Source organism: Cebus imitator, unplaced genomic scaffold (genome assembly GCF_001604975.1).
Source record: "Cebus imitator isolate Cc_AM_T3 unplaced genomic scaffold, Cebus_imitator-1.0 Scaffold370, whole genome shotgun sequence".
In the NCBI taxonomy this organism is placed as follows: domain Eukaryota; kingdom Metazoa; phylum Chordata; class Mammalia; order Primates; family Cebidae; genus Cebus; species Cebus imitator.
In genome coordinates this window covers 1,016,373-1,081,714 of record NW_016107685.1, presented here as the reverse complement: position 1 = coordinate 1,081,714, position 65,342 = coordinate 1,016,373, and the positions used below count along the sequence as shown (strand labels likewise).

The 65,342-nt window shown below is 46.4% G+C and overlaps 5 protein-coding genes and 2 pseudogenes across 11 annotated transcripts in view; 2 read left to right on the top strand and 5 right to left on the bottom strand.

The window, feature by feature from the left end:
• The window catches only part of HPX (hemopexin), an 11,225-nt gene extending 10,973 nt beyond the window's left edge, over positions 1-252 (bottom strand). Inside the window, exon 1 of the mRNA XM_017507146.2 lies at positions 183-252. Coding sequence (XP_017362635.2) covers positions 183-252 — 70 coding nt within the window. The remainder of the gene's footprint in view (positions 1-182) is intronic.
• A 5,774-nt stretch (positions 253-6,026) lies between these two features.
• Positions 6,027-32,035, bottom strand: TRIM3 (tripartite motif containing 3). 5 transcript variants are annotated; one of them, XM_017507217.2, is made up of 12 exons: positions 31,667-32,035; positions 22,736-22,903; positions 15,999-16,230; positions 15,625-15,776; positions 15,225-15,405; positions 14,228-14,960; positions 14,002-14,105; positions 9,000-9,167; positions 8,620-8,788; positions 8,278-8,348; positions 6,723-6,863; positions 6,027-6,597 (listed from the first exon to the last, which is right to left on the bottom strand). In XM_017507217.2, the coding sequence occupies exons 2-12, from the start codon at positions 22,864-22,866 to the stop codon at positions 6,445-6,447; spliced, it is 2,235 nt and encodes a 744-aa protein (XP_017362706.1). In that variant the 5' UTR covers positions 22,867-22,903; positions 31,667-32,035; the 3' UTR covers positions 6,027-6,444. The 5 variants fall into 5 exon arrangements, with proteins under 5 accessions (XP_017362706.1, XP_017362705.1, XP_017362707.1 ...); XM_017507216.2 differs by lacking the exon at positions 31,667-32,035 and adding an exon at positions 31,357-31,544; XM_037730954.1 differs by lacking the exon at positions 31,667-32,035 and adding an exon at positions 31,172-31,317 and having other exon boundaries at positions 6,420-6,597.
• Positions 32,036-33,751: 1,716 nt separating this feature from the next.
• Positions 33,752-38,817, bottom strand: ARFIP2 (ADP ribosylation factor interacting protein 2). Of its 2 annotated transcripts, none has more exons than XM_017507220.2 (8): positions 38,485-38,817; positions 37,553-37,693; positions 37,206-37,302; positions 36,371-36,489; positions 35,970-36,191; positions 35,273-35,430; positions 34,957-35,131; positions 33,752-34,496 (listed from the first exon to the last, which is right to left on the bottom strand). In XM_017507220.2, exons 2-8 carry the CDS (start codon positions 37,649-37,651, stop codon positions 34,341-34,343), a joined length of 1,026 nt encoding a protein of 341 aa, XP_017362709.1. In that variant the 5' UTR covers positions 37,652-37,693; positions 38,485-38,817; the 3' UTR covers positions 33,752-34,340. The 2 variants fall into 2 exon arrangements, with proteins under 2 accessions (XP_017362709.1, XP_017362710.1); XM_017507221.2 differs by having other exon boundaries at positions 37,553-37,653; positions 38,485-38,734.
• Positions 38,706-41,892, top strand: TIMM10B (translocase of inner mitochondrial membrane 10B). Its single transcript, XM_017507224.2, has 3 exons — positions 38,706-38,810; positions 38,989-39,084; positions 39,284-41,892. The coding sequence occupies exons 1-3, from the start codon at positions 38,772-38,774 to the stop codon at positions 39,458-39,460; spliced, it is 312 nt and encodes a 103-aa protein (XP_017362713.1). The 5' UTR covers positions 38,706-38,771; the 3' UTR covers positions 39,461-41,892.
• Positions 41,893-43,841: 1,949 nt separating this feature from the next.
• LOC108288332 lies at positions 43,842-46,533 on the bottom strand (annotated as a pseudogene). Its single transcript, XR_001818672.2, has 2 exons — positions 45,902-46,533; positions 43,842-45,536 (listed from the first exon to the last, which is right to left on the bottom strand). The product of XR_001818672.2 is annotated as a voltage-dependent anion-selective channel protein 1-like (transcript).
• A 6,856-nt stretch (positions 46,534-53,389) lies between these two features.
• LOC108288328 lies at positions 53,390-54,444 on the bottom strand (annotated as a pseudogene).
• A 976-nt stretch (positions 54,445-55,420) lies between these two features.
• Positions 55,421-65,342, top strand: part of DNHD1 (dynein heavy chain domain 1) — a 76,571-nt gene continuing 66,649 nt past the window's right edge. The window contains 2 exon segments of the mRNA XM_017507225.2: positions 55,421-56,910; positions 60,372-60,545. Coding sequence (XP_017362714.1) covers positions 55,760-56,910; positions 60,372-60,545 — 1,325 coding nt within the window. The 5' untranslated portion in view covers positions 55,421-55,759.

Sequence of the window (65,342 nt, the reverse complement as noted above, 5' to 3'; positions counted from 1 at the left end):
TAGTAGAGACAGGGTTTCACCATGTTGACCAGGATGGTCTCGATCTCTTGACCTCGTGATCCACCCGCCTCGGCCTCCCAAAGTGCTGGGATTATAGGCGTGAGCCACCGCGCCCGGCCAGCTGCCCCATTTCTATGTGAGATTTGCCTACTAGGTCAGAAGAGAATTATGGGCAAACTCACCTATGGAGCAGGATGAGGTTCCAGGACCCCTGCTACCTAGCCAAGGCTGATCCCTCACAAATGGCTCCATACCCCTGACAGTCCCATATATAATCTTACCAAAAGTCTCAGATCCCTTTTCTACTCTGCAAAGTTTCCTTCCAACAGGAAAACAAAGGTTCTGGGACCTCTGGAACAACATGTCACCAGGCCTCTGCCATCAGACTCGATGCCCTGATTTATGAATGAAAATGTGCTGTGAACATCATTCCCTCTTCATAGGTCAGTGGGCAAAGCGGGACTCTCCAAGTCCTTGGTACCATGGGCAATGCCATCGCTGCTACAGCCAATGCCTCACATTCACCTTCTCTCCATGACAGGGCATGTCTGGTTTCTGGGTGTTGGGCAATGAGAGCCACTACTCCTTCCTTTCAGCGTTGGAAACCTTATATTATCCCTCCTGAGCACCCCGTGACCCTCCATCAGGAATTTTCTCAACAACCTGTCTTCAGCTGTCAGAACCCTGTCTGAATCCTACAGATGTTGCTGGGCCTACCTGGGGAGAGGGAAACTTTCAGCCCGAGAAACAAACAACCCACAGAAAACCCATAGTGAGAGGTTCCATAGCAAGGTCCTGCACTGACTTGCTGGTCCAGGGTTGCAGGCTCCCTCTGGCCTAACAGGGCTGTTTGAGGGCATACAGCACATATACTAGATGATTGTTTTTCAGGTTGATTGCTTCCCCACACATCTCTGGTCCCCCTCACAGCACCCCAAATCCATCTATCCCAGGATACTACTTTATGGTCCCTTTTCCCTGTTGCTTCCTAATTCACCTGTGTACCGCAGCATGGCTTAGATACCATTACTGGAGCCTCCTGCTCCACTCAGGAATGAGGCCAGCAGAGTCATCTGCACTGCAGCCAGTCCAGGTTGAAGTTCAAGTTTTGTGCAGGAGTTGATAGGATTGTATGCATTTGGGAACGCAGAGCTGTGGATATGCTGGCCACTCTGGTGTTGGTCACAGGTACAAGCCAACACTTCTCAGGGTACTCAGGACTGAGCAGCCTTCCTTCTCTTCCCTCACTACAGGAGGTCCCTTCTGGGTATTCTGAGTCCTTCCCAGGCTTCCTGCCTGGGCTGTGGAAAAGCAGCTTGTCGACGTACTTGGGCCTGAGCACCCCCTGGAGGCCGCAGGAATCAGTGCACTCCCGCCCTTCAACTGGAGGCTAGAGCCCAGTTCTTCCCTGAAAGTGGTTCTCCATGGCCTCCGTTCACTCCTCTCAGCCCTGGCTGTGCAGCCTTAGTGGCATGTCCCCTTCTATGCTTCTTTCCGTTCCTCTGCAAAACTTGCTGCCCAGAATGGATTTGGGGACCTCAATCTCTCATCTGGAAATTCGAGCTCAGAGAAATTCAATCATCTCTTTTCCTGTGTAATCTTCCAATTCTCCTAACCAGCAGCTTTTTGACTTCTCCCAGAAGGGGTCTGAATATGAACCTGCAAATGTCTTCATGGAAAGAGCTTCCTCCTGCATTGCCAGGAGCCATATTTAAGCTGGACACTGACCCACTGTCCCTTGGAATGGCTCTGTACACGTCCAGCCTGCTCTGCTGTACACCTGAGTTCTCTGACCTTAGCCTTTTCTTCCAGGGCCCACTGAGTGCTAGGTGTTCTGGGCCTGAAGCCTGGGCTGTATACTCCGTGGAGCAGGAAATGAATGTCCCCTTTCCCCAGGGATAGAAGGCTTAGGGATAAAGCTCCAGGCAGCCAAAGAGCTTGCTGATCCCAGCTGACCCCTCCCACATAAACATTTCCTCTTGCTCAGTCTATAATGGGCCTTCTGAATAGTTCATTCTTGCTTCTCTACCAATAAATAATAATTTGTTCGTAGCTATTGGATACATGTGTCTGGCCCTTGATATGAATTATACAATTCATGTCAGAGCAATCTATATATACAAATGTAGCACTTCTATAGCACTTGTTATGGTTTGAATGTTTTTGTCCCCTCCAAATTCATGTGTTGGAAGCTGAATTCCCAATGTGGCAGTGTTTGGAGGTGGGGCCTCATGAGAGGTGTTTAGGTCATGAGAGCTCTGCCCAATGACTGGATTAATGCTGCTATAAAAAGGGCTTTCAGAAGTGGATTCTGTCTCTCTTCTGCTTTTCTGCCACGTGATGAACAGCATTTGTCTCCTCTAGTGGGTGCAACATTCAAGGTACCAGCACAGAAGCAGAGACCAGGCCTGTGAAAAATACATTTTTGTTTATTATAAATCACCAGTCACAGACATTTTGTTATAGCAGCACAAACAAAGGCAGTACTATTAGTCCCATTTTAGGAAGAAGGAAGCCAATATTAGGTATCCTGGACAAATCACATTGTTAGCAAGTGGCAGAGCTATGATTTAAACCCTGGGTGTTGACTCCCAAGGGTTTGTTCCTACAAGGATGGTGTATTCCTATCAAGGGGTATGCTGGTAAATATTTAACAACTGTTCTCTAGAAGGGAAAAAGCACTGATTTGTAATATTTGCTGATTTTTGTGATATAAACACTCCTACCATGGCCAATTTTAAGCTACCAATATCACCAAATGTAGAGTTGGGAAGGGATGGGCAGTAACACACTACATACAATATTCCTACCATATAGATATGATATGAATAATGACAAGAGCATAGGGGATAGTGAAATGTAGTAAAATAATTAGGAAGTAATTAGTTTTGAGTACTGATTATACTTGGTTTCAGTAGAATGTATTTAAATTTATATAGTTTGATTTTTAATAATAACTGGGTTTTAACAACCACCTCTCAAAATTCCAAATTTGACAATCAGCTCTCATGAGCTGACTGCTCCAGCTCCACACCCCATGGTCCACCATGCTGCCTTTGTGTACAGGACAAGGATCTTACCTGTCTTAGTCACTGCTGTATCTTTAGCACTGAGAACAATGCCTGAAATACTGTATGTATTTAATAAATATTGAATCTTCTTGTTCCTACTTCCTAATTATACATAAAATCTGTCCATTTCTCTCTGCCTCTTCAGTAAGGCAAACACCATCTTTTCTTGTCTGACCATTGAAATAGCTCCTCTACAACACATTCTTTGTAACCACTATAGTGATCTTTAAAAATGTATATGAGACCACCTTATGCTCCCGCTTAAAATTTTTTTCTTGAAGTCAGTTGTAATTCTAATGTATACAGTCTTCAAGGGGAACAGTTTAGAAATGTTGAATTGTGTTCTGATTTTCACTCTCAATTCTCTTTCTACCCCACAGGATCACCATCCAGTTTCCAGTTTGTTTCACAAAGCATCCCTTTGATCCCTATCACTTAAACTTTTCAGTGGTTTACTGTTGTACTCCAAACCATACCCAAGCTCTTTACCTGAGTTAAATGATCCAAGTCAGGCCTAATTCTCCAAACTTGTTCTTTCCTCTCTCCCTCCACCCTCCTTCCTCTCCAGCCACCCTGGCCTCCTTTCAGATTTGCAAACACATCAAGATCTCAACCCCTCAGGACCTTTGTACTTGCTTTTCCTTTGTCTGAAAATCTCTATCTCCTCTTTTTTTTTTTTTTTTTTTTTTTTTTAAATTCCTCCCCCCCTCTTTTTTTTTTTTTTTTTTTTTTTTAACACAGCTAGTTCCCTATCCACCCTGCTCCAACCCTGCAGGTCACTGTTTAAGAGGCCTTCCTTGTCCACTCTACTTAACACTATATTCTCCATTGTATTCTATTCATTTTCTTCACAGCTTGAACTCAAATTATTATTACACATTTGGTTCCTTGTTGCTTGTCTCCCTTCTCCACTAGAGTACAAGCTTAATAAGGGCAGGGACCATCTCTCTGTATTCCCAAGGCCCATTACTCTGACCAATAGTAAGTGTTCAACAAATACTTGTTCAATAAATAAATGAACCTGTGGCCACAGATGGCTATAGGGCTGTTCTGATCACCAGACAGTCCTGTATGAGCAAAGTGTGAACCCTTGCAGACCACAAAATAACATTCTGACCTGTTCCAGAAGAGGCTTTGCTGTGACTCCCAAATCTATGACAATCATTCAAGACATGGCCTCCACTGTTAGGCACTACATCCCTCTACTTGGACCCAATGCCTGAATTGGAAAGAAAATGCCCACCATGGCTGGATTTAGAAGGAACAGAATGACTTCACCTTGATGTGCCTTTTCCATCGCATAGGAAGACTACCTAATCTGAATTTATGGAAATCGGCCCTAGCAGCCTGTTCTTAGGGTAGTAAAGGAACCATTTGCAGCATCCCACCCTAGGCCGCCCTTGCTTTTTATTCCCCTGCTACCTTTAGATGTTCCAGATGTAAACATGTGAGAGGCTGAGGGCTGGAGCTTTGAGTTTCCATTCTGTATTACTTCTGTTGCTTTGCAAGACGGGGGTGAGGAAAAACAGACCACTACCTTATTGCTCTCAGGGAGGACTCCATTGGTGCTGTGTGACAGATAATTGAGCACACCATCTATGCTGGCCAGGGTATGGGCTTATGCAATTCCACTCATAATCAGAGCCAGAGGGACAGGCTCCATAAGAGCACTTGCACTAGAATCTTCAGGGAGCCCACTGTCTGTCCACCTGTCTATCAGGTTTCTTTTCTTTTCTTTTTTCAAGTGATTCTCCTGCCTCAGCCTCCCAAGTAGCTGGGATTACAGTTACCCACCATCATGCCTGGCTGATTCTTATATTTTTAGTACAGACTGGGTTTCATGTTGGACAAGCTGGTCGCGAACTCCTGACCTCAGGTGATCCACCCACCTCAGCCTCCCAAAGTGCTGGGATTACAGGCGTGAGCTGCTGCACCGGGCCTATCTAACAGGTTTCAGCCAGTGGGGCAGAGAGTACCAGAGAGGTAAGCATAAACAAGGCTTCCATATAGTCCAAGTGGGGCCCCCTTGATCTCTACAAAGCCTTCATGGTCTTCCACAGGTCCATGGATAATCCCTCTTATCCCAGTCCCAGGAATTGTGCTATAGCAGATGGATGTCTTGATCATTTCCATGACCTCTCATGATCAACCTTCCCAACATTCCCCAAATCTTGTTGGGTGCTTTCTCTCCCAGTCATCATGCCAGGTGCACGGGGCACAAGGATGAACAGGATGCTATAACTTACCAGTTAGGAGTATGACAGCTACAGATTCAAGTCTGGGCTCTGCTCTTCATAAACAATACAACCCATTTCTGTAAGCTTCAGTCTTTTGTAGAGAGAGAGAAACCATGGTCCCTACTTCCCAAATCATCACTGACAGCTGCTTTCAATTATCTCTGAAGATGGCAGCCAAACTCTGGCAGACTAGAACTCAGGAGACAATGTGAGGACCCTCATTCCACTGCAGGGAAGGGGCAGCAATCTTAGAAAGGTGAGAAAGGGGATAGGTCAGGGCTCCAGGGATTCAGGGATGACTTTTAAAATTAGTCATGGAGTCTGCCACATGCAACTTTTACCTGGGCTAGCCTCAATTCCCTTGTCCAGGCTTGGACTTCAAAGATTGCTTTCATACCCCGAAACTGTTCTCTCTGCACCTACTGGCCGTGTGCTGGGCAGGGGTCATTCCCTCACCACCCCTAACCACACAAACCTTCCCAGCCCCAGGGCAGATAGACAAAGGACTTGCCTACCTCCGTAGGGCCTGGGGATGGGGATATGGCAGGTGGCTCAGGGTCCCATGGGTTCACACTCTTGCTCTTCTCTATGAAAGTTTCAAAAGATCAGGATCTGCTTGGGAAGCTGGGTCCCTTGCCTGCCTGCTTGCCAACCAGAGCTAGTCCCACCATCCCATCTCCTCACTGCAGCCCCACCCCACAAGAACCCAGCAAAAACATCTTGGTGAAGACATTTATTTAATATGGGGGGTGGGGTATTGCTGTCTCTGTCAGTGTGTATAGGGTGGTAGGGAGACAACCAGAGGGACTTCTGTCCTGGAGTAAGAGGCTGTTCTGGCCCCAGGCTGGGGGATGGGGAGCAGACTGAGGGGGGAGGGGAGGTGTGTAAGAAGGGTAGGGTAAAGCTCTGCACACATCCTTGGGACCACAGTCCAGGCTCACCCAGTCACCAAAGCAAGAACCGAATAAATAAAGTGCAACCGTGGGGGTGGGGGTAGGAGAGGGAGGGCACCGGGCACACCCATGCCCACAGCCCACATTCAGTGCTGCCAGGTCTGGCCCACCTCCCAGCCAGACCCTCTTGTCCAATCACCCCAATGTCTGTCCCTCCACAAGCCAGGCAGGGCCTCTGTGCAGCTACTGGAGGTAGCGATAGGCTTTAAAGCAGTGGTTGCCAGCATCAGCCACCACCACGTGGCCATCCGAGGTCAGTGCCAGGCCCTGTGGACCATACAGTGGCTCTGCAGATGTGTTGATATAGGACAGGAAGGAGCCAGAGCTGTCGAATACCTGGGGAAGGAGTGGAGAATGGAGGGAGAGGCAAGATCAGGCAGAGGAGAGGCTGTTTTGGGGGAATAGGTATATGGGACATGGCAGGAAACCTCACCCTCATGTCAGCCCTGGCCCTTACTCACCTGGATGCGGCTGTTGCCCCAGTCAGCCACGATGATGTTTCCATTGGAGTCCACAGCTACTCCTGTGGGGGCGTTGAACTGCCCATTGCCCTCGCCATGGGAGCCAAACTTGAAGAGGAACTCTCCATCGGCACTGTACACCTGGCGGGGGAAGGGGCTAGGGACTGGGGACCTGGCCTCAGGCAGAGGGTAGGGCCTTAGAGGAGGACAGGGTGAAGCCCCAGGGCTGAGGATCCCCACCCAGATCAACAGCTACAGCCCATATCTGTTTCATAGGCTTCACATCCACATACCCTGCTGCCTACTGGACCTCTCTTGCTGATGTCTGTTGGGAATATCAAATCTAACAGCTTATTTTCTCTGGAAAATCAGTTTTCTGAGTTCTTTATCTCAATGACTGGTACCACCTAGCTGGCCATGAGTCACTCTTGACTCCAATTTCTTCTCTGCTTGATAAGCCAATGAATTAACACAACCCTTGATTCCATCTCCAAATCTCTCTCTCAAATTTAGACCCTATGCAAACACTGTCATATCTTTCCCATGGTCCAGGTTCACATCATTTCTCATCTGGATCACTGCAAAAGACTGATCTTCCTGCCTCAGTCTGGCCTGAGCCTGAGTGATCTAAGACACACAGGACTGCATCACTCTCCTGCCTGCAATCCTATGACTCCCCATAGCTCTTGGGAGGAGAGCAAGCCCCTTGAGGGGGCATGCAAGCCTCCCCCTCAGCTTTCATGGCCCCCTCCTCAAGCCGAGTCAGAACTACCTGTGATTTCTCAAATACACTATCAAGGTTCCCACCTCTCATTCTTGGCTCTTCCTGTGTCTTGTCTCAAACACTCTCATCCTCCTCTGCCTTCTAGTTACTTCCCATTTGTGTTTGAGGTCCTCTTCACCTAGTCTTCCCTGAATCATCCACTTCAGGGAAGTATGCCTTCCCACAGTTCCCTGCACCTTCCTATCACAGAATCTACTACATCATATTGTAATTTTTTGATTATCTTTTTTTTTTTTTTTTTGGAAACAGAGTCTCTCTCTGTCACCAGGCTGGAGTGCAGTGGTACCATCTTGGCTCACTGCAACCTCTACCTCCTGGGTTCAAGTGATTCTCCTGCCTCAGCCTCCTGAGTAGCTGGGATTACAGGTGTCCTCCACCACACCTGGCTAATTTTTATATTAGTAAAGACAGGGTTTCACAATATTGGCCAGGCTGGTCTTGAACTCCTGACCTTGTGATCCACCCGCCTCGACCCCCAAAGTGCTGGGATTACAGGCATAAGCCATCATGCCCAGCCTTTGGTTACCTTTTTCTCTTCTCTACTAGACTATAATCAAGAAGACAAAGAGTACATTTGCTTTGTGCATCACTGTATCTCCAGCTTCTAGCATACTGCCTGGGACAAAGCAGCAGCCATGCCACAACTGTGCAAATGTGTATTGTTTGAATGAATGATCTCAAGGGGAAAAGAAGGAGGTAAAATAGAGAGGAGTCTTACAGAAGGGGGATGGATGTTGGAACACTGGTCATGGAGGGAGGGAGGACACTGACCTTCACTGAATGGTTATGGAAGTCCGTTACTACAATCTCATTCTTGTTGTTCACAGCCACAAAATGGGGGCCTGAAAATACAAAGTGGTCTTCAGGGCAGTAAGCTGGGATACTGAGTGGGATGGGGAAGAGTATCTAGGAAGATAAAGCTAGGGGTCTAGGAGAGGGGTGGGGTCTCTAGGACTGAGACAAATTATCTCTGAGATGACAGGGCTAACGTATAGGGAAGGGGGATCTCCAGAGCCAAGATATAAGAGAAGAGGGCCTTTAGAGCTGGAGTATCTAGGGGAGTTCTATGGAACAGGGGTATCAGCCCAGATCTTGGAGCTGTCCCCCGCATACCTGCAAAGTGGCGGTCAGTCGCCCCACGGCCCCCAAAACGGCCAACCAGTTTGCCATTGGGCTGGAAGGTAAAGACGCAGCAAGACTTGTTGTCGACCACAATGATATGTCCATTCCGGTCCACGGCCACTCCCTTGGGGCCCATGAGGCGGCCAGCTCCAATCTTGGTCTGGAGGAAGAGAATATCCAAAAGGGGCTTTACCCTGACTAGTGGGGAAAGTAGTCCTAATCCAGCATCAAAGCAGAACCTTGGGCTGGGGAAAGACCAGACAGTAGGAGGAGGCAGGTCTGGATCAGTCCAGACCCTGACCACCAAGAGGTACTACACTGGTTAACTCAGCTGGACACTAGGGTAACTAAAGTGACAGCAGACCTCTTACCTTGAACTTGCCCTCAGGGGAGAAGATGCTGACCCAACGGTTGTCGTAGTCTGCCACAATAATGTCTCCATTGGTGTCCACTGCCACACCTGTGGGGCGCTGCAGCTGTCCAGGTGAGCGTCCTCGGACTCCAAAACGGAACTTGAACTGGCCTTCATTGGAGAAAACCTGGAGCAAAGGAGCAAGGGGAGGGTGCAGGTAGGAGGGGAGACACTGTGGCCACAGACAGAAGGGAGTAGGATCCTGAGGGAGGAGACTCCTCCACCACCATTTATTTAGTCATTCAACAAGGACTTACTGACAAACTCAAACATGGCAGCAGGTCTGGGGGCATGCAGCACAGATGTGACTGGGTTGTGAGAACATGAAAGGGATGTAGGGGAATGGTGAGAAAAGGCTCCAAAAGAAGATGTCTGAACAAACAGCCTAATAAGGATGCCACATAAACCAAATTCAGCCAGCAAAGGAGGAGGAAGGGCATTCAAGCAGAGTGAACAGATTGTAAAAGGCACCAACTCCCGTATGGGTGCTGCTTGCGGACCTGTCCAGTGTGGCTGGACGGCAGGTAGCACCCACGTGAACAAAAGAAGGAATCAGGAATTATGTTTTAACCTGGGTGTAATGAGGAGTTTCTAAATATTTCTGGGCATAGCAGTGACAAGATCAATTTCACTTTTAAGGAAGAACATTCTGGCTGTAGGGAGGAGTAAAGACTGGAAGCTAGCCACCCAGTCAGAGGCTGTTGCAGTATTCCAGTTGAGCAATGATGACGGCTTAGACCAAGGAAATTGGCTGGAGGGAAGCAGATGGACTCAAGAGATATATAGGAGGTAGGCTCATGAGACTTAGTAGCAGACTGGAAAGGGGTAGGAGAGAGCAGAGAACGTACACAAGGCTTAGTCCATCCTGGCTATGGGGCTTACAAGGAAACCTTCCTCCTAGACAGAGTGAACCTTTCAACCTCTCCCTTCTCCAACCTCCTCCACTTGAGCTGCCCAATATGCTCAGGTCTCCCCATCCCAAAAGCACCTCCTTTAATCCTCTTTCCCACTTCAGCTAAGCTTTCTGGCTTTTCCTTCATAGTCAAAACATTACTCACTGCATAAGACTCATACACTCTGCTTTGTAATAGGCTCTGGGGACACAAGATGAACAAGAGCCAGGAGTAGCCTTGGAGAACTCAAATTCTGGGCATTGGCCTTGCTCTTGGATTCCTGTGCTTTCCTTAGTGGACTGGTCTCCCCACCCCCACCCCACCCTAACCCCATCTTTTAGTCCTTCAGGGCTGTTTAAACCGACATTACTTTCTTCTAATGTGGACCTTCTACTAAGCTCTTCTCTGGCTGGCCAGCACAGCTCTTGGGTTCTGCAGTGGTCCCCTGTGGCAGGACAGCACTCATCAGTATGAGGAGGGTGGTACCACGAGCTCCACAAGCTAAACAGAAGTGAGGGGGACTAAAAGGTACAGTTCAGCAGTAAGTTGTTGCATCTGCCCCTCCAGTTTGGGCAGCTCAGGTTCTGGCTCAATACTGATGAGGCTTTGGGATGTCTTATTCTCCCAGTCCTATCCTATCCCACCCCTGACACCTGGCCAACTCTTATTTATCTTCCCATTACTTAGAATTTCCAGGTCACTTGTTCAGAGAAGACTTTAATGACCAAGCACCACCCTCCGCTCTACTGAATCAATATGCACACATAAAGTTAGGTCACCAGGATATATGCTTTACAGTGCTCTTCAGAACAATCATCACTTTGCGGCTAAATAACTGTTAAATATTGGTGTCCCCTTCTAAAGAGGTAAGCCTCACATGGCATAGAGACTGCATTTGTTTTGTTTGCTGCTGCATTTGCAGCACTGGTATGGCATTTGGCACATAGTAGACATTCAACGAATGAACTCCCCAGCTCAATCTCAGACCTGAACTGGACATCTCCACTTGAATGCCGCATAGCTATCCCAAATCTGCAAAAGTGAATTCATCAACTTAAACCTGAGCCTGCTCCTGAATGGCAACACCATCTACCCAGTCCACCAAGTCCTGCCATTCTTGATATTTGGCGACTCAGCAAAATCTGCCATTCTTGCTTCCATAATATCTCTAGAATCTGCTGGTGTCCTAGTTTGATCCGTAATATCTCTCTCCTATACCATGGTATCAGAAAGTAGATATCTGACTTTAGGAATCTCACAGTCTAGTAGGGGAGAAAGACTAAACCAAACCAAAACCAGATAAAAACAAAAACAAACCAGGGATTCCAGGAATGTATGAAAAGTACTACAGCAAAAGGCTGAGGGAACTCAGAGTAGAATGTGATTTAACATTCTGCCTAAAGGAATGAGGGAGTTTTCACAGAAGAGTTGATAAAATTGGGAGCTTAGACAATTACACAAGGACATACTATACACAAATCAAATTATGCATTCAGAATCACAAAATGTTTTTTGTCTTCTGTCAGCTGATGCTGGTTCTCAATGAGGGAGTCGCCTCATCCTCCACAAGGGCCCAAAAGAGAAAAAGGTCACGTCGTGAGGACCACAATCTCCATGTACTGAGAGGAGGAGGGCAATCAGACCTCATCAGCCCAGCCCATGCCAGCCCTAAAAACTCCAGAGTAAGGGAAGCAGAAACTCAGCTGAGGAATGTGAGCCAGGCTCCTAGCAGTGATGACACAGAGGGCAGGTGGAAGTAGAAGCAAGAGGAGGATTGCTATAGAAGTAGCAGGTGTTTGGAAGGGAGTGGAGCTACACCAGGTGTTCCCTCTTAATTCCCCACTCTGAAACAATGGGGAGGCCAGGTGTGGTGGCCCACACCTATAATCCCAGAACTTTGGAAGGCCAAGGCAGGGGTATAGCTTGAGCCTGGGAGTTCCAGACCAGCCCAGGAAATATAGTGAGACTCTGTCTCTACTAAAAATAAAAATAAAAAAAAACATTAGCCAGGTGTGGTAGCATACACCTGCAGTCCCAGCTACTTGGGAGGCAGAGGTAGGATGATTGCTTGAGCACAGGAGGTCAAGGCTGCAGTGAGCTGTGATCGCACCACTGCACTCCAGCCTGGGCGACAGAGTGAGACCCTGTCTCAAAAACAAACAGTGGAGAAGCTCGGCCCCTCATTAGGGCAGACAAAGTGGCACTCGTTTTTCTGTGCATGTGAGCAGTGAGCACACCTGTGTGTGTGCACAACAGAGATGGGGTCCTGAATCTCAACTTTTATGCCAGGAAGCATTCCCAGCCTAGGGAGATGGAAAGGAGCTGGAAGGTGAAACTGAGTAGGGCCTCAACACTATCTCATTACTCCCCTGCAATCCCCTCCTCACTTCCAGGCTGGGCCCAAATACCTTCCTGTGCTGCACAGGGCTCTCCATTCCTCTGCTCTTAGAGTAGGAGTAAAGGCAGACTGGACAGAACTGGGAATACGACCACAGAAGAGTCCCTGGCACTTTTAGACTGCTAGGTGAAAAGCAGGGTTCAGGGAGGAGCTGTCACTGAGGGAAAGGACCGTAGCAGAGCTAAATCGATGACATGAGTACTTAAGCAGGGTCAGAAAGTTTAAACATATAGGTGTTGAGAAGTAAGGATCTTTAGGGAAGAGGTTAGCTACCCAGTAAAATGTTTACAAGAAGTAAAGTGCATGGCAGTTAGAAATAATCCCGTACAGAATAAAATCAAAATTCTATAACACTCCATCTCCAAAACCATTTACAATCTGACCTCAGCTACCCCCACTTCTAATAGTAATCTACCTCAGGCCTGCTGGGCTCCAGTTCCCTGAACCACCTCCTCCAGCACTTTCCCACCTGCCTGCTTTTGTTTACAGCCTCCACCTGGACAATGATATGCTTAACAATAGCTAACATCAGAAATTTCACTAGATGTCAAGTACAGTGCATTACATCATTTAACACTCCCCGAAACCCTATCAGATATACTTTTCCTAATTTTACACGAGCTAACTGAAGCTCAAAGAGGTCATGTAACTTGTTAGTATGTGACAGAGCTAGGATTCAAGCTCAGGTATTTGGATTCAGAGCCTGAGATTTTAACTGCTCTGCTGTGTCAACTACCCTAGTGCCCACTATACTAGGCTCTGAGCTTTTACTACAAGAAACAGAGAAAGAAAAAGGCAAATTTCCTGGCTTTACCAAGTAGCTCACAGTGCAGAAGAAACCATATGCTTTAATCAGGTGTACGAGGTTATGAAAGAGGCAGGGGCAGGACCACCTGTGAGGTGACGCTACAACTTCTAGCCACAGAAAGATACCCCCTTTGGCCAAGGCACCCCCATGAGACTATCTAGCCAACCTGATAACTGCAAGAGACTCCAGACAAACTACCTACGTTCGGGAGCCAGGCAGGCATGTTAGAAGACAACGAGGGAGGGCAGGCCTGCATCCTGGCCACCAGGAGAAAAAGGGAGAAAGTAAGAGGCTCGGGCCGGGCGCGGTGGCTCAAGCCTGTAATCCCAGCACTTTGGGAGGCCGAGGCGGGTGGATCACGAGGTCAAGAGATCGAGACCATCCTGGTCAACATGGTGAAACCCCGTCTCTACTAAAAATACAAAAAATTAGCTGGGCATGGTGGCGCGTGCCTGTAATCCCAGCTACTCAGGAGGCTGGGGCAGGAGAATTGCCTGAACCCGGGAGGCGGAGGTTGCGGTGAGCCAAGATCGCGCCATTGCACTCCAGCCTGGGTAACAACAGCGAAACTCCGTCTCAAAAAAAAAAAAAAGAAAGTAAGAGGCTCAAGGAAAGGCATAAGGGAAGAAGGAATGAGCCAGATCTTTGCAGTCCAGCCAGATCTTTCCAATCCTGATCTGGCCTGAGACATGGCCTACAAAGTAGAGGCTACAAGCATAGTCAACTCTGATTTCTGACTGAAGGTGCTGGTTACAGGTGTGGCCTGTGGGAATGGGAGGTGCCTGTACATTCTACCTTTTCAGGAGGCTGTAGCTTGAAAACTCTTATTTTGGTGGTGGAGGAGACCAGTAAATGTGTTTACCTGAATACACTGGTTGTTGCTGTCTGCTACCACTATGCGGCCGCTGCTGGCTGCGGACACACCTTGTAAATTGGTGAATTCGCCTTTCTCTCTTCCACGACTGCCTGTGGGGAAGGGATGGGAAGGAAAACAAAAGAATTCCCTCAGAGGTCATTTTGAACCTTCCTCCCCTCCCCATCCACTACCTGAGCCTGGCCCATCTGGGTCTGCCCTTGGCTGTCTGTACCAACACGGAAGACGAGCTCATCCTCAATTGGGTTGTCCTTTCGTTTGCCGCCTGTGCTGTACATGGAGCTGGGCCTACGCACCGCCTTCTGGCGCACATGGCTGCCGGGGCCACCAGGGGACTTGACGCGGCGCTTCACATCGTCGGGGGAAGGTGGCAGGTCCCCAGGACGCAGGGCACGCACGCGGAAGGGGCTGCCGCGCACTGGCTGTCCGTAGAGCAGCACTGAGAGGAGCAGCTCGCCTTCCGTGCGGGCTGTGTACACCAGCTCATATGTGCCATTCTTGTGGTCCACCACTGGCACCGGAAGGCGCGTGCCATCAGGGCCAGTGATCTCTGCACGCAGCTCGGCGCTGCCTGTGCGCACCAACCGCCCGTCCTTGTCTTTGGTAGTGACAGTGAGCGAGGCAGGCTGGCCCACTAGCGCCTGGCGCAACCCCTCCCCTGTGGCCACCGTCTCATGTGCAGTGGCGCTTGTGGTGAGCAGTGCGCCCAGATTGAGCACCGACCGCCGCAGCCCGTCCACCTCAAGGACCAGTTCCAGCTGTGCATTCTCGTGTGGCCGCTCCGGGAAGGCCTGTGCCGCCAACGCCGCCAGCCGCTCTCGCATGTGCTTGCGCACCAACAACACCTCTGGGGCCGAGCCCAGGCGCAGTGCCTGCTCTGCGAAGCTGCAGCTACTGCCAATGTGTTCCTGACCCTGGCGCAGTGTGTCCAGTTGGGTCTGCAGCACCTGAGAGGGGGAGGGGAGAGGTGGGTGAGCAGACTGGCACGGGGGAGTCTCTGTGATTACTGAAGTTGTAGCACTGTGGCATAAAATACAAGAGGGTGCCTGTGGACAGAGGACACAGATGCCCACAGCACCTACCAAGGGCATGTCAGGAGGCAGAAAGTCTAGGCTGGGGACTGGGAAGCTAGTGTGGAAGACAGCGGAGCAGTGGAGGCAATAAAACCATCACAATGGATGATGGTAGGGAAGAGGGAACACAAGACGCACCTTCTGTTTGGCCCCACAAATGTTCTCCAGGTCGCTGACCAGAGCCTGCTTGCGCTGCTGCAGCGCTTGCTCCAGGTCCTCGAAGGCTGCACTGATCTGGGCCAGGGCCTCTGCCTTGTGCTCCTGCAGCTGTTGGCTGATGCCCCCGACTAAGGCAATTGCTGCGGACAGCTGTGGCAATCTGGAGGGGTAACATCTCATGCCAGAGTTGCTAAGGGTGGCTTTGCCCAATGATCCCTTCTCCCTGGGGACCCTACCATTGCCCTCATGGAGATCTCCTTCCTGAGACCTCACTGAGACTTCTATCTCTGCCCTTCCCAGACACTTTATTCCCCTCCCCACCCCAGCTGAGGCACCATCCCTGTGGCCCCACCAGCCCAGGACCCTGCCCAGTGCCTACCGGCCACGCACAGCCTCAAGCTGGCGCTGCAGGGCTGCCTTGTGCTGTTCCACCACATCCCTCAGCAGCACTGTGCCATGCTCACGATGCTCTCCTGCGCGGCACTCGCCACACATGGCCGTCTCACAGGCCTCACAGTAAAACTCCATCGTCTGCGGTACAAGGACTCCAGTCAGGTAATGGCTAGACATCACACTTCTTTGTCCTCTCCCCTCCCCACCTGCCCTCCTTGCCCCTCACCTTCTAAGTGTACCCCCTACCTGGACCACTCATCCAAAGCAGTACCCTTTCACCCAGCCACTTGGCACCCCCCAATGCCTCTCCTCCTCCTCCCACCCCAAGTCCCGGCCTCACTGGGCCTCGCTTGGGCCCACCTTGCCTTCATGGTTGGGGCAGGAGAGAGGGCGGCCAGCCACTGCACTGAGGGGGTGGGGGTCCTCGGGGTCGTGGGCCCCATCAGGTGCCTGCTGCATTGCCTCCATGAGGCTGCTGATGAAGAAGTTGTTCTGCAGTGCTGAGACACCCTGCTCCGGAAGGATGGACGTCTGCCGGCATACTGGACAGGATAGCGTCAGGCTCTGGGCAGGGATATAGTTCTGGAGACATCTGTCCAGGAAGAAGGAGACTCAAAGGATGGAGGGAGTGGGGTGACATAAGTGCATCCTTCCTTATACCTCCCATGGGTGCCGACTCCTTCCCTTACAAGTGTGCCATTACACTTCATTTTAAAACCTCTCTGGTTGACACATCTCATCTGCCAACAGGTATAATGCCCTTGTCTCTTACAACTGAGTAGGAACACATCCCTGACTTCTCTCAGAAGAGCAGACTATCCACATTCCTCACAGTGTGCATACAGGCTTGCCTTTCACAGGTGTTTACAAATGCTTCTCATAGGAATGTGCAACAGCACCCCCCGCCCCACCCAACTTCTTTAACTCATTAAACATTTACTAACTGTCTACTCTTGACAAATTTGTGCCAAGCTCTGAGGACAAAAAAAATAAAGCACAGTGCCTACCCTTAAAATATTTCCCATCTACAGAGAAAAAAGTCACAGAAATAGTACAGAAGTAAATAGCATGATGATTAAGGGAATTGGTCCTGGAGCTAGGCTGCCCAGGCCCAATACCCAGTTGGTCACCTGTTATACTGTGTGACCCCTGACAAGTTACATAACTTTGACAAGCCAAGGACTCTTCCATTGTAAGATGGAGAAGTACAGACTTCACAGTGTTAGAGGATTACATGTAAAGTACTTACTTATATTTGAAGAGGATTAAATGTAAAATGCCTGACTCACAAAAGCACTATATATGGTAGGCTACTTGTATTACTTATTATTGCTATAACGAATGACAGATATAGTGATAAGGAAATGCATCTGGCTCAGGCAGGTGGAGAGGGTGGCCAAGAAAGTCTTCAGAGAAGTTGATGTAAATTAAATCTTCAAGGATAAATAATTGTTAGCCTGACCAAAGAATGGTGCAGGGAGAGGAGAAGGTACAGAAGGCAGCAAGAAGCAGCACAGCATGAAAAGGAAACTACACGCAGTTTGATGTGGCTAGCTAGAGACAAAGTGCAAGGCAAGGAATGGTGAGAGAAGTCAAGGAGCTTAGAAGTTATCCCACCAGCAACAAGAAGCTGCAAGAGAGTGGTACAGTCAGGTTTACAATTTACCAAGCTCCTCTTCACCATCTCTGTGTGGGGAGTTAATTTAAAGAGAATGAGATGGTGGGGAAGGGACAACAGTGGCATCATCAGCTAGTTACCATTTATTAAGTGCACATGTGCTAGTGCCGTGCTTTCTGATTTACGTTTACATTAGCAGGAAAAATGGCAAGTGGCCCAAGGTAACAACAGCAGTGAGTGCTGGAGCCTGTATTCAAATGCAAAGTATATGTTTAACCAATATACTCTTACAGTAATCTAGGCAGGAAGTGAGGAAGACCTGGATTTAGGCAGTAATAAGGTAGACTATAACAAATTTGAGAAGTGTTTAAGGAGGGAAGGTGGGAGGTGTTGTCTGATTAGATATGGGGAGCAAGAGAGATGATGAGTCTTCATTAACTTCCAGCTTCCTAGCTTAGATAACTTAGTGGATAGTGGTGACATTCACTAAGATGAGAAATATAGAAAGAGGAGTAGCTATAGGAAAATTCAGCCTTGACCTGGTTGAATTTACTGTAACAATAAACATCTAGGTAGAGGTCACCAGTAGACAGGAGAATGAATGTTAGAGACAAGAGATGGGCATGCCATCAACATTTAGATGGCTTCGGTAGCCCTGAGAGAGGATGAGATCAGCCAAGAAAGCATAGACAGTGATAAGAAAGAGGGACAGAGCACTCAGAAAAAACTGAATGAGGACAACAAAGACCAGGCTGAGAGGCAGGAGGAGCAGCAGTGTTAGGGCAGAAAAGTGAGCGGTACATTTCCAGGAGGATGAGTAGTCATCAGTGTCAGAAGAAGCTGAGGAGTTGGATAAGGTAAGGACAGGAAAATGCTCACTGAATTTGGCAAATGTGAGGGTATTTTGTCTGTAAGGAAAACAGGGAGGGAGTGACAGGAGAAGGAAAGCCTGACTGCTTGAAATTGAAGCATGAAGGGGAGCCTGAAAGTTTGAATGAGAAGGAGACTGAGGGGTTGGATGGTGCTAGGGACAAAGTAACAGAGAGTTTTTATCTGTTTGGCATGGGAGCTTTGAGCATGTTTATAAATAGAGGAGTCAAGAGAGAAGGAGAGGCGGAAGAGACCAGAAAACCAAGAGGACAAGGTCTTAAAGATGTGGGGGTGGCTCAAATTGGCCTGAAGAGGAGGAATGGACGTCAATCTCTGAATGAAGTGGAGGAGGAAAGGAGAGGAGGATGTAGAGGGGCACAGGGGACACAGGAGAATGAAGGAGGGAGGATTCAGGGGCCTGATGATGGCTCAGATTAGTCACTGATGGGAGGAGCAGAGGACACTTACTAGAAACAGACATCAGAACTGAAGACAGCTGTATTTGGGGACCTCAAATTTGTGGAGGGAAGATCTGCATTGTGCAAACTCCCATATCCTCAATTTCATCTCTTAATGTTTCCTATAACTTAGGATCTTAATTAATTAAAATCTGACAAATACTATGGGCCAGGCATGATTCTAAGTGCTTCACAAGTATTAACTTATTTGTTTCCTTTCTTTCTTTCTTTTTTTTTTTTTGAGACAGAGTCTTGCTCTGTAGCCCAGGCTGGACTACAGTAGTGCAATCTTGGCTCATTGCAACCTCCACCTCCTGGGTTCAAGCTGTTCTCTTGCCTCAGCTCCCAAGTAGCTGAGATTATAGGCACATTCTAACAAGCCTGGCTAATTTTTGTATTTTTAGTAGAGACAGGGTCTTGCCATGTTGGCCAGGCTGGTCTCAAATTTCTGACCTCAGGTGATCTGCCTGTCTTGGCCTCCCAAAGTGCTGGGATGACAGGCATGAACCACCGCTCCTGGCCTAACTTATTTAATTGTGACCTACATTTCCCCGCAGTCCTCTCAAGTAGAGAGTGGTTTTTGTCTCATACTCCACACTCCTTAGGGCCAGAAGGTGGGGCTGAGCCATTCCTCTTCCCAACTGGAACATTTCTAAACTTTTCATCTCTAACTCCTTTGAAGCTCATGGCTTCTCTCTATACCACTCCTCCTTGTTATTGTCTCCATTAACCTAATGGTTGTCCCCACTTCCATTTGTGGATGTCTTTCCCTTGGCTCATTCTCTTCTTCTATTACTCCCACCACCACTCTGCCATCATTCTCAGTGGCACTAACATCCATTCCTCATTGTGATTTCTTAATTCCTTGACCTTCTCACCTCCAGTGATCTTTTCCCCCACTTCCCATGCTCCCACTAACACCATTTCTCATCAACTAGCACTGCATTTCAACCATTCCACTCTATGGCAGCTTTCTTCCCACCTCACTGAATCTGGTGTTTCCCTTGCAGAACCCTTTCTAATTCAGCAATATCTCCTTCCTATTTGTGAAGTGTACGTGGCTCACAATAGCTTCCTAACTGGTCTCCTTTTCCATTCTTGCTCCTTTATAATCCATTCTCTGCACAACAGCTAGGGCGAACTTTTTATATCATATTATTTCCCTGTATATATATATTAAAATAAACAAACTTCAGTGGTTTCACATTGCATTTAGAACAAAATACAAATACAAACACTTTCCTAAAACCTACAAGCTCCCCCATGAACTGCCCTTACTCTCTTTCACCTTGGCCACACTGGTTTCTTGCCCTGTCTACTTCTTCCTCAAGGCTTTTGCACAGATTTTTCTATTGCCTGGAACAACTTGTCTCCTTCTTATCCTCAGAACGTAGGTCAAATGTCACCTCCTCAGGGAAGCCTTCCTTGATGACTATGTAGAATAGTTCTTGTCCTATACACCCCTTCTTACTCTCTGTTTATATCCTGCAAAACATTAATACAAGCTTCAGCTCTCGTTTTCTTGATTGCTTACTGTCAGTCACTGCCCACTAGAACACACTCTGAAAGCAGGGACCAAGGGATAAATGAATGAATACTAGTTGAAAACAAAGGCTCTGCAGTAAAAACTGGATTCAGATCTCAGCTATTTACTTGCTATGTAGCCTTGGAAATATTTAATTTTTAAAAAATTTATTTATTTACTTAATTTGAGATAGAGTCTCTCTCTGTCACCCAATGCGGTGATGTGATCACAGCTCAATGCAGCCTCCACCTCCCAGGCTCAAGTGATTCTCCCACCTTAGCTTTTCGGGTACCTAGGACAACAGACGCATGTCACTACAGCCAGCTAATTTTTAACTTATTTTGTAGAGACTGCATCTCACTATGTTGTTTCCCAGGCTACTCTGGAACTCCTGGACTCAAATGATCCTCTCACCTTGGCCTCCCAAAGTGCTGGGATTACAGGCATGAGCCTCTGCACCTGGCCAGAGATATTTCTTAATTACTTACTGACTTTGAACCTTAGTTCCTCCTCTCTAATATGGGGATACCTGGACGTGGTGGCATGCACCTGTAATCCCAGTTACACAGGAGGCTGAGGCAGGACAATCACTTGAGCCCAGGAGTTCAAGTCCAGCTTAGGCAATAAAGCAAGACCCCCATCTCTAAAAAAAAATTAAATTAAATTTAAAAAATTAAAAAAATAAAATGAAGTTAATAAAGTATATTGCAGGGATTAAAGAAATCAGTATGTATAAATAACGTAGCCAGTCCCTGGCAAACAGTAAGCAATCAATACATGGTAGCTATTGTTATTACAATGTCTCAGCCACTGATTTTCTCCAGGAGTGCTCAGTGATCCCGGCACAGGAGAAAGTGCAGAGACATCCAATTTTGGCTCTGATCCAACATTGAGCTTCTATTGCATGGGTTTTAAAAGGATAAAGATGTGAGGAAACTGCAGGGAAGCCAGTCGGTCAGCCACAGGGTCCAGGATGGGTAGGAAAAAAAGGGAGGCCAGGATACAGTTGGCGATTGAAAAAAGAGAGAGCAGTCAAAGGGGCTAGACATCTATATTGTATCAAAAGTGGTACAGTGGGAGTGGGGTAATGGGAGCCAGGAGTGGAACACTGGGGCTTATGACCACAGAAGTGGTATTATTCTGGGTGATAAAATTCAGCGCATGGATAGGAGACTGTTGCTGAGGTAGAATGGGGAACAACCCTGAAGAAACAGTCAAGAACCAACAGGCACAAGAAGGTGGTTGTCCCCAGGTTGACAGAAGAACTTGAATGGACAGGAAAACTGAGGCCATTTCCAGATGATAAATGACAGCAGACAGTGGAGCTGGGATCTCAAAGAGCAGGGCTGGCAGGGAAGCAGTATCCCTGGTGCAGAGCCAGGCTTCAGTTGGGGCAGAAGACAGAGGAAAAGTGTTGATAGAGGCAACGGTGAGAAGACCCAGGGACCAGGCCATCCAAGACAGAACATAGAGGGATGAGGGCCCAGGAGAATACTGTCAAAATACAGATGTGATCACATATAAAACCCTGCAAAGGCTTCATGTGGCTCTCCGGGTAAACGCAAAATTCCCTAACAGGTTTACAAAGCCCCGGTGGTCTGGCCTCCACCTACCTCTCCAGCTTCATCCCATGCTACTCTCAGTCACACTCACTCTGCTCTAGCCCCACTAGGCTTCCTCCAGGCCTCTTACCTGACATATTTTCTCATGTCACATGGGCTTTTGCAATAGTCTTCCTTCTGCAGGGAATGCTCTTCCAACTCCCTTTATCTAGCTAACTCCTATTCATCCTCTGAATTGCACCTCAGGGAAACCTTCCCTGATTCTCCAAACTATAACAGATTCCATATGCCAATCTCCCATAGCTTAGCACTTTATTTGCAGCACTTACTAAGGGTTATATTTATCTATAATCTGACTATAAGATTGTTTGATTACTGTCTTTCTCCTTAACTATACTGTTAACTCTTTAAGAGTAAGCATTATAAGTGATGGGTACCTCAAATACCCTGACTTGATTGTTACCCATTCTATGCATGTAACAATGTATCACATGTACCCCATTAATATGTAAACTATTATTTATCAGTTTTTTAAAAGAGTAAGGATTATATCTGGTTTTGCTCATCACTGCATACCCAATGCGTAGGACAGGGTCTGGCACATAGCAGTTGCTCAATAAATGAATATTTGTTAAACAAATAAATTACCAATAGAAGCCTAGAGGCTGGGAGGGGTTGCCTTTCACCCAGTACCTGAGAACAACAATGAGGACAAGCAGGAAAGGACAGACCTAGCTTCAAATATCCTCCAACTAGTCATCAATTACTGGTGCCAGAGCTGGCTGAGTCTTAGCACTGTCTGATTTCTCAGGTAGTGTCAAAAGCTGACTTCAGGTTTGGGAAAGGGCAGAGAAGGCCCTATTCTAAGCAGGAACCATGGACCAGTGTTGCAAGTTTATGGTCCTCTCACAGGTTCTTGCCCCAAAACCTCATCTCCTACGGGTTGGGGTTCACCTGTTTCCCTCCCAGGTATGCATGTTGCCCTCACCTACTACAGGTTTACACATGTCCTTCAGGAGAGCCCACAGCGTCCTCATCCCTCCCCAGTACACACACCCCCTCACCTCTCACAGAAGGTGTGCAGGCAAGGAAGAACCTTGGGACACTGGTACCGATCCAGGCAGATGCTGCATACCAGGAACTGCTTGTCCATCGGCTGGACCTCTGGGCCAGGGCTGTCCTCCCTCTTTGCCATGGTGCCCACAGATGGCTCCTGCCACTCACACCAGCCTCTGTATGGAGAGATGGTCAGCACCAGGGGGTCCAGCACTTCCTCTCCCCACCCAGTCCCCACCATTCAAATCCCCTGCAGAGAACTTGCCCCCACTTCTTTCCTGCCAGGGGCAAGACAGGACAGTGACTTGAAGGATCAAGGTGATGAGACCCCTGAGTCTGGTGTTCTGTTTAAGAGCACAGACAGAGAAACAGACTGGGTTTCAAACCTAGCTCAATCTCTCACCAGCTATGTGAGCTTGGACAATTCATATAACTTTTCTGAGCCTCAGTCTCTTAATTAGTAATTATAGGAATAATAATTTGTTTTGAGAGTGTGAAATAGTGCATGTTGAGTGCATGGTACAGGGATGTCCATTTTCACTGATACACCTACCCTTCATCTCCTCTACCTCCCCCAAACCCTTCTCCAAGAGACCTGGAGTGGCTCTTCCATTTATGCCCTGACCCACCTCTTAGCACAGCTGCCTGAAACTGCACTCTTTTTCACACCCAGTTAGTATCAAAGTCGGGATTGCTTCCTGAATATCTTAAACCCTTCTCTCCTATCCCACAGCTACTGCCCCCAATTCAGGAGACCATCAATTCTCTCCTGGAATACAGCAATAGCCTCTTAACTGGTGTACTTGTCTCCTCATGTATACTTTTTCATCTATCTTCCTTGCAGCCAGAATGAGGTTTCTAAAACACAGATTTGATCTTGTCACTACTCTCTGTTTAAATTCCTTCAATGGTTCTCCATTGTCCAAAGTCCTTAAATTGGCCAATGAGGCTTAACTTTGGCCCAAACTTTTTTACAACCTCATGCCTCATAAGTCTATGATCAATCATTCCTGCTGGGTTTTTTTTTTTTTTTTTCATTTTTTTGAAAACTCCTTGTTCTCTTTTGTTTGCTTGTGAGAGATCACACATTCATTCTCTCTGTCCTGAGATCCTCTTCCTGGCCCCTTTGCCTGGCCGATGTGATACCTACTTATCTTTCAGGTGATATAAATGTCATCACCTTTAGAAGACCTTCCATGACTACCCAAAGTCTGGCTTGGGTGCTCTACCTTGTGTCCCTCAGCACCCTGTATTTACTCTATCCTAGGTCTTATAAGCCATGCTGTAACTTTCTTATTACTTCTCTGCTTTCCCCACTCCATGCAGTGTTCTTGAGGGTAGGCATTTTATTCATTCATTCATTCATTCATTCATTCATTCATTTATATATATTTTTTTATTCATAGCATTTAGCACAGAGTGTGACATAAAGACTGACCTATATTGCATTGATTCAGGAATTCAATAAATATTTACTAAGTGACTATTTTGCACAGGTGTTAAGAATAGAATGATAAAACAGATATGGTCACCGTCCCTGTGGTGGAGAGGTGATGGTAGATATTCTAAAAGTAAATAATGGTAGCAGGGAAGTGCTATAAAGAAAAAAGGGATGCTGTGAGAAAGAACACTTTTGATTGGGTTATCAGGGAAGGCTCTCCAAGGAGGTAACTTTTAAGCAGAATTCTGGGTGGATGAGAGAAAAATGGTACAGGTGAGGGTGAAAAAGAACAGGGCGTCAGGAAGGGATATCATTCTAGGCTGAAGGAACAGCATGATAAAGGTTCTTAGGCTGAAGTCTCATGGAGAACCTGAAAGAACTGTGTGATTGGAGCCAAGTCAATAAAAGAAAGAGGTGAGTTTGGGAAGATAGGCAGAGATGAGATCATGAAGGACCTTATAACCCCCGTTAAGAAACTGATTTTGGCTGGCTACAGGGGCTCATGCCTGGTAATACTAGCACTTTGGGAGGCCAAGGCAGGAGGATCATTTGAGCCCAGGAATTGGAGCCCAGCCTGGGCAACATAGTGAGACTAGTCTGTATAAAAATTATCTAGGCATGGTGGCACACACCTGTAGTACCAGCTACTTGGGAGGCTGAGGTGGGAGGACTGCTTGAGCCCAGGAGGTCGAGGCTTCAGTGAGCTATGATGATGCCACTGCACTCTAGCCTGACATGAGATAAAGTGAGACTCTGTCAAAAAAAAAAAAAAAAAAAAAGTGATTTTATCCTAAGTTGGAGGGGAGGATGATATAGTTTATAAATAAGTGAAAATAAATTAGAAAGCTACTGGGGCAGCTGTGAGAATTGAAGACAAAGGTAAGCAAGGGTGGAATCAGAGAAACCAGTTAGGAAACCAAAGTTCTTTGGGTAAAATAATGTAGGACATCATCTGAGTTATAAGTAAAAAGCTGGACTGTTGAGAAATATTCATTGGCTGGGCATGGTGGCTCACATCCGTAATCCTAGCAGTTTGAGAGGCCAAGGAAGGAGGCCACTTGAGCTCATGAGTTCAAGATCAGTCTGGGCAACATAATGAGACTCCATCTCTATAAAAATAAAATAAAGAGAAATCAAAAGGATATCAAGATGGACTGGGTGTGAGAGGGAAAAGGAATGTCCATTATGACTCCCAGCTTTCTCATTTTAGCAAATGATCGGCCATGAATAGAGACAGTGAGAGCTGAGGTGGAGCTGATGTGGGGCATTCTGTTCTATGTATGCTGTGTATGACGTGTCTCTGTGATGTCCAGGTAGAGCTGTCAAGTGAGAAACAGAATACAAGAGCTCAAGAGAAAGGTCTAGGCTGGTTATTAATTTGGAATCACTGACATATAAATGGCACTTACAGCAATGAGAATACATAAGACCACCTAGGGACAGAGGGCAGATAGTGATAAGAAAAGGGCCTGGCACAAGGAAGGGGGGCCAGCTAAAGTGACTGAGAAAGAGAACCCAGAGAAATGGGAGATAAACCAACAGACTGTGAAACCAAAGAAATCAACAGAACAGTGCAAGAAAAAGGAGAGGTGAAGTAAGAAATGGACTGAAGAGTGTCCACTAGATTTGGCTGTGGTGGGTGGCAGGGGCAGAAACCAGGTCAGAGTGACTGAATAGTAAATGGGAGACAAAGTTAACACAGCCACATAGACAATGCATGGCAGGGATTTAATCATGAAGGGTGGCAGAACAATTGCTGAACTACTTCAAAATAGGCAGTGAATGGGACCAGGTCACCACTGTCTGTATTAGATACATTACGAGCCTTTCTAAAGACTGTGAGTGAGTGAATGAATGAATTAATGAATGCAGGGAGTCCAGGCTTGGGGAAGGATAGAAGGGCTGAGTTGCTGTGCCTTATGTTTGTGTAAGAGTGGGCCTGGGTAGAGTGGGAAGGGCATGCCTGAAACCATCCTCTCCTGAGGTGGACACTGGTATCCTGATGTTCTCTCTACAGATGTAACAGGTTCTGGAGTCTGAAGACTTAATACCAGGAAAACATAGCAGGAGGGAGGACAGATTGAAGGTTGGCGGAAGGACCAGGAGGCGGGAGGCAAACTGAAGCTTCAGTCTGGTGAAGGAAAAGGCTGGGAGGAAGAGTGGGAGTGGTCTGCTGGGCCCCACTGGGGTAGCTGGATGCCAGGCTCCACCTCTCTCCAAGTGTAGGGGCTCTCCCAGCCAGTCACACAGGGGTGGGGATTGGGCTACTTCCAAGGACCAACAGCTCCTCCCCCACCCCTCCCCTTCCTGCTTTAGTTCCCCTCCCAGACTTACTGGGCATGCAGCCGCTGAGGTCATACCCCTGCCTGAATCTGAGATTCTCTTCCTCCCGTGGGGTCCTAGCTCTTCCATCCCACTATGCTCTAGAGATCTGCCCCCAAGATCCTATAGCGGTGGTTCAAGTGGACTGTTTATCACAGCAGACACTTATGAGGCCTTGGTCTCAGAGCTGAACTTCGCCCTCCTTCCTCGGACTGCCTTCTGCTATTTTTGCATTGGTTATTCCCGCCATCCTTTATGGCTTAGTTCTCAAGGCACCTCATTCCCTCATTCAGCATTCACTTGACACTGCTGCTAGGCCTGGGGACACAAAGATAAATAGTCACAGCTCAGCCTTCATGGATTCCACAATCTAATAAGTAGATTACTGCAATGCAAAGTGGTGAAGACCATGATGAGGAAGTACCAATTGCTCCGGGAGTACAAAGGTTACCTGACCTAGCTCTGGAGTAGAGGTGGGTCCAGAAGTCGGAAGCCAAGGGAGTTCTCATAAAGGAAGTAATGTTCAAGCTGAGAACTACAGGATGACTAAGTTACAAAGAGTATGGTGCCTTTTGCATCAGGAGGCTGAATCAGACACTGTGATGGGAGGGCTAAGACAAGAGATGGAGAGGTAGGCAAGAGCTACATCACGCAATGCTTTTTTGGTCTTATTAAGGAGTTTGGACTATACCCTTACCTGCTAGGAGTTGAATGATTTATTCAAAAAGCAAAGGAAAACTTTGGTGGTGCTGAGGGGTATTAAGTATAAAGTGACAACAGTACATTTTTGGCTGCTGTGTGGAAAAAAAAATAGTTTAAAGGGCAAGAATAGAAAGTTAAGAAACTGCCTTGATTAGGAGAATAGTAAAGAGAGGTCAAGATGAATTAATTTTGCAGGGGAATATCAACAGAACTTGATGGCTGGTTGTTTACATATGAAGAGTTATGGGAGATGAAGGAATTAACAGATGATTCCTAGTTTTCTAGTTTGGAAACTCTCAAAGAAGAGGAGTTTGGATGAGAGGGTAATAAGTTTGGTGTTTAAGAGACAGGGTCTTACTCTTGTCCAGACTGGAATGTGGTGGTATGATCACAGCTCAGTGCAGCCTCAAACTCCTGGGCTCAACTAATCCTCCTGCTTGGCCTACCAAAGTGTGGGGATTGCAGGTATGAGCCACAGCACCCAGCTAGAGTTCAGTGTTTAATATAGTGAATGTGAGGTGCCTATGGGATGTAATTCAAGTGGAGGGGTCCAGTTGGCAGTTGGAAAAACATGCTGAAGCCTAAGACAGAGGTCTGGCCTGGAGACATGAATTTGGATATTGGTGTAGAGATGGTTCCTGAAGCCATGGAAGTGAATGACATTACCCAGAAAGGGTGAAGTGAGAAATGAGGGCCTATCACCAAGCCCCAAGGAACCTTAATATTTAAAAGATAGGCCCAGGAAGCAAAGCCTGAAAAGATTGAGAAGGCACAGCTAGAGAAGCAAGAGAAATAGGAAACAGAGATGTCGAGAATGCCAAGGGAGAAGAGAACTTCATTAACAAGGGAGTTAAATGCTGCAGAGGTCCCATTATTTAATCCCCAAAGAGGCTTTCATTAACCTCAGAGAGTATGGTTTTCAGGGGCTGGAGGACAGGAAGCCAGATCCAGGGAGTCAAGCAAGAAGTTGATTGTGAACAAATGAAGACAGCCAGTGCTGATACCACTAGATCCTGGACATCTGCAAAGGATATGTTTCAGTTTCTTCAAATTCTCAAACAGCATTAATTTCCCCCATGACTTCCTCCTACAATCTCACAAGATTCCCTGTACACGTGAATTACACAGCTGTGAATGGAGGTAACCAAGGCATTATTGAAAATGGATGTGAGAGGTCAGCTAGGCTCACATGCATGCTAAAATGACTCATGTCTACTCACTAGCCTCCAGGTGTATCTGATCATTTGAGACCTCAAAAAAAAAAAAAATGACAAATAACTGCAGGTTACAGTCTTTTGGCTTTCTCTGAAACAAATGAAGCCTTGGATGAGGCAAAGTCCTTAAAGCCAATGAATCCTTTAAATAAGACTGGCAGGGAAGGAAAGCAATGAAATTCATGGCCATCTCACCGAACACTGCCAGACTGAATAAAGTGAACGAACCATTCAATCAAACTTCTCTGGGCACACTGCGGGCCAGGTCCTTCAGCTGGGAACTGGAGACACAAAGCTGAATCAGACATAATCGCTGTCTTTTACAAGTCTTTAGACTAATGTGTAAAACAGAAATGGAAACACGTAACTATAATGTGATAATACCATGATACTGGCATGTTCAAATTGCCACAGCAGCAAACTAGAGGAAGTATCTAACTCTGAGGATGGTGGAGAATAAAAAACGCTTCCAGAGGAAGGGGTATTTGAGCTGGGCCTTGAGGGACAAATAAGACATTGATATGTACATTGGGGAAACAGTGAGTAAAGAAACAGAACCATGAGAAACTTAGAAATATAGGCCAGGTGGACAAGACTGCAATTCTCAAAAAGGCAGAGGTTATACATAATGTTTTTACATTCACTCCATGTGGGTTCTCCACTTGCCTCTTTGATTGCTCCTCCATTGCTCATTCCTTAAATGTTTAGTTCCACAAGGTTTTGTTTTAGGGCCTCTTCTCTTCTCATTTTTCATCCCCTGCCTAGGCAAGCTTGTCATCTCCCATGCTTTTAGTTAACATCCAATTGTTAATGACTCCCAAAGCCTTATCTCCTGTGTCCGAAGACTCCTGAACCCCAGATCTGTATATCCAACTGCATTTTGAGCATCTCTACCTAGATGGCACATAGTGATTAATCCAAAACTTAATTTATTTTCCCCAACCTACTCTTCCTGCTGTGTTTTTCATCTCAATAAAAGGCACCACTGGCCGGGTGTCATGGCTCACACCTGTAATCCCAGAACTTTGGAAGGCCAAGGAAGGAGGGTCACTTGAGCCCAGGTGTACAAGACCAGCTTAGACAACATAGTGGGACCTTGCCTCTATAAAGAAAAATATACAAATATAAATAAATAAATAAAAGGCACCACCACTCACCCAGTCACACAAGCCAGAACCCTGGTAGTCTTCTTAATTATGCCTTTTCTTTTACCTTTGAGATACAAGCTATGACTATATCCTTGATTCTGCCTCTGAAACATGGTAGGTTTAAAAAGTTAGGAGATCTAGGATCTAGTCCTGACTCTGTCACTAACTCCACTAACACAAGGTGAAACTCTAGGCAAGTTCTGACCGCATTCCCTTACTTGTAAATTGGGAGAAGAGGGGTCTTTTCTGACCCCATTCCCTTACTTGTAAATTGGGAAGAAGAGACTCCCAAGGTTCCCTCTCAAGCCAAGGGCCCCTACAGATTGTACTATGTGCCGATGATTAAATCCCATCTTGTACGCCTCAATGATTTGACTTCTAGTTTCCACTGTTAGGCTAAATGTGCTGGAGGGTGGTCTTAGTTACCTCCCCTCCACGCTTCCCCCATTCCCCCACAAATAAATGTTTGCTGAGTTTTAAGTCATCTATGACACTCTATGAACACTCTCTATTCTAATCATATGGTTTTTCTGCTTTTCTGAACCTCGGCTATACTATGCCAACTATGGACTCTGCTCAAGTTCTCTCAGCAAGAATGCCATTGTGCCCTAAGTGGCTGTGGCAGTACCTAGCACGCAGGAATTACTCAGTATATGTTGGTTACAGGAGAGCCCTGTTTAAATCTCTGCAATTCCCTTTCATCAGAGAGAGATGCAAAAGTAATGGCAGTAACAAGACAAGGGAATAAAGTCTCAAGAAGAGAGACCTCTGCTTAATATAAGGAAGCTTTTCCACAGCAGAAGGTAGCAAGTGCTCTGTCACTGGAGGCGTACAAGCCCAAAGAGGCAGGGCACCTGTCAGGCCTGCAGCTCTGATTTCCAATTCTGCAGCAAATCATCCCCTGCTTAGAGAATGAATGGGTACCGGTGAGCTCGATAGACTGACCAGTAGAGACCTGTGAAGATTTCTGTACCTGCTCTGACCTCCCAGATACGATCTTCCTGCTACCATCGGTCCTGAGTTTCTGTTGTCCACATCAGAGAACCCCCACACCAAGAACCCAGGGCCTGCCCTCAGTCGAACTGACCTCCCTGGGGTGCAGCCTGCCCCTCCAATCTGCAACCATCTGTCCCTGCAGGTTTGCAGCCCAGGATCTGAAGCCAATTCCAGAAGGGAGGAGGTCAGAACCAGGGAGGGGCCTGGGGTCCTCCAGGCAGGGTTCAGGCTACAGGAGAACCAGAGGGGTCCTTTCCCTTAAAAAAAAAACAGCCTCTACATGAGGTTTCCTGTCCATAGAGCAGTGGGGAGGAAAGGGTGTCCTCCATCCTGACTGGTGGGCCTGTGGGTGCCAGAGGATGGAAGGGGCGGGGCGGTGGGGTAGGGTGGGGGTGGGGGAGCAAGGGGTGGAGGTGTCTGCACCAGGAAGAAAAGAGCCCTTCAGACAACTGGGCCACAATATTCCAGAGTCCCACTCAGCACTCACCACCATCAGCACCACCAACACCCTCGGCCGCAGCGTTCAGCACCCTCCGCCAACACACACAAGCTCCCAAACCCAGCGCTCCTCCAAGGAACCATCACCCATCCACCCGCACCTCCCCGCCTCAAAACAGGGACCTCACGTGAACAGCCACAGCCCGAAGAATCCCCCTGCTGCTCTCACGGACATGGACACGCCTCACGTGGGCAGAGAGAGGCACAGCTTTTGAAAATCATCCGTGCCCCCACCCACAGACGCTCGGACTCAAACCCAGGCTGACAGGAATACAAACGCACCCTTGGGGCCCGCCCGTCGCACTCACCGCGTTGGAGCAGGATGCGAAGGCAAAGCCCGGACTGCGGCCACTCTGAGGGGCCCGCGGCGCTGCTGCTGCTGCCAGCGCCCGTCCGCCCGGCCCTGCTCGCGCCTCCGCCTGTCCCCGCGCCGGCGCCGCCGCCGGACCAGCCGCACAGGCCGGAGGGAGGGGCCGGGGCGGGGCTGCGGACCGGCCGGGGGAGGGGGCGACTCCAGCAGGGAAGACCCACCCACGTCCCGCCCGCCGCCGCGGAGGCCCCGCCCACCCCGCCTGCCCACCCCTACCGCACCCGCACGCCCCCACCCAACGCCCCCACCTCCTGCAGACGCTGCCTCCGCGGTGCTGCTGGGGAGCCGGCGAATCGGATCCCGGATCCCGGATCCCGGATCCCGGATCTCGGATCCCCGCCAGCTGCCTCCGGCTCCCGAGGACTCCGGGAATGGCGGTGTAGTCGGTCCCAGGACCTGAGATGAGACTCCGTCAAGAAGAGGCAACTGGGGCAGCAGAGATTTCAGCCTCTGGGAGCCCGTCTGGGCTGCCTGCCTCCTGGCGGCGCCCTTTCCTGCTTCCTTGGGGTGCTCCTATGGAATATGCTAGTCTATCGGCTGACCAGGAAGACGTAGAGACCATCTGTATGTTAGCACGATCTCTGGGCGGCAGAAGGACAGTACTAAGAGCTCTGGGAGAAGGAGTTAAGGGGTAGAAAGTTGGGGGACTTGATTAGGCTGTGGGTGCCTCAGGAGCCCCCTCCTGAGGAAATTCTGGTTCAGACCATCCAGCGACTCCCTTCCTCACACCAAAGACACTGGGCAATTCTCGGAAACATTGCCTTGTGCAAAAAGCAGCCCCAAGTGGAAAATAATTGTAACAGTTTACAGGGACAGTGTGGTTATGATGTACCAGACACAGAACTAGCCACTTTACATATATTCTTTAATAGTCATAACTGTACTAGCTAGTGTATTAGCCCTGTTTTACAATGGAAGAAACAGGGATCTGGCTCCCCCAGATGTTAGCCCTGATCACTCAGCTAGAAAGTGGCAGAACCTGGAGTTGAGCCCTGTTTTTAGGCCCTACCACCAGCATTTGGAGACCCAGTACCTTTCATGTTGAAAAATCCCCAGTGGCCCATTAAGTGGCAGCTCATATGAGAACCACCTTCCTTGTCCCAAAAGTCAAGCTCTAGTCAGATGACTGCAAGCTGACCAAAGCCCTGAAAACTGCCTGGGAGCTGCAGTAACCATGACAAAAGGCAAAGACAGGCCTGTGAGGAACCTAGTGCTATGGGAATCTACTGAGTGGGCTGTCCCCTTGCTCCAGCCTTCCAGAGGTGGGGAGAATCCTGAAAAATTCTGGGGCTTTCCTTGGCTAAAGGGCATACAGGTGATGACATCTGAGCCCTGACTAAACCAAAGTGCTGTTAGGAAGCTTTCTTGTGTTCTCTCACACAAGGTTCAGATTTAGGCTCAACACCTGGGTGCAGCAGTAGCCATGGGAACTGCCTCAACCTCTTATCCACCTGAGTTCAGCACCTAGCACAGGATGCTCCGGTGCTTGTGAAGGAATCCCAGATGGAGATGATGCTTGGAGTTTTGGGTTAGGGCTACTAGGATACCCAAGATGAGGGGACTGGAGTTGATAGGACACTCTCTTAAGCTTCAGAAGACTACTTTTCTCAACCCTATACTTCTCCCAGGCAGTCAAATTTCTGCTTAAAACATTTCACAGCTCCCCCAGAAGGCAAAAGTGCTTAACCACCTGCAGTCTTGGTCTAGCCACTCCCTCTTCATTTTTCATTCCAAACAATTCTTCCCAGGTCCTACTCAGTGTTCATTATATGTTGGCCTCTCTGCCTGGGATACTCTTCCCTTTACCCTGCCTGGTTGTCATCTACTCACCCTTCAGGTCTCAACTTTTAAACTGACATCCCTATTTCCACCCATCTATGCAGAATGCCTGCTCCCATAGTGCCCTGTAGTTCTGTATCCTAGTACTTATCACTGTATTGTAGTTGCCTGGTTACTTTTCTTCCTCCACTAGGCCCTAAGCACTGTGGGAAGGGACTATGTTTTATTCACTGATGTTTCCCAGGGTCTAACGCAGTGCCTGGCAAATAAAAGCACTCAGTAAATATTTGCTGTATGAATGAATGCATGATGGTCAGCAAACCCAACCCCCTCTGGATTTGATGCTCTTAAGATCCATAGCTATCTTGGTGCCAGCTAAAGGACAAATAAAGCTGGCTCCAACTGGGGCTGGGAAGAGAAGACTGGGTCTTCAGATCATCTCTGAAATCTGACTTCAGCTGCCTGGCCCCAGCTCTTTTGACTTGATAGACTGGACATGTCTCCACCCAGGCCACCCTCCTAGAGCCCCCCCACACAAATTGACCTCGCTGGGCCTGCTTTTATGAAAGGTTTATTCCTAGTGCTAGATCCCAATCTTGGGCTCTAAGCACAATTAAACTGGGTGGGTGGGTGAGGGTAGGCCTATTCAGATGCAAGGCCAGCGATGGGGCTCCCCATTATCCCCACCCCTTTGGTCCCAGTCCCCTTCTCTGCAATGGGCACGCATAGAGGAGAGACAAAGGGTATTGGATGCAACATCATTGGCCCAGGGGAGCCCAAGAAGAGCTGCCATTGGCTGACAGGGCATTTTGAGGCTCTGTCATTGGTCGGGGGCACACCCCAGCCTGAGGAGTGATGCCATTGGCCAGGGAGTGGTTTTGTCATAGCCGTTGGCTATGAAGTGGAAGGAAGAGATCTGGGAATGAAGCCCTGTGGCCAGAAAGATAGGGCAGCAGCTTCTGGGCCTACAGGCCCTCTTCCCACCATAGCAATGTGGGCAAAACTGGTGTCAGGCCCCAGCCAGAAAAAGGAGCCCAAGCTAGAGGGCAAGTGACAAGGGATGTCCCATGTCCAATCTCCCACACACCCTGGGGCTGCCCTTCCCAATGTCCTTCTTGATAGCCAAGTTGGGCTGGGAGCAGCTCACTGCTCCTCTAGCCAGGAGGGTTTCTCAGCTCCTGGAGGCCGCAGCTTGATGTTGAACTGCTGCAGGGTCTGCTCCAGCTGTTTCTGGTTCCCAGCAAAGTAGGCGGACACGGCATTGTGGAAGAGCAGCAGCTGCTTGTGCATCACCTTGATCTGGGGGTCCAGCAGGGTCAGCTAAGGCTGGACTCAGGCGCCCTTCTTGAGGGTCTATGAGCCTGAGCCCAGGCACAGACCAGGGGCACAAGGCCTCTGCTCTGAGGGTGCTTTTGGGGTAAGGGCTGAATTCTACCCAGGGAGTCAAAGGAGAAGGGTCAGTCTGATGGAAGAAACCTCACTTGATTTGTTGGGCCTAGGGTTTTGGTATCCCAGCTAAGGGGGTGATTTTTCCTAGTAATGTTCCTGGGACCAGCAGCCAAATCCTCCAATAGGAAAGGGCCAGGAATTGGAGGGAGGGTGATCTGGAAAGGCCCAGGGGTTGAGAGGGGGCTGAGGGGGTAACATTCTACTCCCTAACTAGGCTGCATTTTCCCATTCAATATGGGGAGGGTCTGAGGGGAAGGTTAGTGTCACAGATGGAAAGGTGGGCTAGGGTCAAGAAGGGTGGGGTTGGCACCTTGTTTTCTTCCAGGAACTTGAGCTTGATGGCCACATCTCCCCGCAGCTTCTCATACTTGTCCCGATGGGCCTGGAAAGTGGCCTGGGCACTCTCGAGTCGACCACGTGTCCCTGCATCCCGGGGGCCTAGGCTCAGCTCCTCTAAGTCTGTTCGGTAGGCATCATATTCCAGCCTGGGGAGGGGGTGATACAGGCTGGTCTCCACCCCTTTGTCTTCAACACATACTCTCCTTTCCTTCCTGAATTCTTAGGCCCCTAATGCCCAAATTTCCTCCCATGCCAGCCAACTCCCGAAACCCCGCCAGTGCCCACACCTGGCAGCCTCATACTGTTTCACAGTCATGAGCGTGTCTTCCATGGTCTTGGTGACCAATGTGTTGATGCTAGAGACAAAGAAGTTCACGGCTCCTAGTAGCGTTTCCCCATTCTTGCATAGCAGTTTCTGTGTCTCTGCATTGTAGCCAAATTCCTCCTGAGGGCAGAAGGGAGGAACAGGCCTTGAATAACACTCCCTACGAGACTGGAGCTGTAGAGCCCTTCATTCCCCTCCTCCCCAGGGAGGAAACAGCCAGCAAAACTGGAACAACCAAGGACTGCCTCCAGCAAGGCTCTCTTAGCCAGAAAGTTAGGGGGGTCACCCTGGGGATACCTGGGGTAGGAATGTGGGTGGTGGGCATTCTTGGATAAGTTCACAAGACTGGAACAGTCTGAGAGCTAGTGTGGCAGGCAGGGGAGGGGCTCTGATTAGGTTAGCACTGAAGGCATTCTCCCCAATGCAGACAGGGGTTATTTGTGAGGCACCTAGTGTGCCCCCTCCCCCACCCCCTCCAACTTCTGGACCTCTGTACAAACCCTTAGGCTGCCTCCACAGGTGAGTGCTGCTGGGGGTAGGGCTGGGCCCACCCTGAAGGGGTTCTCCCTGTGGGCTGCAGGAGGGAGGGAGGATGAGGAATGACTGCCTGAGAGGGCCCGTGCCCACTTCCCCCACCCTCTTTGGTCTGGCTGAGGCACCTGAAGCTCTGGGGACTTCTGGCTGAGGTCAGCAAAGGCATCACCCAGTGCATGCTGGGTCTGCAGCAGGCTGTAGAGGTGGGCTGTCAGTGCCCGGCCCAGCTGCAGGACACTCTCATACTTGCGCTTCGTCTCACGCAGCAACTCAATCTGTAGCTCTAGCTCCAGGTCCACAGTCCGTGAGCCTCGACCAAATCGTTCTGATAATAGCTGCTTTGTGCACTGATTGGGAAATGGGGGAATTGGTCAGAGACCCTAACAGCCTCCTCACACAACAATATCTATCCCAGCACCCTCAGGCTCCTACTCTCAGCCACAGATGAGGTATTACTATCATGAAGAAAAGGGAAAAAAGGTACCCATAAGGAGTTTTGAGGAAGGGAGATGTGCTTAAATCCTACCTTATACGTGTTGATGCCCCATTTCTTGACAATGTCGAACTTCTCTCCAGCGATGCCCCGAGCCACCTCATCTCCAGGGACAGCAGGAGTGGTGCTGTGAGATGGATGGCGGCCAGACCCTAAAGGATCAAGTTCTCTGACACCAGCCTCTCTTAGATACACCATACCTCTGTGGCCCCACCCATATGTCTCTCCCAGCACATGAAATTGACTTCCCTGAAGGAAATGCTAGAGACAACTGGATTCTACTGCTTAATAGGAGGAACTCGAATCTTGCATGGTGAGAGTCAAATCCTGATATATATATATGACTTCCTTAGTGGTTGGAGGAGGGGTTTGCAGGGAGTTGCTGGTGTACAGGGGCAGAGGAAACAGAAGAAAATACACTGACTTTGGGGGTAGCAGGAGTAAAGGATGGTGGATCATGATAACAAGAAACCTGGTTGCATTCCCATGTGGAATCTTAGTGTGAGATTCAGGACTATTTGTTCCTCTAAACTTTAGAATCTAAAGTAAAATTCTGAGAAGCCTCACAAAGTTCCAACTCAGCCTCAAGCTGTAGAGTAGGGCATTACTGTGAAGTAGGTCTTAACTTTGCTCCGGTGGTGGTACGGAAAGGACAAATGAACCATTTCAGGGGCCAAGTGGCAAAAGGGAAGTGGATGGACAATGCTGGGAGTTGCTCTTGGGCTGAGGAGAGTCCATGGGGTTCATACAAGCAGAAGTTCCCAAGATCTCTAGACATAATTCAAGCTTTCCTTGACATATCCTATGCTTCCCCAAACCATTCCTGTCCCCTCCTCCACCCAAGCTTCCTGTTTCTGAACATTCATACCTGTGGGGATGAGTCCATCACCAGAGCCCCCATAGCCACCAGACACAATGCTGGTTTCATTGAGGTTGGGTCCTGACACCATCACCTGCTGGAGGTCCTATAGGCCAGAGAAGAGGGGTTGCTTCAGGAACATAGGTGGAGCAGAAGCATTTTGGAGGTGGGAACAAGTTTGGATTCAAGCATCATAAAGACAGTATACAAGGGAACTCTGCACAGAATCAGAATGATATGTAAAAAGAATGGAGTCAGATAAGTCAGGGGAAGGCTACTGGAATAGGGGGTGAGAACCCAGGGCTTAGAAATTGGATTCCTAAATTGAAACAATTAGAAGAATCAAACAGAAGCACCTGCTCCAGCCCATCATCTTCAGGAAGCTGCCTGGCTTCGCCGTTCCCGTGGATAGGGATCTCCATTGTGGCTGCCTTCCCTAGGATCCCGTCCGTCATGGCTAGGGAAGGTATTGGAGTAAAACTCTCCACCCCAGCACCCTGCAAAGCCCAACACAGAAGTTCTGGACACCGGCCAGCACTCTAGAAGAAGGAGGCCTCCTCTGTCATTTCTGAGGTTTTAAAGGCTGTCCCAGGGTTTGAGTGTCCCAGCGTTTGGCCACCGTCCCTTTCTTCAGGTGTATGTATTTCTCCCCTCCCAAATGCACATGTGTACACAGGCACACCAAAGCACTGTGTCTCCTCACAAGCCCCCAACCTCACCAGGACTCTGGTGATTATTCATATACTCATTCGGTCATTCAGCAGACATTTAGTGGGTGCCTACTATGTGTCAGGCACTATTTCTAACAATTAAAATACAACAGTGAAGAGGGAAAGTCCGCTCTCTTAGAACTTATCTCCATGCAGGCGTGCTTATGCTGAGCAGGAGATGAACCCTTTCCAGGGCTCAGGTCTTCACCCCCTCCGCCCAATTCAGGTTTGTTCTCCATTGCTTGGCCTTTCACACTCCTTTAGTGTTTCTTCCCCCTCCCTTCAGGGGGTCTCCCCCTCCTCTGTCCCATGCATCTCCTCTTCCTCGGGCCCTCCCCACCAGGCCTTAGTTAGATCAGTTGGTGTATGTTCCCACTCTGGTAAAAGCCTCTCTTTCCCAGGATAGCGGTGATCCCTTCCACAGTCAGTTATGTCTCCCAGGTGTGTGAGTCCCCGCCCCCACCCCCATACACCTGGACATCAGGTGTGTCCTCATCCTTCCCCAGGGCTCGGGGCATCTTGCCCTCTGGACAGGTTTGTGCGTTCAACTTCCCGTCGCCCAAGCATGTTCCTCTCACCTCGGGCCGGGCCGCTCTTCCCCTCAGGGCGCCAGGCCCGGGCCGCGCGGGGACCTCGGGCTCCAGTTCCCGTCGCGATCCTAGCAGCAGGTCAGGGACTCGGCGGAAGTGACGTCCTCTCCGGGCAGAAGAAGCCGGCCACGTCGCAGATTATAAGGGCGGAGGTGACGTCGCAGCCGGGGGCAGGGCGATACTCGAGCTAGTTCTCGAGAGCGGCGGGAGGATATTTCCGGGGCGGTACCGAGAAGCTGAAACGGAAGTGGCGTAGGGCATGCGCCGGTGGCGTGATGGAGCAGCAGCCTCAGCAACAACAGCAACTTAGAAACGTGAGTGACAACTAAGTCGTTTCGGGGCCAGACGTTCACCTCGCATTCCTGCGCACATCGCGGGAACCCTATGGAGCCAGGGATTTGAGGGCTGGAAACATCGGGCTATGGTGCGCGGGCCTGGGAAACTTCGGGCGGCGAGACCTTTAGTAGAAGTGTGGTCTCCCTTTTCTCCCAGCTGCGTGACTTCCTGTTGGTCTACAATCGGATGACAGAACTCTGCTTCCAGCGCTGTGTGCCCAGCTTGCACCACCGAGCTCTGGACGCTGAGGAGGTGGGGAACTGTGTAGGGAGGTTACGCTACAAATAGTTTAGCAGTAGACTGCTTCTCTCCTCTCCCCACTTCCCCTACCTCTGCCACTGGCATTTTCCACGACTCTCACCCCTAGGCTGGGCATGGGGAAGGAAGGAAGGAGGCGGGCCTGACAGGACAGACACCTTTACCCTCCACTTAAACCCTGTCTTCCTTCTAGGAGGCCTGTCTGCACAGCTGTGCTGGGAAGCTGATCCATTCCAACCACCGCCTCATGGCCGCTTACGTGCAGCTCATGCCTGCTCTGGTACAGCGCCGCATCGCAGACTACGAGGCTGCCTCGGCTGTGCCAGGCGTTGCTGCTGAACAGCCTGGGGTCTCTCCATCAGGCAGCTAGCCATCCCCAACCCCAGGAAGGAAGGCCCTGGACGGACTTCTCTGATTGAAGGACCCCAGTGGACCTTGGGGTTGGTGAATCCTATACAGAGAGAATTCGAGGTTGCCTGAAAGCTGGGTGTCCTTGCTCCTTTTCCTGGAGCCAATAAACCCGCTTTTTATTCGGTTTGATTTATATTCTGGGCAAGGAAGCTTTGCCTGCTTAATTGGCACAATCCTTTGTTCTGTCATTTAGTACATATCCGCTGGCTTCAGCCTTGGCAGCTGAGGAATTTTCTTCTATATGTATAAGGAAAACCTGAGCATTTGTAGGCAGCTGGTTAAAGCAGGCTCTGTGTGTACAGTTTTAAGATGGGTAATATGTCATGCTTTACCTTAGTTCATCTTTACAACAAAACTGTGAGTAAGAGGTATTAGCCTCATTTAACAGATGAGGAAGCAAGAATCCAGAATGTACCAGAAGGCCAATTTATACAACAGGAAATTGGTTCCTGCCCAGATGACAGGAAATGGGAGCTCTGTCTAGTTGTCCTTAAGTCTGACTGACTTCAATGGCTCATAATCGTGAGCCAAGTATTTGTTGGTTCATAACTGTTTTGTGAACTATGTCTTACATGTCTAGAATTCTGCTGGATCTAGGAAAGGAGAAGCTATCTAAGTACAACCGGTCAGAAAAACCACAGGGCTTTTAGGTACTGCCTCCTTGAGAAGTTAGTGGCCACAGAAGAGAGATGAAACCTGTAAGAAGTCTGGGGTCTTTTGGAACTTCAGCCATTTCCCCAGCTTGTTACTTTCTTAGTATTTACAGTCTTCCCAGGATGAGCAGTAAAACCTTTGAACAAAGAAGTCTGTGCTTGTCTTCAGGGGCAATCAGTAAGGGAGAAAGTTGGGCACATAATCTGCAATACAGCCAAATCTGAGGGAGAGAAACGGAAGGGCTAAAGGGACAAGTAGATGGCAGTCGTTGTGATAAAAAGGATAAAACTAAATATTTGGGACTTCTTAATGCTACTTTAATGTTTCACTGCTTGTCTAGAATTTCCTAATTCCAGCTTTCTATCATCTGCCCCATACTGGTTCCATGGAAATCTGTGATTTCTAATTCCAGCCTCTCCATTCTTTTCTCATTATTGCCTCCCCCACCTCCCACCTTTGTGTAATTTACTTCTGTATTCAGCAGCCTGAATAGCATACCATTCCATCACCCTATTTTCTTGCCACCATTGGCCATCTTTTTGTATCATTCTACTTATTCTGTCTTTTCTGTTCCTCCAAACTACTAGACTAAAACAGTTGTGTAATGAATGCCACTAAATATTCAAGGCCTCCAACCTTAGCCAAGTCCTCACATCTACACGCAGTCCTTTACCTTTATGGGTTCCTGGTCCATTTCCTTCTCTAATTACCATGGCAGTTATTTTATACCTTCACTATTGTCCTTAATCACATACCCCACATCAAGTGACCCTGTTTCTTTTTTTAAAGGAATTGAAGCTCTTAGACATTGGTTCCACAGTAATAAATTTTAAAATTTCTTACAACTACGCACAAAGCAGATGTTCTGTTCTATCTACAGAGCAGAAAATTTAAATTCTCAAGTAGCAAGCCCAGTATTAAAGTGCAGATCTGACTTTAAAGTCCATGTTCATTTTACTCACCAGGCTGCCTCTTAAGATGGTATTTATTGAGCACCCACTTTGTATAGGTTCTGATTTTGGTAGATGTCATGTTTTATCTAATCTTTATAATGCAACTATAAGAGGTATTAGCCTCACTTAACAGATGAGCAAGCAACAATCCAGAATGTGCCAGAAGACCCTTTTATAGACAGTTCTTGTTTTTGTTTTTGAGATGGAGTCTCACTCTGTCTCCCAGGCTGGGGTGCAGTGATGCTATCTTGGTTCACTGCAACTTCTGCCTCCCGGGTTCAAGCAGTTCTGCCTCAGCCTTCCGAGTAGCCTGGGATTACAGGCATGCGCCACCATGCCCAGCTAATTTATTTGTATTTTTAGTAGAGACGGGTTTCACCACATTGGCTGGGCTGCTCTCGATCTCCTGACCTTGTGATCTGCCTACCTTGGCCTCCAAAGTCCTGGGATTACAGGCGTGAGCCACTGCGTCGAGTCTATATACAGTTTCTTATTGAGAAAAAATAGTTCCAATCATATTTTTTGCCCCCTTTAGCTGCCATCTCTTGAACAGAAAAGTTTGTTTGGATGGTAAAAGTTGCTGACCAGGACCTTCCCCACGGAGTTGCTTTCTATTTAATGAAATTATTGTCCTTGGGAAATATAAATGCAAGTAAAACAGGTTGTGAACTTCTTAACTTCCAGAAGACAGGAGGATGGGACCTGTGATACCATGCTGCCAGTGGGAGGACTCTTCCACATCAACATTTGTGTGTATCCTTGCAATAAACTTCCATTGTGAATATTTGTGCTTCTCATCTTTCCATGTCATATGATAGTAATTTCTTATGAAGAACTAGGAACATAGATCTGTCTGACTTTAAAGCCTTTGAGAGCTTCTAGCTGCAAACCCATTTGTACTTAACCTGCCTCTAGGCATGAAAAAACAAATGTCCCTCAACCTGACCCATCAGTTAATCCCTTAAAATTTCAATCTCTTTTGTCCTGGTTCTTCCCTGTTTATAAATAAGTTCACGTGTAGGAGAAAAACCTTATTCCTACCACTCTGCCTTGAGTATAATCTGGTCTTCCTCAGGTCTTGCCATAAAGTGATAGCCATTGGCATAATGAGAGCAAGGTGATATTCCAAGCACAACATTAAAGAATGTTGACAAAGCTTTATCAAGTTATTTATCCTGTTATCACAAACATAAACATTGGAGGTACTTTAGTGTTCCTGCCATTGTGGCTTCAGAACTTCCCACTGTTTTGCAAAGCCTCAATCTTTTGAGGCTAGTCATCTATACAACCCTCTCATTACTTATCTACCACTCTCATTTACTACAACTCTTGCTGCTTTACTCTAAATAGCTGGCTCTTGGTCTCCCTGTCCACTCCTTGATATTTTAATTACATAGACAATTTATTTGGTGTTTTGTCTCTTAGTTCTTTGGCCCAATCTCTGATAGTTTTCACTCTGTCTTAGCCACTCACTCCCTTTGTCATATTTTGGCCATTATCATGACCTCAAACTGCTCAATCTTCAAAATACTTGCATCTTATTATTGACCATATTCCTTTCACTTGGCTTATTGAACTATTCCCTCTATCAGTCTCTGATTTCACTGCAGCCAATGCTTCTTTCCGTTAGCTCCTTCCTTCTTTAGATTCCTAGATAGCTTAAACTAGTAATTTGCATACAATAGGCTGAATTTCCTTGCCTTTCATCTCTTTTTTTGAACCCTTAAATAAAGTGAAACTTGTCTGTGCCTGCATTTGGACAGCTAAATGCCACCCAAGGAAACTACTGTGGAGCAAATTTACACCACTATGAATCCATGGTTATCAGCTTCAAATGTCTCAGCCCCATAGTCCTACTGGATTTTTTTAGTCTTATCCCTGCAATTACTGTTTCAAACCATATTCTTAAATCTGTTATTACCCCCCACCCCGCCACCATTATCTTTACTTTATGCAAGTAACTCCTTCTTTATAGACAAAAGTAGCAGCTATCGGTAATTCTCTCAACATCCCACAATTTGTTTACCCACATATATGCATCATTCTCTTTCATCTAAACAAGGCAAGTATACCCCTTGTCTAAGGCCAGTGCCTATTCCTGTGCTCAGAATCCTAGTCCTTTTCTCTTTGAGGATCTATGACTTCTACTTTACTGAATTCTTCTCATCAGTGTTTAAACATGCTAAAGACTCCCCTGTTAATAAACCACTTCATACCTCATTTCTTTTCCAGTTACCCTTCCATCTTTTCTGCTTTACAGTTAAGCTTCTCAAAACAGTTGGATAGTTTGGACCTCTTCATCCTGCAGGTCATTTTCTATTTCCATTCCACAACCCAGTTCATTTTGACTTCTGCAACCCTCATTCTATTGAAATGATTCTAAGGTCACCTTGGTGATGACCTTCCTATCTTGAATCCAGTAGTTATTTCCTAGTCCTCACTACCTCACTTCTCAGTAGCATTTGGTAAAATTTTCTAGTTTCTTATCATTGATACTCTTCCATTGGTGTCTGATTCTACTTTTATGGTTTTACTACTACCTCTGACCATAGCTTCTTAGCCTCCTTTGCAGGCTCATCCTCCTCCTAGCCTTTAAATCTAAGAGTTTCTTTAGGTCCTGTTCTTCTCAGTCTAATTTTTCTTGGACAGTTTCATCCCCACTCTGAACTTTAGTTCCTGATGACTTCCAGATCTCCTCCAAGCTATTTGACATCTCCACTTAGGTATCTCAAAAACATCCCAAACTCAATATGTTTCCTAATAAACTATCCTGTACCTGGTACTCATCATCCAGTTGCAGAAGCTCGAAGGCATTTCCCTTTTTCTCCTGTCACTCAATTGCCAAATCTTACCAGTTTACATTTCTAAATATCCCTTGGTTCTCACTACCTTTCTCCACCTTCACCATGATCTCCCACCAGGATTACTACAGTTGCTGCTGCTACCTATACCCACTTTAGTACCCCTTCAATCTATTCCTCACTCATAAGCCATAAAATACAAACTAATGCTTAACCATTGCAATAGCTTTCCATTCTTAGGATAAAAACTGAGATTCTAAATATGACCTGCAATGCCCTGCATGATCCAGCTTCTGCCTACTCCCAGCCTTATCAGTAACTATCAAACACTGGACTGCCAGTACTGTTTGCTGAATTGATTCAAGTCACACTTCACTGTTTCCCTCTGTCTTGTGCTCTAGCCACACTGGCCTTCTTTCACTTTCTCTAACTTGTCATGTACTGTTTCATCTCAAGGCCTTTGTATGTGCTGTTTCCTGGCTTACAGTGCTTTCCCCCTTTATCTACCACTCATTCTTGAGATCCTAGTTATTATTTCCTCAAAGAACTCTTCCCCGGACTCCAGCTCCCATAATCCCTCATGCTTTTGGTGTATCACACTTTTTTCAGCATGTTTTTCAAGTTTTACTTTGAATTATGTTAATTACAGCATTTGAAAGGGAGGATCTAATTTCACACAAAATAGAAGACTCTAAAATATACACATTAAACTGCTAAAAAATAAATTCAGTGGTGAGAATACAACAGAAGTCCAATTTAGATTCTCAGTATTATCACCATGTGTTTCTTCCAAGCTTATATCTGGAGCTCCTGGAAGTCATTTCGTTCTCTGGTGGAGGGGCAGAAAATCACAGCATGAGAAGGAATTAATTCCTGGATTACTGGCTTCATCACATCCACCCTCTTCACCTCAAAATGGCACAAAAGAAACAATTACCACACCCTTTTGGTTTAAAAGAGGTGTTGATTAACTGGGTTGGAAACAGGTCATGAAGATCTGTCTAAAAGAGTTCTTTTCAAGTGAGTTTGCACACACCATCAAGCAAGGAGCCTCTCGTTAATTAGGGCTAGGAAACCAAGGTTTGATTCTTAGGAAGTCACAATTTCATTCACTCAATATGATTTAAAAAATGCCTACATATCAGCTTCCACATGCAGTCATTTCTAGATAAAAAAGAAACCTGGCATCTCTAGAAGGGCTACCAAGTTCCCCTTCCAAGTGTATAGCTGAAAGGACCGTTTTTGGAACTGGGTTTCTTTTATACCTCTGAAAGGGTAACACTTTAAAGCTGAATTATCTTTAGCCTGGAAATCTAACATCTTTAGCCTGTAAATCTAACATTTAGCAATGCTTGCATCCCAGACATACAGTAAAAGAGACAAATTCGGAAGGTAGCTCTGCTGCAAAATAATGTAAAAGTATTGTACAGTATTTATGCTTGAAATTTCAGTTCCAAACCTAGCGTGTGGCCACTGGCATTGTCATTCTTGCCATCCAGGACAGTTGACAGTGTCATTTTGATACCTGGCTTTAGGGTCTCAGTGTATTCTAAACCTATCGGGTTAGAGTTGTTCACTTAGCCAAGAAGCAGGTGTCAGGGTTGATCAGATACTTGGATATTCCAAAGTGAGTATTTGTATTAGTCTGTTTTCACACTGCTGATAAAGATATACCTGAGACTGGGTAATTTATAAAGGAAAAGGTTTAATGGACTCACAGTTCCACATGGCTGGAGAGGCCTCACCATTATGGTGGAAGGCAAAAGGCATATCTTACATGGTGGCAGGCAAGAGAGAAAATGAGAGCCAAGTGAAAGGAGTTTCCCCTTATAAAACCATCAGATCTCATGAGACGTTCACTACCACGAGAACAGTATGAGGGAAACTGCCTTTGTGATTCAATTATCTACCACCAGGTCCCTCCCCCAACACATGGGAATTATGGGAGCTATAATCCAAAATTAGATTTTGGTGGGGACACAGCCAAACCATATCAGTGTTACTGCTTCCTGCTGTCCCGGTGAAATTGACAGTGGTCTCCACCTTCTTATTCACCTTCTGTTAAATGGAGCCACCAAACTGTCCCATTATTCACATTATTGTGAAATTGAATTCATCAGACTTGTAGCCAATTGCAAAGTTGCTCTAGGTCATTCAGAATTTTGCAGTCTCAAAATTTACCTGGTAACCAGCCAACCCTTGTAACCCAGCACCAGGGTGCCCCAGATTGAAGGCCCAGTGATGTCAAAATCCAGGTTACAGCCCAGGTTGATGTGCTCCTGCTTGTACCTGGTCTTGATTTTAGCATTTTCCCCCCAGTATTAGGTGACAAAGGATGAATGAAGGGTCAGCTTCAGTGCACTTGCAAGCTGCTCTTCCACAGTAATCTCAGTCCTAGTGTGTTGTATGTTTCACTTCATAAACATCAGGCCATACTCAGTTTATCTGTACTTGGTCTCCAGACTGCCTGTCACTTTGGTGGTTTCAGTGTTGGCTGAGCCTAAGCTTACAAATACATTCTCAGTTTGTTTTCAGATCAACTTTTATTAAGCCATATCCATAGCCCTTGGTGAAGACATTCCTGGCAGGTTGCCAAGATTGGCACACTTGGGTGGCACAGCCATCTTCTGCTCAGAGCCCGTGGTGGTAGGGTTGGCGGCAGCTGTGATGGGGGATTCATCAGTGAGGCATGGAGCGGAGCGAGCAGCCAGTGTGTAGTGCTTTTAATGGTGTTTTATTATACACCTCATGAAGTCAGAGTCCAAGTCTGTATTGCTCACCATTGTATCTTTATCACAGTACTTGGCACATAATGTGTTCTCAACAAATACTTGTTGAATGAGCATTGTTGAATCTCCCAGCTCAATTTACTATTAACATAACTAAGAGAAAGGCCTATTATCAGAAGAGACAAATGAACCTGCACATCTAACCTTTGACTTTTTGCCAATGATTTAAAGATGTTTTTCACCCACAATCTCACTAGGTGGTATCTTCTACCCTTAATAGTCATGGATCGGTCAACATCTGAAAGGCCCTATTTGGAGCAAATGACTCTGCCATTCTAGTTTCCACCTAATTTCTAAGTCCTATAGTTCTGCTTAAATATCTCTTGAACCCTTTTCCTTCTCTCCATCTTTATTTTACTAACTTAATCAAACTTTCATCAGCTATTTTATTTTATTTTATTTTTTTGAGATGGAGTCTCGCTCTGTTGCCCAGGCTGGAGTACAATGGCGCTATCTCAGCTCACTGCAACCTTCGCCTCCCAGGTTCAAGCGATTCTTCCGCCTCAGCCACCTGAGTAGCTGGCATTACAGGTGCCCACCACCATGCCTGGCTAATTTTTGTATTTTTCGTAGAGATGGGGTTTCACCATGTTGGTCAGGCTGGTCTCAAACTCCTAACCTCTGGTTAACCACCTGCCTCAGCCTCCCAAAATGCTGGGATTACAGGCATGAGCCACAGCGCCTGGCCCTTTAAACTTTTATCGGCTCTTATACAGATGACAGCAGCAGTGTCCTAACAGCTTTTGTTGTTGTTATACTTAAAATTTTTGTTTGATTTAATTTTTTGAAAAGGAATCCCTTCAGCTCCAGTGCAGGTGCAGAGGCTCAACAGAATGCTTCCTAACAGCTTTTTGTCTTGAGTCTAGACTCCTTTTGATTATTTACGAATTAGCTTAGTTACTTGTAATAAAGACTCTGTTTTCCTTTTCTGGCTATGCCCCACATTCATCTATATATTCACATATTCCACAGATATTTGAGTGACTGCTTTTACCAATTTTTAGTGTAAGCTCTGCAGATACAGAGCTGAATGAGAACTTTCAATCCGTGTTCTCTTGGAACTCAAGTTATGTGAAGGTTAATATAAGACAAGTAATCACAACTGTGATGAATGTTATAAAGAAGAAATGTATCTTGTAATGGAAACATACAGTAGTGAAAACTTTCCTTGTTTGAAGGATGAAGGAGAGCTTCACTGGAAGTGTTTTTGAAGGTGAGACCCAAAGGATGAATTAAAATTAACCAGACAGGCCTGGCATGGTTACTCACACCTATATTCCCAGCACTTTGGGAGGCCAAGGTAGGAGGATTGCCTGAGCTCAGGAGTTCAAGACCAGCCTGGGCAACATAGCAAGACCCCATATCTTAAAANTGGTACCAATCATGGCCTGTTAGGAACCAGGCTACACAGCAGGAGGTGAGTGGTGGGTTAGCAAGCGAAGCTTCATCTGTATTTACAGCCATTCTTGCCAGGTGCAGTGGCTCATGCCTGTAATTCCAGCACTTTGGGAGGCCAAGGTAGGAGGATTGCCTGAGCTCAGGAGTTCAAGACCAGCAAAGAAAAAAAAGCAAAACCCAAAAATAAAAAAAAAAAAAAAAAAAAAGATACATGCAAAAACCAAAATATGCTGGACGTGGTGGCACATGCCTGTAGTCCCAGCTACTCGGGAGGCTGAGGTACGAGGATCGTTTGAGCTCAGAAGATTAAGGCTGCAGTGAGCCATGATCACATCACTGCCATCCAGCCTGTGTGACAGAGCAAGACCCTGTCTCAAATAATAAATAAAATAAACCAGACAAAAGACAGGGGGAAGGTCTGTCCTCCTTTCCTTCAGGTCCTTGCTCAGATGTCACCTTTTTATTAAAGCTTACTTTGATTATCCTATTTAAAATGGTAACCCTTGCTCCCCTTAGACATTCCTTTGCTTTTTTTCCATAGCATGTATCACTTCTCACATGCTATGTAGTTTATTCATTTTATTCTTTATTATCTCTCTCCCCCACTTGAATGTAAGCTCCATAAATCAGGAATTTTTGTCATTGTTACTGTTTTGTACACTGATATAACCAAACACTAAAAATAGTGCCTGATACAATTGATACTCAATAAATATTTGTTGAGTGAAAGGAAGCAAGAAGGAATAGCCCAAGAGCAAATGTATAGAACTTGGCTTTAGAGAGAGAAAGAGCATCTCTAATTGGTAACAGGAAGGAGGGAGGAGTGGATAAGAGCAGAGCTACGTGCTTTTAAAATTTGGCATTGGGAGATTGAGAGAGTTCCTTTTAAATAGCATGTGATGGTTAGTTTTGTGTATCAACGTGGCTAGACTATAGTACTCAGTTATGTAGTCAAACACTAATTTGGGTGTTACTGTGAAGGCATTTTATAGGTATGGCTAACGTCTACGCTTAGTTGACTTTAAATAAAGGAGATTTCTCTTGATGATGTGGATCAGTTGAAAGCCTCAGAGTAAAACTGAGGTTTCTCAAAGAAGAAGAAATTCTGCCTCAAGACTGCAGCATCAGGCTAGGTACAGTGGTTCACATCTGTAATCCAATGCTTCGGGAGGCCAAGGTGGAAAGATTCTTCGAGTTTAGGAGTTCAAGGTTGCAGTGAGCTATGATCTGCACTCCAGCCTGGGCAACAGAGTGAGGCTTTGTCTCTAAAAAAATTAAAATTTAAAAAATTTAAGAAGAAAAAATAAGACTGCATCATTAGCTTCTGCATGAGTTTCCATCACGCCAGCCTGTCCTACATATTTTGGACTTACCAGCCCCCACTATTGTGTTAGCCAATTTCTTAAAATATATCTCTTTATATAAATACATTTATCTTATTAGTTCTGCTTCTCTGGAGAACGCTGATTAATAATACATCATCTCCTTTTTTTCAAATAGAAGGTAAAGTCATCATCTGAGAATAAAGCAGAAGGAAATGGAAGATGAGAGAGTACAAGAGGTTTGAAATACTCATTACCCAGAATGGAAGAGTAACCTGACAAAAGAAACTAGAGTTTTGGGCAGTGTTGAGGGCTCGGTAGAGCTTACTGAACAGAATTCCTTTCTGTCTTTGTCTGAAGAGATTTGATTGTGTTTTTTGTTGGTGGTGGTGGTTTTTGTTTTTTGAGACAAGGTCTTGCTCTGTTACCCAGGCTGGAGTGCGGTGGCACGAACATGGCTTACTGCAGCCTTAACCTCCTAGGCTCAAGTGATCGTCCCACTTCAGTCTCCCAAAGTTTTTGGGATTACAGGAATGAGCCACCACACCCACCTTTTTCTTATTTCAAGTCCTTAAATTTTAAGGCCTAATGTGACTCAAGTACTCTTCCTTGCCCTTTCATGAAGAGTTGTCCATGCTCTTTATTCTTGCCCTCAATGAATCTTTTATCTTATTCACCATTATGTCAAAATGAATAACAGCCAAACACTTAACAATTTTATCAAGTGTCTACTACTTAGCAGTCTCTATTCTAAAGCATTTTGTGTGCATTACATTGATTCACTTAATCCTCACAACAAGGTAGACATTATCTATTATCTTCATTTTCTTTTTTTTTTTGAGACAGAGTCTTGCCTTGTCGCCCAGGCTGGAGTGCAGTGGTGCGATCTTGGCTCACTGCAACTTCCGCCTTTTGGGTTCAGGCGTTTCTCCTGCCTTAGCCTCCTGAGTAGCTGGGATTACAGGTGCATGCCACTATGCCCAGCTAATTTTTTTTTCTTTTGTATCTTTGGTAGAGACAGGGTTTTACCATGTTGGCCAGGCTGGTCTCGAACTCCTGACCTTGTGATTTTCCCCCCTCGGCCTCCCAAAGTGCTGGGATTACAGGCGTGAGCCACTGCTCCCGGCCTGTTATCTTCATTTTCCAAAAAGTGAAACTGAGGTAAAATATCCCATGACTAGTAAGTGGTGAAGTTAGGATTTCAGTCCAGGCAGTCTGACTCCAGAGCCTATCTTCTTACTCACAAATGAAAATTTTTATACATGTATTTTTTTCCTTTAATATTTTCTGATCATGTACTCATGGTACCTAGTATAGGAGCTGGGGATAGAATAGGCAGCAATCAGAATCTCTGCTGCCATGGAGCTTATATTTCTAGTTAGGGGAAATAGTAAGCAAATAAATAATTATATGAAATGGCAATAAGTGCTACGGAAAGAAGTAATGCAGGTAAAGAAGGTAAAGATGTTGGGGAGAGAGTTTCTATTTTCTGTTGGACAGTTAGGGAAGAACTCACTAATAAGGTGGCATTTGAGGAGAGAATTGAAATGAGAGAGTAAGCCTTGAGGGCATCTGGAAGAAGTGTTCACTCTTCTACTGTTCAGCTAGTTGTGTATGCCACTAGTTGTCCCCAGTATCTGTTGTCTCCTTTGTGAAAAGAACCTCTAAATTTTATGTTGGCATATGACCACTGAAAACAAAGATTAGATTTTGTAGCTTTCCTTACAGCTAGGTGTGACCATGTGATTGATGTGCACAGTTGCTAGGCTATGCCCTTAAAGGAAAGGGTATGCCTTCCCCTTTCCTTTTCCCTCCATCTCACTAGATATTTTGGGTCTTTTTATTATAGCATTTGTGTGGGTAGGTAGAAGTTTTAGATCAGGGTCCCCAAAACCCTGGGTCACAGACTGGTACCAATCATGGCCTGTTAGGAACCAGGCTACACAGCAGGAGGTGAGTGGTGGGTTAGCAAGCGAAGCTTCATCTGTATTTACAGCCATTCTCTGTCACTCACATTACCATCTGAGCTCTGCCTCTGTTAGATCAGCAGTGGCATTAGATTCTCATAGGAGCATGAAGCCTATTGTGAATGGCACATGCTAGGTGGCATGCTCCTTATGAAAATCTAATGTCTGATGATCTGTCACTGTCTCCCATCACCCCCCATGGGATTGTGTAGTTGCAGGAAAACAAGCTCAGGGCTCCTACTGATTCTCCATTATGGTGAGTTGTATAATTGTTACATATTACAATATTATAATAAAAAATAAAGTTCACAATAAATGTAATACATCTGAATCATCCTGAAGCCATTACCCCCTTCCCTGGTCCATGGAAAAATTGTCTTCCACTGCACTGGTCCATGGTGCCAAAAAGGTTGCCCTCTAGCCTGGGGACCACTGTTTTAGATGGTCTCCCTAGACTAGAGATTTCCTGCTCCCTAGTATATATCATCCTAGTATACCTTACATATTCCCCATCCTCAATGTTGACTGTGAATATGACAAATTTTACTTATGTGACTAGATTATAATATATGGCATAGTTGACTGTAAGAGAGATTGTCTGGGTGGGCCTGACCTAATCACATGAGCCACACGAGCCCTTTAATAGCAGAATGTTTTCTTTATGGTTGCAGAAGGGGACATCAGAAAAGTTTGAAGGATGAGAAGCATTTGAGGCACTGTTGTTGGCTTGAAAATAGAGGAAGCACATGTCAAGAAAGACAGGTGGCCTCTAAGACATGAGAGTGGCTCCTGGCAAATGGCCATGAAGGAAACAGGGACATCAGTCTTACAGTTGCAAGGTACTGAATCTTGCCAGCAACAATATAGCTTGGAAGTGGATCTCTCTGAGTCCCCACCCCCCAGAGCCGTCAGATGAGTAGTCCAGTCAACATCTTGACTTCAGGCTTATGATACCCTGAGTAGAGAATCCAATCAAGTCATGCTGGACATCTGATCTACAGAACTCTGAGATACTACATAGGTCTTGTTTTTGAGCTGCTTAGTTTGTAATAACTTGTTATGCAGCTGCAGAAAACTTGTGTATTAGTGAGGGTTATCCAGAGAAACAGAACTGATAGGCTGAGAAGTCCCACAGTCTACTGTCTACAAACTACAGAACAAGGAAATCTGGTGGTGTAATTCAATCCAAGTTTGAAGGCCCGAGAACCAGGACACTGATGTCCAAAGATGGAAGATGAATGTCTCAGCTAAAACACCAAATCCACCAGTTGCCTGTTTAAATTCTATTTAGGCAACACATTGTACAATGACCATCCACATTGGTGAGGATGATCTTTACTTAGTCTACCTATTCAAATACTAATCTCTCCAGGATACTCTCAAAGACACACCCAGAAATAATGTTTTACCAGCTATCTGAGAATCTCTTAGCTCAGTCAGGTTGATAAAATTAAACATCACAGCCAGGTGTGATGACTCATGCCTGTAATCCCAGCACTTTAGGCAGCTGAGGTGGGACAATTGCTAGAGGCCAGGAGCTCGAGACTAGGCTGGGCAACATAATGAGATCCTGTCTCTAAGAAAAAAATAAAAATAAATAACAATCGTAACTTGTGGATCTCCTAACTGATACACAAGCAGACAGCACAGCATGTATGTAGGCTGTGAGGTGCGAGTATGTTTGGTGTGATCCAGGCACAGCAGTAGTAGAGTGAATATGGGGAGAGAAGGCTACAGAGGTAGCAGGTAGTTATCAGCAATTTGTAGGCCATCATAGGACTTCAGCTTTCAGCTGAAGGAATTAGATGAGGGGGCATTAGTGAGCTTTGCGCAGAGGAGTGATAGGATCTGCCCATATTTGAAAAACAGCCCTTGCTGCTCTAAAAAGAACAGATTGTCGGGGCAACATTGAGAAGCATGAGAAGAGTTTGAGGCAAGGAGAGCAGTTAGAAGGCTGTGGAAAACCCAGGTGAGAAATGATAGCAGCTTAGACCAAGGTTGTAGTACTTAAGATGGTGAGAAATAGTTGGATTCTGGATATATTCTGAAGGTATAACCAATGGAATTTCCTGAAGGATTACTTGTGGGGGCGGGGAGAGAGAGAGAGAAGAGAGAGAGAGAGAAAGGGGTAGAGAAAGAAGGCATTAGGAAGAGGTCGCAAACGTAACTCCAAGGTTTTGACCTGAGAAACCAGAAAGAAATTTGCCATTGACTCAGGTGGGAAAGACAGTGAAAGGAGTAGGGTTTCTTTCTTTTTTTTTTTTTTTCCTTTAAGTTGCATTTATTTTAATGCTGAATTTACTCCCGTGCCATAAGTTTTTGTTTCTTCAGTTTCATCTGCGATATCTTCTTCTTCTGGGCAACCTCCTTTTCTGGTTTGGGAACAATCTGTTCCTTTTCAGTAAGGATCATCTCAATGTGGCAGGGAGAACTCATGTATGGGTTAATCCCACCATGAGCTCTGTAGGTCCTGCGGTGCATCTTGGGTGCTTTGTCCACTTGGATATGCTCAATGACCAGAGAATCTACATCTAAACCCTTAAGTTCAGCATTACTCTCTGCATTTTTTAGCATGTGCAGCAAAAATTCAGCACTCTTTTTGGGCCACCGACCTAGAGTTCAGCCCCACTGCTTGGCCTGGGCACACCTGCCAACTCCACCATTGTAACGTTGGAATGGTACACACTGTTTCTGTAAAGTGACTTCTTTCAGATACTTCGTGGCTTTTCGTATATGCATGCCGTTGATGGCCTGGGCAGTGTGTTCGTAAAGGGAACACGAAGATTGGAACCTCTTGATTTGCATGACTTTGTAGGGTTCTCCGGATCAAGTGAATAGCGAACCATTTTCACAGATTACCTCAGGCTGCTTAGGGAAAGAGCAGGAGCAGGGTTTCTTTGATAGGGAGAGGGTGGTTAGGAATCTGCTTTTGAGCATTTTGAGATACCTATAAGCTCTCCAAGTGGAGACATTAAGTAGGCAGTTGGATACACTAATCTGGATTTCAGAGGAGAGGTGAGGCTGAATTTCTTTCTTTCTTTTTTTTTTTTTTTTAGACGGAGTTTCGCTGTTGTTACCCAGGCTGGAGTGTGCAATGGCGCGATCTCGGCTCACCGCAACCTCCGCCTCCTGGGTTCAGGCAATTCTCCTGCCTCAGCCTCCTGAGTAGCTGGGATTACAGGCACGTGCCACCATGCCCAGCTAATTTTTTTTGTATTTTTAGTAGAGACGGGGTTTCACCATGTTGACCAGGATGGTCTCGATCTCTTGACCTCGTGATCCACCCGCCTCGGCCTCCCAAAGTGCTGGGATTACAGGATTGAGCCACCGCGCCCGGCTGAATTTCTTTATTTTTAAAATTTTTATCATTCAACTTGATTTTTAAAAATCAGCCGCCTCCATAAGCCCTTCCCCCCGAGACTCCCTCCACCCCCACCGCGTGTGCCAAATAGATGTTGAGCTCCTTGGGATCAAGGATTTTGTTTTGTTTGGTCTTCTTTTGGGGAGGTAGGATGGGGTAGATAGATACGTCGGGGGTGGGGATGGGGGAGTACCAAAGACATTCCAAAGGCCTGGCACTAGTTTAGACACTCAGTGAATGGAAGTAAACACCTGCTTAGGACACCCTCTGGCTTGCTAGTCTCCCGAGTCAACCGTGCTGCTTGTTCAGACCCCGCCTGGTCCTCTACAGGTCCCGGTCCCAGGCAAGCCTCAGCCCACAGGTTAGTCCTGCCCCTCCTGGCTCAGGCTCTGCCCTCGGCCCCGCCCACATCAGACCCTGGCCCCTCCTCTTTCTGGCTCCCCCGGACGCTCGCGGCAAAGACTGGATCCTTCTGGGGCCTTGTAACGGTTCTAACAGCTGGGTGCTGAGTGCGGATGGAGCTGCGGTGACTCCTCGGTTCGGGATCTGTTTCTCTTTGTTCCCCAGGGCCCGCTGTCGCCCCTGCTCTCAGGACCCCCTCCCACAGAGTCCGCCTCCTCTTCCCCCCTCTCCCAGCCCCCTGCTTTGCCCCTGCTTCACGTCTTCCCCTCCCCGCATCCTGACCTCATTTGCTGTGCCTGCTCCTCGGCTTTCTGTCTTCACGACCTCCTTAGCCTGTGGGCGAAGACGTCATGGGACTGGGGCTTTGCTGCCTCTGAGTGACAACCTGTTTCCCCGCTTTTCAGGTGATCGCCAGCCCGAGTGTAGATTCCTTGCTGTGACCGAGGTTCAAAGTGGGCCCTGTCGGTTTGTCAGTTTGCCTCTTCAAGTGATTGCATGTGTGTGTGCCAGTCTCTCTGTATGTGGGTGGCTATGATTAGGGTAAGCCTTGGACTGGGACTCAAGTCTAACTCAAGTCTAAGTTTATTCACTGTTCCAGCAGGCACTCTTCAATGAAACCTCAACAGCAGATCGGGCTCTCTTCCTTTGCCTTGCCTCCTAAACCCCCTAGGTCAGGTGAGGGGGACAGGGTACTGGGAGGTAAGAAGGAACTCTTCTGCAGAGAGGGTTCTCACCTCTGTCTTAGGCCTGCTTCTTATGAGAGTCTTTGGGGAAGCAGTAGGGAGGGCCTGAGGGTCTCAGGAAAGGCTCTCTGCTATTTCCGTGTTCCAGGTCCTTTCTTCCTCCTAACCCCATTGACTCTGACCATCCCCTGCCCAGAGCCTGAAGTCCTTTCTGGCCCCTCTCCTGGGCTGGCCCATGCAGGTGAGGCCAGGTATCTGGCATCCTGGAACTGGCAGTTGGATCCTGAGCTGTGGGCAAGGTCACTTCGACAGCAGTTGAATGCCGTGCTCCTCATGGTCCCGGAGGACAGGAGGGTAGGTTTGTCTTCTGATGAGACATCATCTGATCCCCTTAAGTCTTGGCATTCCATATGTGTCTTGGATAGCAAAGAACAGCCCTTGGTCTCTCAGCAGAAACAGAGGCAGTTCCTGAAGCCAGCGAATGAGTCAGAGCAGCCCACAGTGCTGGAGCTCCTGGTAGCTGAGCTCCGAACTCTGTTCTCAGCTGTGTTGCAGGACAGTAGCCCTGCAGCTTGGTGCTATCTGCATGCAGTACTGGGTCTACTGCCTCCCTATCGTGAGTTGCTAGTTGGTCACCTTGATTTGCTGCCCTTCCTGGAGCAGCTGTACTGCTGGGCACCCTGGGTCCAAACCCATCTCCATCTAGACCTGCTAGGTGCCATTGTCCAGGCCTTTCCTCCAGACAACTCTTTGTTAGACAGTGCTTCCCATGCTGACTGCTATCCCCAGAAGCGGAGGCTCCGTCACAGGCCCCCATGCCCAGCTTGCCCTTTTGTGCACGCCCAGTGGAGCAGGCAGCAAGTAAAAGAGGAGCTGGCCACCTGGCTGCGACCATTGACGTTGCCTGAGCTACAGTGCTGCCTGGGCATCATTGGTGCTGAGGTGGCCCTAGAAGAGGCTGTGTGGCTGGATGGACTTAGTCTCCTTCCCTTGGCACTGGCAACGGACATCCCTGTACAGTATGAAAGCAGTGACACTGACAATGCAGAGGAGGAGCCTGCTGGAAGAAAAGAGACTAGGTAAGTGAGGGACTCGGTCTAGGGCTTGAGCAGAAGAGAAAAAGAAGCTGCATTATGGGTGCCTCTAGGGCCACTTGGATGTTTAGATCCAGCACTCTGCTGATCATAGGGATTAGCCCAGCTCCATGCCAAGCTAATGTGAGGTTGCTTTCCTCTTCCTTTTTCTCTGCAAAAGAAACCCAATGGTCTTAGTGTTAATCCCCATAGAGAAATACAGAAATTAATGAAAATCAGAAGTCAGCTATGAGGCAGCCAAAGCTTTAGAATAACAGCTTGACTTTTCGGTTTCCAGGCTTCTTTCTTGGTTGATGCCAGAAGTCTCCTCAATTCTTTTTCTATAATTCATTCATAATCACTGAACATTGCCTGGGCCTACTGTGAGCTGGTTCCTGGATGCTGGGTCCTTCCCTCAGGGTACCCTAGGGATTGCGTGTCTGAGTGCCCTTCCCACATGTCTTTATAAGTTAAACCAGCTTCCAGGGAGAGTGGAGTTGGTAGCACTACTGGGTAGAATTTCATCTTGACTCTTTCAGAGTCTTCTTCTTGCCCTGCCAATGTGGGCACTTTGGCCCCTTGAGTGGTAGTTTTTTCTTTTTTAAAATATCTGGTTATTAGAGCTCTCTACAGGAATGCCATATCAGAGTTCTGTAGTTTTTGATTTTTTTTTGAAACAGACGTCTCACTCTGTCTCCCAGGCTAGAGTGCAGTGGTGTGATCTTGGCTCACTGCAACCTCTGCCTCCCAGGTTCAAGCGATTCCTTTGCCTCAGCCTCCTGGATACCTGGGATTACAGGCTCATGCCACCACGCCTGGCTAATTTTTGTATTTTTGGTAGAGACAGCATTTTGCCGTGTTGGCCAGGCTAGGTCTCTGATCCGCCTGCCTTGGCCTGCCAAATGCGAGGATTAGAGGCGTGAGCCACCACGCCCAAGCGAGTTCTTTAACTTTAGTCTTGGAATTCTCCTTGTTCCCTGGCCTCATTTTCTAGACAGTGCTTTGCAGCTATCTGTGGTACATTTACTGTTCGGGAAGAAGGCTAGTTTTACTTTTAATTACGCTTGACTTCCTCAGTTTTTGCTGTAGTTTTATGGCTAGGTCAAGTCTTTCCATAAGAGTCCAATGTTAGATAGATAGGCAGGCTCCTGGGGCCCTAATGCAAAGTGGCCAGTGCCATGAATTTATGCTTTAAGTAGCCCCATCAGAATCCTTTCCTTTTTCAAAGAGCTGCACTGTGCCCTGAGTACAAGTTTCCTTTCCTGAGGGAACTTAACTGAATTGGCAATGGGCTGAGATGTTGGGAAGGGGTCAAGTTCTTTGCCCTCACTTTGAACCTGGCAATAAACCTCTGAGGTCTAGCTAATATGGCTAAGTTTGCATTAAGTTCTTCAGGAGTGGCTTCCCAGGCATTCATTCATTCCATAAGTGTTGGATATCTACACTTATTAGGAACTGCAAGATTCTAGACATACAGAAGTGAATGAGACAGACTCAATCCCTTCCCTTGAGGTATTACAGTTGTTAGGGAGATAGATATCATTAAGTTGATAACAAGTAAAATATAATTACAAATTGTAATAAGTGCTATAAAGCAAAAGAATACTGTCTTTTGCCTGGCTGCTCCTTTGGGGGTGGGGGGTGAGAAAGAGAGAGAGAAGGGGAATATAGTTAGGGGAAAGCATGTGTTGGGAGTGTTCAGTTCTAGATTAGATTAACAAAAATATCTTTGCAGGTTAGGAGGTGAAATAGAGTTTTAAGGAGGAGGGAGCAGTCAGTAGTGTTACATGTTAAATGAGACAAGTAAGAAGGATGAAAAATGTTCATTGGATGTAGTAACAGGAAGAGGTTAAGTTTTGTGGGGAGAAAGCTAGATTGTGATGCATTGAGGAGTGAATGGGAGGTGAAGTGGAAATTGTGTTTTAGCAGGGCAGCAGCTTGAAAGAATGTTGCTGTCTGAGTAGGGACTCATTTATTTATTTATTTATTTTGTACAGAGTTTATAGCCCTTAACACAGTGCTTGAGAAGTAGGTGCTCAATAAATATTCGTAGACTAAAATGAATAAATAAATTAAGGTAAAGAGAAGAGTAGATTAAAAATATATAGAAAGAATAAGTGATCCAGAGCACTGATAGAAGAATCAGTCTTACAGAGAAGAAAGGATACTTCTTCCTCCAACACTGGGGGACAGATAGGTGTGTGAAAAGCAACTAAAGTTGAGGGATTTGACTAATGACTGAAAACTTCAGTTTTCTCCAGACAGGGAAGGAGGCAGAGAATGGGATGGAGCTGGGAGCTCGGCAGGGCTGGCATGGGGTTAGGGATGGCAGTTTGAGAGGCCTGAAAGAGGTAGCTGCCTGAGGGCTTGTATGAAGACATCAGAGCAGAATGAGTCCACAGCTGATTGGACACCAGGAACCTATAGAGGAGCAAATGTCCTTGGTTTTGTGATCTTCTGAATATATTATATCATATAGGACTTTGCTGAGAAAATGAACCTGTAACAGCAATATATCATTTAAGATGTCCTGATCCAACACAACAGTTCATCAAGGACATATTTATGAAGGTCATAAACCATATTAGTTTTTTGTTTTTTATCTCAGTCTGTGATTCAGCCTTTCTGGTATAAACCATATGGTTGATATGAACTCTAGGATAGGACTGCACGGTTATCCCTGGGCAAACTTGTGTTGCTCTAAGTTTGGGTCAATTACTGATACTGGTATATTCTGACTGGCTAAGTCTAAGTTAAATCATTTCAGAGGTTGTTTGTTTGTTTTTTGTTTTTTCTGCTCTCAGGTCACCCCAACTAGAAATTATTACCAATTGACTTTTGAGTTATTGATAACTAAGTTCTACACCAATTTTGTTGACCAATATGTAGAAGAGTAAGAAGATGAGTGTACTGGTGCAGGCTTGAGGAGGCCACCACTGGATCTTGGCAGGAAAGGAAAAAATGTGAAGCTAGAGGTTAGGTGATGGTGGGGGAAGAGCAGAAAAAGTGACAGGCATGGAGATCATTCAGGGTTGGAAAGCAGGTATAATAGAATCAAAGATAGAATATTAAATCTGGAAGGCTAAGAAGGTTGACCTGGGATGGAAATCCAGTACTGTGGGCTTATGTAGCAATGAGTTGGGAAAATGAAGTCTTCCCATTATTTGTACACAGTATCATGTAATACTGACTTCATGGTAATTACAATCAATCCAGAATGATTATTTATCAGAAAGGGATGGGTTGCTCACACACATTTGTGTGAATATTGTTGCATGAGCTACTGTATTTGCCCAGTATGTGGTATCTTTGAGTATAGATGGTAGACAGGCTCTGACAATGCCATGTCGGGTCTCCCCAGGCACCTGATCTAGCTCCTCCTTTCACGGGCCAACAGCAGAAAGACCTACCTCTAAGTACTTGACTTTTTTGCTCTGCCTTTTCTTTCCTGACTTTTTGTCATACAGGTCTCAGCTTGACTATGAAGTTCCCAGGGAAGAGGCCTTCCAAAAGAGAAGCACTGGCTTCTCACCTGAGACTTCCTTCCAGAATACCCAGGTGATGACTGTTCTGAACATGGAGAGATACCTGAAGAAGATCCACTTCCTCTATCTCAATGTGGCTCCCAGCCGGTACTTTAGGTGAGAGCTTAAGTCTAAGCCCCTTCTTCCCTCCCTGCCTGGTTTCCTCTTATGCGATCTTCCCCCTCCTTTTTCTCCATGTGCGCACACCTCTCTCTGTCCTTTCTCCACATACTCCTCCTCTGACTCTGGTGTACCCACCTCTCTTCCCTTCTCCTCAGCCTCCTCCTCTCCACTCTGTATCTCCACTTCACTTTCATAGCCTGTTGTCTTACACATCCTTTTCTCATGTTTTGCTCTTTCTTCTTTATCCCAGAATGATGGAAACACGTGTTCATAGTCTGAGAAGTAAATTTTATGGTGATCTCTTCCAACTGCAATGCAAGAATCATGTGTTTGTTTAAATCTTTGCAATGTCAGGGAAACGTTTTTCCAGACGTCTTATTCCTTAGACTGAATCAAAATCTGCATTCTTTTAACTTCTACTCTTTTAATGTCTACCTCCTGGTCTTAGTTTATCTCTGGGGCTGTAAAAAACAAGTCTCCTTCTTCCCCATGACTCAAGAGGCATTTATTCACTTTCTCTCATTACATCCAAATCACACCTACTTTAAAAAATTTATTATTATTATTATTGTTATTATAATTATTATTATTTTGAGGCAAGGTCTCTATCACACAGGCTGGAGTGCAGTGGCACAATCATGGCTCACTGCACACTTCTCTGGCTCAAGTGATCCTCTCACTTCAGCCTCCTGAGTAGCTGGGATTACAGGCATAAGTCACCACACTCTGCTAGTTTTCTAAAATTTATTTTTTGTAGAACGAGGTCTCACTATGTTGCAGGCTGGTCTTGAACTCCTGGGCTTAAGCCTTAGCTTCCCAAATTGCCAGGATTACAGGCATGAGCCACCATGCCCGGCTCAAATCTCACCTATTTTTAAAAGCGCTGTTCAAGTCCATCTCCTCCCAGAAATAATAGTAAAAATTGCCTTTAATCAAACTCTTCAATATATTAGGCACTGTGTTAATCAACTCATGACATGTGTTTCTTAATCCTCATCTACCAGGTAGGTTCTGTTATTATTTCCATATATGAGATGAGTGGACTGATACATAAGAGAGGTTAAGGAATTTATCCAAAGTTACATAATAAGTGGTATAACCAGGACTTAAACCTAGGACGATCTTAATTCAAAAGTTCATGCTCTTAAGCAGTATCTACTATAGCCTCCGAAAGAACCTTATTTCCTGTGCACACTGATCTCTTTCCCTTGAACTTAGGTAGTACTAATGATCAATATTATTCATTCATTTACTGATCAATTCAGTTAATAAATGATCACTGACAGCATCATGCTGGTTATTAATTGATTGTCTCCTGACTCTAATTCTCCTCCTCCCTCTCTGCTTTGTGATACTGGGGCTGAGATTCTGCAAACTTTTTCTCCTTTTTCAGCTGGCCTCCTATTAGGTTTGATTAATGCAGGGTGCTAGGAGACTGGACAGCAAGATAAGAGGAGAAGGGACTTGCTACTTCTTTTGCTTGCTCTTTCTGTCATCATTGCCTCCGCAACGGTCTTTCACCCTGCCAGTAGCTCTTTCTTTTTTCTTTTTTTGAGATGGAGTTTCACTCTTGTTTCCCAGGCTGAAGTGCAATGGCGCGTTCTCAGCTCACTACAACCTCCTTGGTTCAAGCGATTCTTCTGCCTCAACCTCTGAAGTAGCTGGGATGACAGGCATGTGCCACTATGCCCAGCTAATTTTGTATTTTTAGTAGAAACAAGCTTTCTCCATGGTGGTCAGGCTGGTCTCAAACTCTTGACCTCAAATGTTCCACCCACCTCAGCCTCCCAAAGTGCACTGGGCCCAGCAGCACTTTCTGAATCAGCCTCTTCATAACTCTGAGAGGTACCAACACCAGCTGGTAACCCCTTTCCTTCAGAGTTCTTTTTGTTGTTGTTTTCTTTTTTTAAACAGAGTCTTGCTCTGTCACCTAGGCTATAGTACAGTGGCATGAACACAGCTTGCTGCACCCTCCACCTGCTGGGCTCAAGTGACTCTCCCACCTCTGTCTCCCATGTGACTGGCACCACAGGTGCCTACCACCATGCCTGGCTAATTTTTAATTTTTTTGTATATATGGCATCTCACTTTGTTGCTCAGAGTAGTCTCGAACTCCTGGGCTCAAGCTGTCCTCCTTTCTCAGCCTCCCAGTGCGCTGGGATTACAGGCATGAGCCATTGCACCGGCCCCAACAGAGTTCTAAGTCTCAACTCTGCAAGGGCCCTCCAGCCTCTTAGCTTCTTATAATCCAAACCTCTTCCATTTGTTCCTCTAGTTCTGGAGGTGGTTTTGTTTCATTTTGTTTTGTTTTGCCTATAGTTATCTCTGTGCTACCTTAGTGTTCCCCTTTTTCTTTTCTTTTTTTTTTTTTTTTTTTTTTTTTTTTTTTTTTTTTTTTTTTTTTTTTTTTTTTTTTTTTTTTTTTTTTTTTTTTTTTTTTTTTTTTTTTTTTTTTTTTTTTTTTTTGAGATGGAGTCTTGCTCTGTCGCCTAGGCTGGAGTGCAGTGGTGTGATCTTGGCTTACTTCAATCTCTGCCTCCCAGGTTCAACCGATTCTTCTGCCTCAGCCTCCCAAGTAGCTAGGATTACAGGCACCTGCTAATATGTCTGGCTAATTTTTGTATTTTTAGTAGAGACAGGGTTTCACCATATTGTCCAGGCTGGTCTTCCTGGCTTCAAGTGATCCACCCACCTTGGCCTCCCAGGATGCTGGGATTACAAATGTGAGCCATTGTGCCTGGCCCTCTGACATCTTTTTAAAAAACATATTCTCTTTATTAAATTCACTTTGTTGAAATGCCTAGTGCAGTTTCTGTTTTCCTGACTGGACCCTGACTAACACAGCACTTGGTATTATGAGTAGTCCCAGGAAACTATCCTCAAATATAGGATCTTCATTGGCTTCGTAATGTCCTTGGTCTAGACCAGTACTGAATTCCTTGCTAATGGGAAATAGGATACTAGCAATCCATGACACATAGTGGTGTCACAATTAATTAAATTATCACTTGTGGTTGATTGTGATACCGACAGCTAGTGGCTGCTACACTTGACTGTCATGGCTGTAATGATAGTCATGGTAACAATGTGGGTTGGAATGCTTACAAACCATAGTGGAGAGCTTACAGAAAGCAAATGACAAGCTTAGGGCTTTAAACTATCATCATCTGTTATAATCAGAGAAGCGTCACGATCAAAGACAATTAGGCACATAAAGAGACAAGAAACTATTAACCAGAGAACTAAAAAGGCAATGAATGATTACAGAGCCAGGATCTGCCAAAGAAGAAAACCCAGTGCAGTGAGTTCAGCATTTGGTGATGCTTTTCCCCAAACAGAGGCACCTGTCAATTCCAGTAAAGGTAGTTATATGTCAATTTTACTACACATTCCTGAGATACTGAAAAGAGGAGCCACGCTTTCAACAGACTCAGGGAATTAAACGAGCAAAAGTTGCATTCAGGTCCCATACCAAGGAGGAGGTATATTTCTGGTTCTGCTTTACTCCTGTGTTGTAACCATTTGGAGTCTGGAACCAAAGCCTGGGGGATTACATTTTTGGGGTCTCTGATGTATTATACAGATGGTTTCTACATATTATCCAGATAGTTGGCCTAGTTTTTCCAGCTGTTCTCAAGTGGGAATGTTGGTCCAAATTTCTATTACACCATCAATAGAAAGAACTGTTTCATTTTATTTATTTATTTATTTGCCATGTAACAGGTGTTTTTTTAAATGTGTTTGAATTTATCAAATTTTTAATTCATTCTCTCCAGTGTTTGATTCACACTTAGGAGAGAACTTATTCCTTCACCTCCCTTATTCCTCGAGTCTTTGCTCAGCTGTCGCTTCCCCACCCTTACCACCCCATTTAAAATTGCCCTTCCTTCTCCCCTGGCACTGCCAATCTCCTTTTGCCTGCTCTTTTTTCCTTCTCCCTGTTGTTAATTATATTTATCATCTTTCTTCTCTAGTAGAATGAGAGCTCCATCAGGGGAGGGGTTTGGGTTTGTTATGTTTAATGATGTATCCTCAGGGCTTAGAACAGTCTGGCGTAGAGTAGATACTCAGTAATATTTGTTGAATGAATGAGTGAACTAATTGTCCAGATTAGGGACAGATTTGGTGGGGCTAGATATTAAGTTTAGTATAGAACGTAATGAGTTTCAAGTGCATGCAAGACAGAATTTGAGATGTTTTGAAAACAGCTGAATGTTTGGGCCTGGGACTCAGGAAGATATTGATTTGCCCCATCTACCCTCTAGTATCATGTCATACTCCAATTGATTCTGAGGCCTTTGAGAGCAAGGACTACATAGAAGTCATCTTTATGTCCGCATCTCTGACCACAATACTTAAACAGAGGAACAACTTGATAAATGGTTTAACTAAGTTCCATAAAGTCAGGGACTGGATTTTTCTTGCACACTGCTGTATCCTCAGTGACTTACACACTGATTGCCTTAATAAGCATTTGTCGCATGAGTGAATATTCTTCAAAGGAGTAGTGGCTTTTGGGAATGAGAAGAGTGCTCCATAACTCCTGGTCCCACACAGAAAGAGCAGCCTCCGTTAAGCAGGTCATAGGGAAAGGAGTGCCTCTTAAGAAGAGTCAGGGCTCAGTTAAGATAGGCAGCTACATTGTGGGAAGCTAAATGGCCCACTGATTAACGGAGGGGGCATGAGTCAAGTAACCGGTTTTAAGTCCTGTATTCTTCCCTTAACTGTCTTGGACAAAGCGTTAGCTTCTCTTTGTTTCAGTTTTCCTAACTGCAATTTGGGGATATTAGC

Bases quoted from the DNA above. Each gene is read 5' to 3' on its own strand.
- TIMM10B (XM_017507224.2), top strand. From the start codon at position 38,772: ATGGAGCAGCAGCCTCAGCAACAACAGCAACTTAGAAAC. The intron at 38,811-38,988 runs GTGAGTGACAAC...CTTTTCTCCCAG, and splicing joins AACAACAGCAACTTAGAAAC to CTGCGTGACTTCCTGTTGGT. The intron at 39,085-39,283 runs GTGGGGAACTGT...TCTTCCTTCTAG, and splicing joins GAGCTCTGGACGCTGAGGAG to GAGGCCTGTCTGCACAGCTG.
- ARFIP2 (XM_017507220.2), bottom strand. From the start codon at position 37,651: ATGACGGACGGGATCCTAGGGAAGGCAGCCACAATGGAGATCCCTATC. The intron at 36,192-36,370 runs GTAGGATTTAAG...TTTCCCAATCAG, and splicing joins GGGGCATCAACACGTATAAG to TGCACAAAGCAGCTATTATC. The intron at 35,431-35,969 runs GTGCCTCAGCCA...TTCTGCCCTCAG, and splicing joins AGAAGTCCCCAGAGCTTCAG to GAGGAATTTGGCTACAATGC.
- TRIM3 (XM_017507217.2), bottom strand. From the start codon at position 22,866: ATGGCAAAGAGGGAGGACAGCCCTGGCCCAGAGGTCCAGCCGATGGAC. The intron at 16,231-22,735 runs GTGAGGGGGTGT...CTTCCTGGACAG, and splicing joins CTGCACACCTTCTGTGAGAG to ATGTCTCCAGAACTATATCC. The intron at 14,106-14,227 runs GTACAGACAGCC...CCTTCCCCACAG, and splicing joins TGAGCTCGTCTTCCGTGTTG to GCAGTCGTGGAAGAGAGAAA.